Genomic DNA, 72089 nt, shown 5'->3' on the forward strand with positions numbered 1-72089 from the left:
AAAATATCTTGCAAAGTTAGAGTTGGAGCAGTCATTAAAGACTAGTAGGGTCGTGTCCTAGCCACCCTTAGAATGAAGCATAACCTTTATCCTGATCCATTAACAGTAGAGGCTTTTGCTGCTCCACAGGCCTCTTTATTTTGCAAGTCTTTGGGCTACAAAGACATCATCTTGGAAGGTGATTCCTTGTAGGTTGTCACATGCCTCAATTCACTAGCTGACTCGATTACTTATACAGACAAGCTAATAACAGATACCAGGAAAACTCTTAACTCTTTCTTTCACTCAGTGGTCAGCAAGGCATACTATTAGAGCTAATAATTATGTTGGTCATGTCTTAAGTAGGGATGTTCTATGCATCAGTGTATCATTTTGTATTCAGACCCTTGTTTAAGAGCTATTAATACAGGCCATGGAAATTTCAAAAAAAAAAAAAAAAAACATCATTAACGTTGCATTATATCACTGCACCGACCTCGCTTCCACCGTCATCTCATCTCCATCCATCCATCCATCCAATTCCATAATATCTAACCTTATTCCGTACCCAAAATATCGACACTTGACTTGCTCTCCAAATTTTACCCCCGTTCTCCTCCCCAACTAACAGTCCAACCCAGCTCCTAACCGTGTATCGCTGTTATCTCTCTTTTTCCTTTTCACATTTCTTTCCTTACTGAGCAAGATTTCTTGCTCCGAATTCGCCTATAAAAACTAATGTTTCGGAATACAAGATACGATCGCAGTCGATAAATACCACTGAAGGCAAGTTTACAATCTGAAAGATGTCAAGGGAGATCTGGGCTGTTCCCTTTTTTGGGCAAGGCCATCTCTTGCCAACCATGGAGCTCTGCAAGCACATCGCCTCCAGGGACTTCAAAACCACCCTCCTCATTTCCTCCAACCTCTCTTCTTCTGTCCCCTCCTCTTTCCGCCACGTCCCTCTCCTCCATGTCTTGGAAATCCCATCGCCTCCACCGCCTCCTCCCCAGCCTGGATCCGACCCCATGCACCAGCACCGTAGACACCACGGCAACCTGGCTCTAGGCCTTGAAAACCTCCTCTCGGCCCGAGCCAAAAGCCCAAACCCAGAGCTGCCAGTTTGTGCCATTCTCGACGTCATGATGAGCTGGAGCGCTGAAGTTTTTCAAAAATTCAATGTCCCAACGGTCGCTTTCTTCACATCCGGCGCCTGCTCTGCGGCCATAGAGCATGCGATGTGGAAGGCCCACCCGCTGGATATTCAACCTGGAGAGGTCCGGTTACTCCCCGGATTACCTGAAAACATGGCTCTCACCCAATCGGACCTCAAGCAACGGCCTCATGGGCCACCGGGGCCGCCACCGCCAACCGGTGGTGCCCCACCAGGCCGGGGTGCCGATTTCCATCCACCCCCGGGTCCCGGACCGAAGATGATGGGCCCACCCAAACCCGGTCAGCAACCACCATGGGTGGAGGAGGTGAAGAACACAATCGCGCTGCTGATCAACACGTGCGACGATCTCGAGCGTCCATTTATCAGTTACCTCACACATCAAGTCGGGAAACCGGTCTGGGGCGTGGGCCCGCTTCTGCCACAGCAGTACTGGCAGTCGTCCCGTTCACTTCTCCACGACCGGGAAATCCGAACCAATCGACGGTCGAACGTCACGGAGGACGAAGTGATCAAATGGCTGGAGTCGAAGCCACGCGCGTCCGTCCTCTACGTTTCGTTCGGCAGTGAGGTGGGTCCAACCATGGAAGAGTACCCACATCTAGCCGACGCACTAGAAGCCTCAAGCCGGCCATTCATATGGGTGATCCAACCCGGTGCAGGCAGATCGGGTCCACCTCGTCAATTACTCGGGAACCAACCCGGTTCGGAAGAAGAAGAGGGTTACTTCCCACAGGGCTTGGATGAACGAGTTGGCGACACGGGTTTGATAATACGCGGATGGGCACCACAGCTGCTGATACTGAGTCACCCATCAACCGGAGGATTCTTGTCTCACTGCGGTTGGAACTCTACGGTGGAGGCGATAGGGCGTGGGGTCCCATTTTTGGTGTGGCCCATCAGGGGTGACCAATACTATAATGGGAAGTTGGTGGCGGTCCATCTCAAAGTTGGGTACATGGTTTCTGATGATCTTTCGGAACCCATAACCAAGGAAGATATAGGAAAAGGAATAGAGAAGCTCATGGGGGACGAAGATGTGAAGGAGCGAGCTTTGTTGCTTAGCACTGAGTTTCAGCATGGGTTTCCGGCGAGTTCTGTGGCTGCTTTGGATGCTTTTCGGGATTTTATCAAACAGATAGTTGCTTAGCTGTTTAGCGTTTTCCTTTTTGGTTCTGAATAAATCTAATATTATTACACGTAAAAGTACAAACTTCTATCCTGTTTGTTAGATGTGATTGCAGCGATGATTTGAATATCGTTTTAGCGGTGGATAAAGTATTGGGATGAAATATTTTAATATTGATATCGTAAGATGTGTTTATAGTAAAGTTTTAAATATCGTTTTGGTGGATCATTTCAATTAAAGTATTAAAATAAAATATTTTAGTATTAATACTATTTTAGATAATTTATATATAATAAATTAATTATATATGTATAAATTATATTTCAAAATAACATCAAGGCTTAAAAGTTAAAATATATTTATAAAATTTAATAATATTTTTAAATTTATAATCTACCTATTTAAAAAAATAATTACTTATCTTCATTACGAAAATGAGAGTAAGGATTTGATTTTCAATACTCAATAAAAGGAGATTAAAAAAAGTTAAAAAAAATAATATTTAGATGTAAGAATTAGAATGAAAATTATAAAAAAGATAAAATTTTTACATTAATTATAAAAAAAAAATAATTTCAGCCGTTACACTAAAACCGACCGATACACCAAAACCCACCAGTACACCAAAAATCGACCGATATTGATCGAAACATACCAATACAACTGGTATTTGACCCGATACAAAACACATCTTTCATGTACCAGTCACTATCCCGATATGATAAATACAAGCCATACCGGCCAATACAATACGAAATTTAAAACACTAGTTTGTAGTATAGCAGTTCCCTATATTCAAAATGACAATTATTTTTATTACTTTTTGAACAACTATATTTTAAAGTAATGCTATTGTATCCTTAATTTATACCACTCACTTTGCATTCCTTGATATGGCACCATATTGTGTCCCTACTTTTACATTGCTTATTAAAAAAATATATTCAAAACAAAATGGTTTCCGAATACAAAAAAGAGGAAAACAAAATAGTAAAGAATTGAATCATTGAATCCTGTAGTGCCATCGTGAGTAAAATATAAAACACCATAAATATATTTATAATATTTACCAAGCAAGATTGATGCATGAATTGAATCATGTAGTGCTACCAAAAAAAAAAAAAGACTCGCATAAACAATAAATGCTGTGGAAATAACTTTACACGTCCACAGAAAAACCCAAAAAAATTAGAAATTATAATATTGATATATGTAAGACATTATAAGAAGTTTAAAAGCGTGTTTGAGTTCAAAACTTTTTTATAATTATATTCTCAGCCTGCCAGTAAATGTGAAGACACGCAAACTTATAAGTAGGACTTTTGTAAAGAAATTGTTTTCTGAACACATTGGACCCAAGAGTACCATATATACACAATTCCCATTAATTATCCCTCCATGCTTCGACCATATATTAATTAGCATGGATTAATTTTCATGGAGAATCATCATATTTATATTACCATTATGATAAAATTAATACGAGGATTTAACGAACCAGATATCTGAGACGATGTTACCCATAACATTATCTAGCTTATCGCCCACGACCCCACACTACACAAGAAGGCAAGAAAAATAAATTTCTGCAAGGGCGCATCATAAGGGTGACTCCTATGGGCTGAGGCTCTGTAATTCTAGATTGGGTGATGACAAGAGTCACAAATGAATGGGAATATTTCAATCAGTCTAAATACTGCACTATCCTCTCAAAATCCCATTATTTCAGCGGCTATAAAAATGACGTAATTAATACAAAAAGTGAAAATGCATTGCTGAAATAGAAATTTGGGGAAGAAAATGACATGCTGGTGACCAGAAAGGATCACTTGATTTCTTTCCTTTTTCTATATATTCTTGTATACAGAACTCCCTCATTTCAGCTCTGTCCACATCAGAAAGTAACAACTAAATCCAGAAGGAAGAGGGAAAAGGTGGTTTCAGTATAAACAATGAACCTAAAACAACTTGAACTCCCATGAATTCGCGAATGGTTGTCATGATTGGGCGAGGAAAAGAAAACTGATTGGAAATTGGAACCTAAATGAGAAAAATATTGACAAACAAGTTTAACCCATCCCCTATTCTAATTTTAGGGTTGATGGACATAAAAAAAGCCCCACTTCTCTCACTATTTTATACAAAGGGTATAAGAAATGGAAATCCAATGAGAAATAGAATACATGCTTATCTGGATAACTGATTTTGAATAACTCGGGAGATCAAACATCTCAGTCAGTCATGATGGATCTGGTTCCAGCTTTGGGACTATAGCAGATGAAAGCTTGATATGAGAAACGCGGACAGCACCAATCAGTCGCTCCGGCAATTCTTCAGTGGTATTTGCCTGTTAATTAAAACAATCATCTAACGACTTCCTAGATAGATAGATATACACACGAAAAAGTTAAAACAAAAATGTATACAAATCCTAATGTACAAAGTCCTGCAGAGTGAGAACCAGTACTGATTTAGTACACCAAGAATTAAAAAGGGGATGAATACTGAATACAATTTTTACTCTCAGACTACAAAAGGTTTGCACTTTGTACCCCACAACCAAAACTCACATATTGCGCACACACCCCCCCCCCCCCCCCCCCCACACTAGCATTTCCACCCTCATTTAATTTTGTCTGTTACGATCAACGAAAAATAAGTAACATGATACAATCATGACCATCCAATCTTAAGAAATGCTGCAATGTATCATCTTGGTAGTTTGAGGGAACAATGTGTAGTTTGGGGTCTCAAGGGCAAAAACTCTGATAATTGGAGGGTGCAAAGTGTACTATTCCCTTAAAAAAATAATTAAAAATTTTGACTTTTATAGGTATTGACATCATGTTGTTCCTCCAGAAAAGGAAGTATTTCACTATGAATACCATAATTCACTTGTATAAATTTATCACTTATTGTGCATTGTGCTATTGCATAGATTATAACAGTAACTACCAATATACTTCATTTTGCACTCTCCATTGAGATCTGGCTATTTCAATTGTACCACGTGGCGTATTTTTTCATCCATTTTAATGGAGGTTGCAAGCTGAAACTAGTTCAAGGTGCACATTGCAACTTTCTGACAATTTTACTGGCAGAATCTACTAGCTCCAGTCAAATATATATGGGTACAACTGAAGGCGTGAAAAAAGAGATCCAAAATTTGGAAAAATTACAAAAAAGGGAAGATTTGGGAATTGACATCAATTGGAATATGATACAGGTATTGACATCATAGGGCAACAAGGTTCAAGGAAAATGTAAATCTTAATGCATAGACTTACTTTCGTGGATGCCTTAAAAAAGCAACATGCATTGTGCTTCCTTTAATTAAATAATATCTACCTCCAAGAATCATAAATCTTTTAAAACCAAACTTCTAAAAATTTCTGGATTCAGTTTGAAATATATAACAACACACAATCTCAAGGTTTGAAATCTTAATAGAAAACTCAAAACCCAGTTTGGAAGTGGTTTGACTTCATAAAAGAAGCTAGATGAATGTGCATTTAGCTTGAGTGGCTATGAGTTTGACTATGCCGGCTACAACAACAGTGCACTTAGGCCTCATTTGTTTTTGCAGATGAGTTGAGATGAAAGTTGAAAATTGAATAAAATATTGTTAGAATATATTTTTTTAATATTATTTCTGTTTTGGAATTTGAAAAAGTTAAATTGTTTATTTTATTTTGTATGGGAATTTGGAAAAGTTGTAATGATTATATGAGATGAGATGAGTTAAAAAGTTTTGTGAAACCAAACGAGGCCTTGTTATTAATTTTTTTAATAAGTTCTACCAATGCAAACATTAGGTATTGTCTAAGTACATAGGGTGTATGCATAAGCAACACCTAACAAGAGTACAATTAATTTAAGTAATTGCCTGCTAAAATGTTGCTATGTCTTCCCGTGGTCTACTTGAAATTGAGAAGATGTAATAATTAAAACGGACCTGTACAAGGAAAGCCATGTCTACCACCAATGTTGTGATTACACCAATTACAAGCCCCAAAACACCATTAGCAACAGTTGAAGAACCGATGTCCACATCAATCTACAGGAGATGAACAATGTTAAGCAGCATAGATAGAAATAATAGTTCCCAAAAAAAGGGAAAAAAACATGTATTAAAAAGATTGCAAGATTTTTACTTCCAAGTACTTGGGACCACGGATATAGTTGCAATCAACTGCTTTCCCCAATAAACATGGGGTGCTCCCAACACTCTGGCGCACAATCCATGAGCCCTGCCCAATTCAATACTAGAATCAATAAAGGATGCATGAAATAATATATGGTTTGCTATAGTCACTTTGTGGCTTGGGATATAATCAACCAGGAAGAAAAAGGGAAAGAAGCAGAAAAAAGGCAGGAGACCTTTGTAAGGTGTTCCCAGAAAAAGTGAAGAAAAACTATCATCATTGCAGTGTCCTCCAGAGTGCACATACATAATAAAGGGGACACAACACTAGGGCATCAAATTGTTCACAAAGAAGGCATTGGGTGACTTACAAGCACACAAGAAAATCAATGCTGAACAACTCCAATGATTTGTATGTTGGAATTATATGAATTATCTACCCTACTTGAGAAATAATAATAGCCAACCAGATATAACCTAAGGAAAGGTGTAACTGGTGGCAAAAACGGCTATATAACCATTGCCAACGAATCATCCCCATATAGATAAAACATGGGAGGAACAACATTAGTAGGTGGAGTTCCCTTTTGCCCAAAGACAATAATTGTGCTTGTGTTGAAATGGCCCTCAAAATTAAAGTTGATTCTGGGGCCAGAATCTGGATAATCTGCATATTGGCAAAAGGAGAGGGCGGTGCTTAAATGTATTCATGTGCATGTTTAGGTCATGTGACTATTATTCAAAAGTACGCCTGTGCAGCTAATTCATTGGTCAACTATTACATTAATCACCAAAAGACATTTATGCATATATAAAACGAAAATCATGTAAATCATAGGAATCCTGGAAAGACAGAACTGAATCCCCCTACTTCTGTTGTCCAATAAAAAAGCAGCCTCAGAAGAAGTGTTTGAGAGACCAACTCTATCAAACGTCCTAGCAAAATGAAAGTGAAGACTAAAAAAGGTTTCACCAGGTTCCATTTCTATCTACATGGTATACATATATGAAGGCATGCCTTCATACATCCATGAGGACAACAGAGGGGATGATCAATAGACTTGTATAAGTAATCGAGCCACAATGTGAACTGAATGAAACAAATACCTTGGGAACTGATGGGATGAGCTTCAGCCTACTATTGCGGAATTCATCATCACCATCAACAAATCTTTGCAAGAGGGATCCAGGTACTAAATCCTTCATAACAAAATAAAATACCATACTGTAGTGTGTTGACGCAGGTACCTGTAAGATTAAAGCATTATTTCCACTCCACATCCAAATACATTAAAGTTTAGAAGTCAAAAACAACCCAATGAAATAAACTTACTTGTAAATTTATGACCATGGAGAAAAGCCCTTTTTCTGAAGCAACCTACGTGGATAATTTAAGAAAACAAAAGTTCGTCAATAGTTAACTCCATAATAAGGAATTAAGAACAAAAAAATTGTAAGTTAAAATCCAAATCAAATTTAAACAAGTATTTCTCACCAATTATAAACTGACCCCATTCATCTTGGTAATAAACTAACTAATTTAACAAAGGTCATGACATACAAGATTTCTAAAAGGAGCAACATCCAGGCAGAAGTAGATTAAAATAAAATAAATAATGTATTGACACAAATCTAATTATACGTTTCTGGAAATTACATCATAATTGAGTCTGTGTGCACTAACCGTGACATATGTAAAATGATGCTGAGAAATGACATTACCTTTAAACAAGTTAGTGTCTGTTCACAGAAAAAAGTACACAAGCAAAAATATTTAACATCTAATACTTACTTGGGCTGCACATCCTTGACGCCTAGCAACATGGTCCATTCTTTTGGTGTCCTTGAACCAATCAACGGCAACCAGATCCATAATATGTTTCCCTGCCGGAATCTTCAAATACACATTGCCAACAATGGAATTAGAGCAAGCCTCGCATCTCAGATATTGAATTACACAAAATGGAAGGTAAGAAGATTAGGAAACCTTTGTTTTGTCATAACAAAAATGCATGCTCCGGACTCTAAAGTTGTTCCCATCTGAAATTTTCCAGCAGTCACGTGCATTATCATGGTCATCACGGTGGAGATTACCCGAAAAACAGGATAAATCAATTCGGTCCACTGGTTCTTCTTCCAAGGCTTCACTTTGAAAAAAATTGTGATTAGATATTATAAGATTGACTGAATGCCTCTCACCATTGTGAGAATTTCATCAAATAGAAAAGTCTGGTAGCTATACATGGAAACTCTATATATGGAAAACTAGCTATACACAACTATACAATTACAGCTATACACGGCAAAGCTAAGAAAGGAAAACTAATCTGTACAGCTGATGTAAATAAGGTAAGAAAGATATAGATAAAATCTTCCAATCATAAAATCTGCCGATCCTATTGACAGATATTCCTCTTGCATCCTTATACATAGATCTGCTACCAATAACAAAACAAGGAATCAGTATTATTTACCTGTTCTCTTGAAATCACTCTCAAGCCCAGATGGATCTGCCTGAAAACGTGAAAAAACTATTGTTCAGACTTCAGAGAAAGTACAAAGAAAATTTTTTTTTATAGGTAAAAAGAAGTTTTATTGATCCACGTAATGAGACAAAACCCGAGTACACAGGAAGTATACAAGAAAGTGCCTAATTACAAACTACATGCTACTGATAGTAGCGTTCAAAACATTAAGGCTCGTTCCATCCCATACAATAGAAGAGGCCCAGAGCAACAAAGTATGAAAGAAGAAATCCCTAAAACTGTCTGGAGAGCGTTCCTTATCCTCAAAGCAACGACCATTTCTTTCGTTCCATGTACACCACATTAAACATAAAGGTACCATCTTCCATACAGCAGCGATTTGGCGATTGCCCCTAATCCCTCGCCAACAAGCCAAAAGATCTATCACCCTCTGACCCATGCGATACCGAGCCTCAAGAAGATTATATCCCACAATACCTTAACTGCTTCGCAATGAAGAAGAAGGTGATTCGCTGATTCGCCGTTGCGTTTGCACATGTAGCACCAATCCATTATGTAAAGTCCACGCCTTCTTAATTTGTCGATTGTTAAGATTTTACCATGGGAGGCCAACTAAGCAAAGAAAGCAACCTTGAGAGGAGCATTACTCTTCCAAATGCTCTTCCACGGGAAAGCATTAGGGGAATGGTTCACCAAGGCCTTGTAGTATGAACGAACAGAAAATTTCTTGTTCCCTGTGCATGACCAGAGTAAGCTATCCTCCCCTCCTGCCCTTGTCTTCAGCGCATATAAGATTCTGTAGAAATCAGTGATGGCTCCCACCTCCCAATCCTGGACAGCTCTAGTGAATCTCACAGACCAATGAATGGAATCAACGGTTCTACACATATTATCAGCCACTGAGGAGCCCTGGTCAGACGCAATCCTAAATAGAGAGGGGAAAGCGGTTTTCAAAGCAACATCCCCGCACCATATATCATGCCAAAACCTTATTCGCGTACCCCTTCCCACCAAGAACCTGCAGTTGACTAGAAAATCATCCCAACGATTCCGGATCAGTTTCCAAACTCCCACTCCATATGCCCCTCTGACTTCCTTAGAGCACCACCCTCCCCAGATGCTCCCATATTTAACATCTAAGATATTCCTCCAAAGAGTGTCCCCCTCATGATGGTAACGCCATAGCCATTTCCCGAGAAGTGTCTTGTTAAAGGTTCTCAAATTTCTTAAACCCAGCCCACCGCAAGACAGCGGGGTGCAAACTTTATCCCATTTGATCAGATGAAATTTCTTTGCATCCTCTAACCCTCCCCCTAAAAAATCACGGAAAATGTTCTCCAATCTAGTCGCCACCCCTGCCGGAATAGGGAATAATGAAAGAAAGTACGTTGGAAGGTTGGATAGCGTACTCTTAATCAAAATGATTCTCCCGCCCTTAGACAAGTAAAGTCTCTTCCATCCCACCAATTTGCCTTCTATTTTCTCAATGATCCCTTCCCACATTACCTTAGATTTGTGAGGGGCCCCCAAGGGGAGTCCGAGGTACTTCATAGGCAAAGATGAAACTTTGCATCCCAATAAGGCAGCTACCTCATTTAAGTTGTTAACCAAGCCAATAGGAACTACTTCCAACTTAGATAAATTCACCCTAAGGCCAGATACAGCTTCAAAGCAAAGTAGAAGTGCCCTTAGAGAGCGAATCTGATCCAGATCTGGGTCGCAAAAGATCAAAGTATCATCGGCGAAAAGAAGATGGGAGACTGTCAATCTTCCATGCGTAGAACCTCCCATCGAGAACCCCGAAATGAAGCCCCCATCCACCGCCCCTTCCAACATTCTGCTCAACACATTCATAACTAGGATAAATAATAATGGGGATAGTGGATCCCCTTGACGCAATCCCCGAGAGTTGTTGAAGAAGCCTTCAGGAGTGCCATTAACCAAGATAGAGAATCTGACGGTTGTAATACAGTGCTTTATCCATTGACACCATCTTTCCCCGAAGCCGTACCTACCAAGAATATACAACAAGAAATCCTAGTTCACATGATCAAAAGCCTTTTCCATATCCAATTTACACAATATACCAGGAATGCCAGTTCTAAATCTGCTCTCCAAGCATTCATTGGCAATGAGGACCGAATCTAGTATTTGCCTTCCTTTCACGAAAGCATTTTGGGACTTCGAGATGATCTTCACCGCTTCGCTAACACTTTAGAGATGATCTTATAAACCCCACTTATCAGGCTTATGGGCCGGAAATCATTCACTTCCACCGACCTCGCCTTCTTGGGAATGAGAGCGATGAAAGAGACATTAAGGTGTCGTTTGGATTCGAAGATGAGTTGAGATGAGTTGAGATGGGTTGTGAATAGTAGTGAGATTTGTGAGTTAAAATTGATGAATAGTAATGAATAGTAGTGAGATGAGTTGAAATGAGTTGAGATGGGTTGCAAATGCAAACGTCTCCTAAGACTCTTCTCGAATTTCATAAAGGAGTGAAATTCACTAAAAACCCTCATTAGATCCTCCTTAACAATGTCCCAGCAGGCGTGGAAGAAAGCCATTGGAAAACCATCTGGTCGCGGGGCATTATCTTTGTTCATACCTTTTAGTACACCAAGCACCTCATCTTCTTTAAAAGGCCTCTCCAGCGAAACCGCACTTGTGTGATCAATGGAATCAAAAACAAGCCCGTCGACCTTAGGCCTCCAAAGGTACTGTTCTGTCAGCAGCTTATCATAGAAATGGACAATATGATCCTTGATAGCGTCTCTACCCAATAAAACCCTGCCCTCCTCATGAAGAACCTCAATGGCGTTATTCCTTCAATGAGAATTTGCAACTCTGTGAAAGAACTTTGTACACTTATCCCCTTCCTTCAACCAAAGTGCCCGTGATTTTTGCCTCCACGAGATCTCCTCCATAAAGGTGATTTTTTCTAACTCAGCGAATACCGTCATTTTTCTTGCCCTGTCAACAGCCGATAGAGCCCGTCGACCTTAGGCCTCCAAAGGTACTGTTCTGTCAGCAGCTTATCATAGAAATGGACAATATGATCCTTGATAGCGTCTCTACCCAATAAAACCCTGCCCTCCTCATGAAGAACCTCAATGGCGTTATTCCTTCAATGAGAATTTGCAACTCTGTGAAAGAACTTTGTACACTTATCCCCTTCCTTCAACCAAAGTGCCCGTGATTTTTGCCTCCACGAGATCTCCTCCATAAAGGTGATTTTTTCTAACTCAGCGACTACCGTCATTTTTCTTGCCCTGTCAACAGCCGATAGAGCCCTATCCACCTCTTTCTCATCCAGTTGTTGTAGTTCCTTAAAAAGTTTGTCCCGCTGATCGTTAATGTTCTCAAAAACTTCCCAATTCCAAATTCTTAGATCATTCTTTAAAGCTTTAAGCTTCCGGGCTAAAATAAAACTAGGAGTGCCCGTGAGCTAATATGAGGTCCACCACGAACTAACTTTTTCTATAAACCCATCCACCTTCAACCACATGTTCTCAAACTTGAAGTATCTCCGACCCTCATGAATACCCCCACAATCAAGAAGAATGGGGAAATGATCCGAACACAACCGGGGAAGCCGTTTTTGGCATAATGAGGGAAAGTGGACCTCCCAAGACAGAGAAACAATGAACTTGTCCAATCTTGACCAGGCCCTTCCGTTTGACCAAGTGACATCCCCCCTGCTAGAGGGAGATCCACCAAGTCTAACTCAAAAAGAAGAGCTGAGAAATCTGCCATAGCTGAACCCGTGCTAGAATCCCCCGAACGCTCACTCGGAAACCGAGTGATGTTGAAATCACCCCCGATACACCACGAAAGCTCCCACCAACTACAAAGGCCAGTTATCTCGTCCCAGAGAAGTTTTCTGCTACTGTCGTCATTTGGCCCGTAAACACCTGCGAAACCCCAATTAAAACCATCATCCACATTCGAAGAAGCACAAGCTACTGAAAAATTCCCGATGCAATCCTCCACAAGATTAACTACTCTCTTATCCCACAATACCATAATACCCCCTGAAGCACCCTTAGAAGCAAGGGAGGTCCATCCTGCATAAGAGCAATTCTACAAACTTCTGATGATGTACGTATCAATAAACTTTAGTTTCGTCTCCTGCAAACAAATAACGTCCGCCTTCCAATCCCGCAATAGATTCTTCACTGTAAGGCACTTGTTCGGGTCATTCAAGCGGCGAACATTCCATGAAAGAATCTTGGGCTTCATGGATCGCCCAGATTCACCCTATCCTTGTGCCGCCCCTTGCACGCACTACCCTCCCGTGCATCGTAGTTTATAAAGCAGGTAAGTCTCCTAAGTTCTCTATCCTTCTTAGCTGCGGATCTGGCTAGCAAAGGCTGGTTAGCCTTTATTGCAATGAAGAGAGCTTGCAATTGATCCTCATAACCCTCACAGGTCAAACCTAGGAAATGGCGCATATCGTTAACCTTCTGAAGGATCCAATCATCCCCAGGAGTTGCTGGTGGCAGCGAACACAGAGGACGAGGCATATCCTCGAGTTCACGCGAGTCAGTTAGCTGCACATCAGCCCCTAGCTCCTTACACACTAATTGAAGTTCTAACCCAAAAGAGGAGCCTACGTCCGAGACCCTCCCATCAAAAGAAGAATCGTCAGTGTCTACCAACTCTGTGCACAAGACCTTTGAAGGAGTCTCAGAGAGACCAAGAAGATGCAAAGGAGCTTCTGAAGCCTCCCCCGAGACTGGCCCAGATGAAACCAACAGCCCCAAGTCACTAGCCCTGCCATCTGAGGGCATGGTTGCTCGGGGGGAGAAACCGCAGGGTCGACGATGACCATCGGCCCGTTCTGTGGCTGCAGCGAGGTGTCGGAGGCCTGTGAACAACAAGCGACGTCCAGGGGTAGCTCGGAAGGAGAACCCGCGAGGTCGATGGTGGCCATCGGCCTGTTCTGTGGCTGCGGCGAGGTGTCGGAAGCCCAAGAACAACCGGCGACATCGAATACGACTAACGCGGGAGGAGGCTCCTGATCTACCGCCTGGAGTTCGATTCCCAAGTCAGAGAAGTCTCCGGCGGCCATTGGTGATTTCTGTGACTGCGTTGGGTTGGCCAAAAAAGCCACCGGCGGAGACTCAGGGCGGTCGCAAGGCAGAAGCTCGGGGGCCTTTGCCTGCCAGGTAACCCCAAGAAGGCCTAACGGGTGCCTGCCTTGGAGTTGGGCTTGAGGCCCGAGTCTGGGGGCACAAGGCCCGTGTCCGTGAAGAATGAGACTCAGGTTAAGGCCCGAGTTGAGGCCCGAAATCCTTCTATGAGTTAAGACACAGAAGGGGGCACACGGGCCTCCTATGGGGTGCACCCAGCCCGTCCATAACAAGGGGTCCTTTAACCCCACTTGTCCCTGTCCTTTCATCCTCCTTTCTTATAGTATCTGAGTAAGCAGAAAATCCCGACGTCCCGCTGCCCAGTCCCATCACCATGCTCAATCCCAGATCAATTTTATTCATCAAAAAAGAAACTTCCTCTTACAAACCCGAAAGTCTAGCTCTGACAGCCCAAAGGATGCCCTCAACTACACCAACCTTTTTACATCTGTCAGAATACCCCTCTAGGACTGTTGGGCAAGGACCATACTTCTCACCTCCGCTGTGTGTGTTTCCCTTCGATTCCATGGAAGCAGCCAAGATAGAGGCATATGAGGCTGGGGACCTTGAATCCGAGACGAAACCAGAACTCCCATCCCTATGCGTAACACCCTCTGGTTGCACAACCACACGTTCAGCCACCTTTTTGAGATGATAAGCAAATCCCTCCCAACCACACCCCTTAGCTCCTTCGGGAACAATCAAAGAGCCCACTCTCCTGCCGTTATTAAGCTCCTCCAGAAGCAGGTAACAGCCTCTAGCATTTCTAAGATGCCGCAGAGTGAGTATCCCATTTCCCACTCTCAACTTCCTGAAAAAACCTTCGCGCCGATGGGAGTTAATGGCTTCCCCCACCATCCTAGCTAACCAAGTGGCAGCCCCCCCATTAATGAGAAGAAATAGAGCCATGCGACGATTTCTTTCAGTAATACGATAGCTATTTGCACCCGTCTTCATGAAAATAAAAGTTTTCGATTCAACCGTGAAACGACAAATTTCTTCCATCAGAGATTGCTAAAAAAGTAGAAAATTAACTAGAATAAAGGTAAAAAAACAGGAGAGATAAGAATGAGGGGAAGGGGAATGCTAAGAATCAACTTCGGCGAGGAGCGCCGGAGAGGAGGTTGTGTGCATGCATGCAGGCAAAAGATTTTTGTACGGAGAACACTAAAAGAACATGTGCTGAAAGAAACAAAAATAATAAGAAGTACGAAGAAAATATAAGGTATTGTCGTGAACCAAACCTCTTGGTCAGCCTCAGCAATTTGAAATTCCTCATCCTCGTCAGAGTATTCTTCCATCATCACTGAATTTCTGTTTGCAGCATTTATTTGATCAGAAGGTGCACTAGGATGAACAGAACCCAGCTTCTCACCCTTCGCTGAGGAGACACAAGCTGATGTCATATTAACCATTGCTGGGATTCTTGCAGGAACATTCCTCTCATCTGTTTGGGCAAACCATTCACGAAGTCCTGTGATGAACGAGATTTTAGAAAAATGGATCAACAATAGAGAAAAGTGACAGAAGTCTACGGAAGAATGCACTCAAATTGAAAGAAAGTCCTAGTTAAAAGGTCATAAGTTAACCCCCCCGGCGGCATCTGTCCAGTTTATCTTTCATCGTTTAAGTATTAAAACATCAATGAAGAAGCTAATAAAGCCACACAAAAGATAATTACAGTCAATAAAAAATTCTGCCCAAATCGAACATAATGAAATTAAGAAACATTAAATAAAAATTTAACAAAAATTACCATGTGAGGTTGCTATATCTCGAGTATTTTTTTTCAAGCAGCTAAATAAGAGAGGAAAAGAGCATTAAAAAAGATGAAAATCGAAAAAAGGCCACATAAAATGGAAATCAATGACTACCAACTCAAAGTATTAATGGAATCACAAAAAGGCCATGGTTTGCTGATGGTGGCATGGAGAACTTGGATTCGACAAAAGAATAAAAACCATACCTGTAAGGCTTAACAGACAAAGAAAACGGGATCCCACTGATTGCCCTCCAAACAAAACAATTTCGAATGAAGCATATCTCTCAACACTACCTTATTTTAGCTAGCGGACCAAAAGACAAGAATTTCTGACATTAGTGGCAGACCTTATCAACCAGGATTCCCGAACCTCCCCTACTGCTACCTTATGGATACTTTACCCGTTGGTGCCATTTCCATGCATGTGGCTGTGAAACTGCAACTAGAGAAGAAAGCATCTGCAAGAAATGCACCTCGAATGTCCAAATAGAAAGCCTTAGACCAGCCAACTCCCAGCTCATCCTCTTCCTCCAAGTGCTCCACATCAAACAGGAAGGAATTTCTTCTCAAGCTATATTACTCCTTCCATCAATTCCCAGAGAGCAAAGAATGATTGAACACAACCACCCCACAATTCCCCTTCATAGGGAATTTAACTCTGTACAATCAATAGATCCTCATTGTCCTTGTGCATACACCAAGTACACATTTTTTTCATGTTTCACCAACTTCTTTGTAAAACTACCACAAAGGCGGTGGTTCAATGATTAACCTAGCAAATATTAGTAGCAACGCCACCTTCCATACCCCACGGTGAACAGCTTCTCCCAAACCACACAAAACTTTGTAGTAAAAACTAATCTCAGAATAGTTTGAGGTTTTAGTCATATTATCCATATAAATCAGAAGCTTAGAAGTTTAGTTTGAGGTTTTGTGATGCAATCCTTCAATTTGAGATACCGAAAACACCCTCAATGTGATGCTTAAGAAAAGTATTTGTGATAATCTATTGTCCTTCTCACGTCTCCATTGTCTGAAAATTGATATAGCCTCTAAAATACTACAATCCAAAACCCTAAATCCTCAGGATATAAACATTATCGCCACCCACTTATTATAACCTCCAAAATTGCAGAAACACATCAGCTACAATTAGGAGTCACTGTTCAGAGCCATGAACCAGATCTAACTTCCTTCATTTTCTTATCTGTTGTGTGCTCCAAAACATACATATGTTTTTACTCCACAATAAAATCCAAATCTCCCTATTTTCTAGCCTTCCCAACCCCAAAACCCTAAACTAAACAACCCAAATATCTTTCAAATACCTGCTTCTAGGGAAAATTCCAGCAAACCAACAATTCCGGCAGCAGTCGCTTCTCACCTACCACTTTGTGCAGCAAGTTAAATTGCAAGTTTTCTATGCAATTCCAGCCACCATAGAACCAAAAATATCCAATCTTTTCAAACAGATCTGGGCCCACAAACCATAGAGTATCTTTCCCATTCTTCAAATTTCAAAAGCCAGTTTTCCCTCTAATTTTGCTTCCAACAGCTCCAGAACCACTGTAGTGCTGCTATGCTATCTATATCAGGTATTAGAGGCCAGCGCCCCATGTCAATTTTTGTCACTATGGGAAAAAACACAGCAGGCCTCTAACATACAAATAAAAAGAAACGAAAATATTAATCCATTCAAAACATTAGGAATGGGATTTTTTTTTTTTTGAATTATTTATTATATATTGAATTATTGATTATATATTAATTAGATAAATTCTAGACGACATTCAAAATTAACGTGGGGCTTACTTCCTAGCCCCAATGGGAGTAGTGACTAGCGTTATAGGTCGTTGGGCAGCCGGAAGGTTGCCGCGAGTAAGTCAGTTTGGGGGACGCTTAATTATATTCCGTTCTATTAAGAAGTGGGTGCTTCTAACTCTTAACTTGCTTGCCTTCCTCTCTTGAAAGGCATATCTAAATTTTTTAATGAACTACCAAGGGATGATGATAATGTTTTGATTGTGGGGTTAGGGCTATAAAGAATTCAGTCCAGACCGGACCGAATTCTGGACCGGTCGGTCTCGATGAAATTCGGTCCGGTCCCGAGGTCTACAAATTTTGGACCAGACCAGACCAAATCAGACCGAGCCCCTATAGATATATTTAATATATTATTTATATATAGTAATTATATAAGTTAATGATGTAATTTTCATATAATTTATTATCATTGACCATATAAAATATAAAATAATATATGCTATCAATTAATACTAAATCATAAATCATATGATAATTTGTCATTATATGTAAATAGTTAATACATCATACATTCATACATACTCTACCATTTACACTTAATTAAAACATTTTTTTTTTAATAAGAAACACTTAATTAAAATAATTAAGTAAATTTTCTTTAAATACCTAAGTTGCAAGCATGAATAATCTATGTATAATGAAATTATTTGATATTCATTAACTATATATAAAATGTATGACATTATTAATAATTATGCATACTAAAGAGTAAAGTCTAAGTTAATAAGTAGTAACCATCAACATCATAAATATAATTATATTAAAATATTTTTTTAATGAGTTAGTTACATAATCCACATTAATAATTCACTTAATTTTAATTTAGTAATTTAAATAAATTTTTTATTAATTTATTTAAAAAAAAAAAAAAGATGAAAAAAATAATAAAATAATTAGGCCGGACCAAACGGACCGATAGCTACCGGTCCAGTCCGGTCCGGTCCCTATGGATGTTCAGTCCAGTCCGGTCCAAAAACAATGATTGAATTTTTGGTCCATCACCGAATCGGACCGATTTACAGCCCTAGTGAGGGTTATAGGCTTGAGCAGATGAAGTTGACACTTCCCTTCCTGCCCTTACGCATAGGAATAGCTCAATTATTCTTATTCTAAAGTACCATTGGGTCGCGTAACATAAGGGCCAGATGTACAGTAAACTCGGACTCAGATAGGATAGGATTGTGCGCGCCCGGACGAACTTAGCCCAACTCCATTCTACCCTCAAAGACCTAAAGCTTTGCCGCTTTCCTTCCTCTCTTGCCGGCTCAAGTTCTGGGTATGTCAGCCCGCTTTAGCTTTAATGAGAGGGTAAAGTAAGCAGTCACTAGTTATATATAAAACGCTAAAAATACATATGAGCACAAGCACAGACCTAGAGAAAAACTCATCTTATCACAATAGACCACACAAGTTCCCTATACTGACTCAAGATCACAAAAATACTGGATCTACCCAGGCCTCAATGCATCCTCCTAGATACCCCAGGATCTCGGCAACCATCTTCACACTTTGCTATCCAAAGGCCTTTTTAATCAGCCGTAAAGAACTACCTTAGATACCTTAGTTGCTGCCTAAAAACCCCAGCAAGCTGTTCTCAGCTTCTTTCATCCACAAAACTTGAATCTTTTCAAACCCTAGTCAATCTCATGTTGAAAGACTGGCTATGATCACCTAAATACCAATACCACAATTGCAAAGTTCTAGGGTATGAATGTTAGACTAGCCGATATTTATATCAGTTAATGAAAGAGCCCATTTATCAGAACCTTTTTCAAATTTATTAAGTAATGGACAAACAAAAAAATTGAGTTGAAGTCATGACCCAACATGAACATGTTGACATCAAACTGCATTTTACCATCTATGACACCCCAGATTTTACAAGTAAACAAAAGCAAAAGGAACTCACCGGCAACACTATTTATCATCTGAAGTAGACAATGCTGCTGAAATGATGATATATATCCCACGCCCCATCCTTTAAGATCAATCTGCATAAGATGCTGCACCTGTGCCCTAGGCCTCCCATTTCGAGGTTTTAGAGGGGAAATGTTGAATCCTCCACCTTAAAAACCCAAATAAATAAACAAAATATTTCCATCTTGAATTCATGGAAATCAGGCCTCATCATAAATCAAAGGAGAAAAATAGAACTTACTCTCAATATGCGCTCGTACATATCCAGGTCGTGGGCCACAGTTCTTGTGCTCCCTTGAACGAAATAAGACAACTGCACAACAACAAAAAAGATGTGGAAGTTTTTAATAAGAGAAACAACAAATGAATAGTCCAAACAAGAAGTGAAGCAGAACATTTACCATAACTTCCATCATCATTTCGGCGCCAATATCGCACATAACAAAGGTCGCGAGGCCACACAAACCTGCAATAGCAAAGATTATAAGTGTTAAAAACAAATAAAATTATGCACAGGATTGTAGAATGGAAAGGGAGCTCCCTTCCAGACAACCCCACTAAAATTAAACCCCAGAAGAAACTTTTATGCAATATAACAATTAAAAGGAGGAAAAATATTATTTGGTTAAAATTATGAAGATGTAATATATAGAGAGCCCTCTAGAGGAATGAGCAAAAGGAAGAAGCACATTTAAAGTAGTTCTTCAGTATAAACACCAAAACTTGGCCATCAACTTTCTAAGCCTAAAGAAAAACAAAATCATGTTCCAAAAGAATAGTTTCACAATCACATGGTTCCATCTGATGTCAACAAGGCACCCTCCCATCAACTTCTGACCACCAGCAGGAGCTAAAAATTCTGAACTATGAAAAACCTCAAGAGAGAATTACAAAAACATTTCCACGTAATTTGAAGATTTCTTACAAAAATTTAAAGCATTGAGGTAAAACACGTGTTTTCTTTCTATGGTAAGTCAGAAATAAGCTAGTCTATGTTATAACAGATTCCATTCTTACTGAATCCCCAAAATTCAACAAGCAATCCTTCTCCAGTTCTGCATGCAGTGACACCAGATGGCCGAAAAGGGCCCTCACCAGCCAAAAAAAACCACATGGATAAACGGCTCTCATGAACACAGCAGATCTAAACTGAGAAAATGGAAATCAAGAGCTTATGGAGAGGGACATTAGTGTAAGGGCAGATTGATGGTGGCTAGGCATGGCCAGTAACAACTGAGATGGAGGTAGAGAAAGAGGTGCGGTCAGAATCGGAGGGAGAGAGTGACAGAGAAGAAGAGTTGTTCTGTTCCATAAACGTTAGGAAAATGGCTTCTGTTTTGTAAAACAGGTATCCATTTTCTATTGGTTTGCAGTGGCAATTATATAAGTTTAACAATTTCAACATATGAATTTGGAGGAAGCATTACATTGGGAACCAGTCCAGCTGAAGTGTGTGATAAAGTATTGCTGTATGTCCATCCACCTCCTCAACTAAGCTACCATCCTGGAAACTGCAGTCCCACCTGCACAACGCATGAAAAAATAAGGTAACACATGGTTTAGCAGTACATAAACTTTAATTTAATTACAGAGGGGGCTAATTTGAAATATCCTGGAGCTGCTAAGATCACTAAAATGATTCTCCTAAACAGAAGACATAGTGGTTCGATTGTTTTCAAGGCACATAAAATCATGAGAGGGTACAGACATGGAGAAAAATGTCAGGATGCTTAATTAAACATCATAGATGAAAGACATAAATACAAAAAATCTTAAACTCATAAAAAAGCTAGACACCTGCACATTCCAACTAAACAGAAAAGAAATACCATAAGTATGAAATGAATCAATAAAAAATCCAGTATACAACAAAATCCAAATCCACATCAAATAAGATTCAAATTTGAAATAATATGCAAGAGTTCACTATTTAATATTACCTCCGAGTAGCAGGTGTACTAAGTAATCTATATATCATGCCCATGAGCAATCTGCCTGCTAATCCTACAAATTAAGCTGCCCTCTATGTTCACAGTGATATATGACCCAAATTATTTCTTGACAAGTAAACAGATATATGACCCAAAATAAAACACATGTGGTGTCAATACGGCCAATAAGATCTAAAAATGAATGCATAAAGACAGAATAGTAGTCGGCCTGCAGCTGCCTACAAAATTGAAAAGCGAAGGTCAAGGGAGAACCGAAAAATATGCAACAAACTTTTCCAGAACCAGAATCCATAAATAAGTCGGGCAGAAATGATATGCCTGAAATGGATGAGTATTTTAGTAGCTAGAAAAGACAGATCTAATTAAGTTTCTTCCCATTCACGTTTCCACTTCCTATACTTTACTTTTTCTTTTTCCCTTCTTCTTTTCTGATAGCCAAAGAGACTTAAGGAATACTAGAGGGGATGCAACCGTCACATGGGAAGTAAAAGAGCGCCAAAGGGATTGCACAAACCCTCTAAAGAGCTTTCAAGCCTCTAAAACAAGCCCCTTAAAAACTGCATCCAGCAGCCATTTTCCATTATCTAGAAGCTCAGGTTCAAGGCAGAGAAGTAGATGTCACTGGCAGGGAGGCCTTAAATCATGAACTAATTTCTAAAGTAAAGATGCTAACACTAAAATTGTTTAATGTGCCCAGGACCATAATAACAGAGGGTGTGATACATCTTCAAAAGTGGACTATCGATCACTAAGAATTAGACAACTATTGAGGCTGTGTATTGGGACAAGGAAGAAACATCATAATTGACTAAATCAGAGGATATATGGAAAATAGATGCTTCAATTGAAAATAAGGAAGCAAAAACCTCCATTGCCAGTCATAATGTGCTTCCCCACCTTACTCATGATGAATTCATTCCCAATGATAGAAAACAAAAAAAAAAACAAAAAAAAACAAAAAACAAAAACAAATAGATGAGGACTAACATGACATATTTCAAATGTACTCGCAAACATAGAACGTGGCTTGGGCTTAAATATTGCGGGAAGTCTTTCTTGTACATGGAAGGTAGAAGATTGATGATTACCATGATAAGAAACAAGTAAAATAGAAGCATGTAGACCAACCATGCAGATTTCAGTTTTTGAAACGATTTCCACTTCTACATCTACCGTGAGGAAAGTAATGGGGATGATAAAGTAATAAAAGCAAGCCAAAAGTGTTCACTGGTGGCAATAAATATCCCAAGAGGCGAAATGAATACACCAATGGCCAAGTCTGGGTAGGGAATAGAAATAAAACTTATGATAGAGAGAGAGGGTGAATAAAGGCTGCCCACGATCAGGATTTAATTCTCCAACCAACAAAACTCATGAACCAACAATTTCAGCTTGCACTTCCTCCTCACCTCAACACCCCCCCCCCCCCAAAAAAAAAAAAGGGAAAAGAAAAAGAAAAAGAAAACGGGAATGAAGGGTGAGTTTTCTACTGCTGCAGTTCCACCCTTGCATATTTATTTGCTTTTCCCTGTGCCCCTACTTTACCTCTCTCAAACTACCATGAGAAAATAATTTATGATCGCAACATGAGACAACCACATCCTTTTTATTCAATCAAATTTGAATTGTAGAGCAAGATCACATGATATTACATGTCTTAATCTCCAGCTACTGGTGTGGGAACCACTAAAATCCTTTGTAATTTTTCTAGTTCCATGTCCTTCATTAGCCCAAGTGAAAATCAGGTTTGCATATATGATCTTCCTGAATACTCTCACAACTACATAAAGTGTAATTTGAATACATACAGCAAGGAACACCAGTACAATGAGCTGTTACGAGTTTTTCTGTAAAAGTTTACTTATAAAAGTAAAAAGAGTTAATCTGTAAAAGTTTTCTTTGAAGAAGGAAAACACCTACTCAAACCGTGTCCCACCCATGCTCATAATGAGTTCAAATATTTCTTCACAGGTACCCTCCACAACACCAACAGCCTTCATTGCTCTACTACAGCTCCTTGGCTGCAGAAGGAAGACCACAAATAGTGGTTTTGAACTAAACAACAAAACGCATAGTAAAACCACATCATTTGCATAGAGAACAAGATAGGAAACAAGACCATACAAGGTAATCGACTTCCAGAAGTTCTTCAAAAATGCGAAGTCCTGTCAACATTCAAAAAGTTAAGTCACAAAGAATTCATTGTCCCAATACATCTTACCAGTGATCATATCCCCAAATCCAGTTACTTGATAATTGTTCTAAAAATGTCATTATGAGGTAATTTGCTAAGAATAAATCTATTTGCAAGCCTCTTTATTGACACAATAACTATATGCTCATGTGAAAACCTGCCACATCAGTTTACAAAAAAAAGTATTGGTGCTTTGACTCCTATTATGAATATGATGGATATGATGGGTCCTTTGGTAAGTATCCCAATTTTTTTGGACAGGTCTGCCGAATCCTGAAAAATGCCAGTCCACAAGAGAACCCCAAAACGGGAGCAAACCCCCACAATAAGTGGTGTTTTACACACCAGGCTTGAAAATAGCATAACTCATCTGCTAAACAATACAAATAATAAGAAAATACTTGCCATTTTGGGATTGGAGAAGACGCCAATGCTTTCTGGAAAATGCTTGATTGCTGGTATTCTGATTTGATAATTCTGAGTCGAGTTCCCGGGTCCAGTCAAACACCGACTCTGGAGGACCTGCCGCTAATACGAAGAAGATGAGATTCAGGTAGAAAATGCATCAAACTAACATGAACATAAAAGACAAGGAACTCAAAGAAGACCATTTCCAATTGTGGTTCTCCGCATCAAATTTGAATGAGCATCTTCTTCGTCCTCCTGTGCACTGAACCTGCCCAAAAATCAGAAATTATTATTTAACAGACAGAAGCACTACTAGGCACCCTAACAAAAAGAATGGTGTTCCATAAATAATACTACCAAAGCATAATATTAAGAATGGAACTATTTCTTGGTAATGTAGTCAAAACTAGATGGGATAAGCTGCATAAGCAATATAAAGACAACAGCAACAAGATAACAAATTCATTTCCCAATACACATCAAGAAAATTAGCTGCATCTCCAATAACACAGAAACGAGACAAAAAATTTATCCAACGCCAGAATAATGTTGACCATATACATGATTGTAAAACAGAAGAAAGGGGAAAAGGTATTTATTAATTACCATCCAAATATATATTTGCCAAGTCTTATGAAATTTTCTAAAATAAATACATTCAAATTCTTGCAACATAAGGCACATATGTACACATTGCACAAAAACAAATATGAGCATCTTCACAAGAAGCCAACTTATAATTTTTTTTTTTTCAACGAATAAAAAAGAGCATCTTGCTAAAAGCTGTTTAAACATGATCACAAAAGGCAGAGAAGAACAACTAAAGATTAATCTTAACTCTGAAATATAATTAAAGACTAATCATAAACTTGCAAAATACTGGAAACTAAAAGAAACTATTGCGCCTTAGTTCTGTTTAACAGGATATTTAGAACTACCTTCATAGTTATAACCAAAAGAAGTGAAAAAATAACATAGAAGTACTTACTGACTTTCATGGTCAGATGAGGAAGCAGTCCTTCCATTATCCATCCCAGATTTATATTCAAAAGAAACATATTTGTTCCCGTTTGCCACTTGTGATCCCTGATGCTGCATCCATAAATATGCATTGAGTACTATATGAATCAATGCCTACAATGCAGATATATATAAAAGGATGGAAAACACCTAAGATGTAATGATTCACCAGAAACATTCTTATTTCCACCAAAATATGTTTTTTCTTTTTTGATCAGTCACCAAAAGATGTTAAAAGGCCAAAACATTAAAGGAATATCAAGAATGGGATTAGCTTCCTACCACTACCCATAGATCAATATATCAAATTAGAAAAGGCAGTGGTAGGTGCAAGGGGGAATTTGGACAGCAGACCTGATCAATAACAAGCTCAATCTTCTCCTTCCAAACCAATGCCTCTTGGATGTTGAATGCTGCCATCTGGAACAATAACACAGCCATATGAATACCTAATCTCAACAAAAGATGGACGTGCATATTACCTGATAGAGGCTTCAAAATGCAACTATACGGAATAACAAAGCACAATAACCAAGTGCACAGAGCTAGTTTTAGAGTAAATTTGGCAAACAACTTCTATCTCATCAAATTGCCAATGCAGAGAAGCAAAGGTAGTGCTCTACTAATTGAAAGGATCAAAAAAGATTGAAAGTGGACATTCTACTTAAATTGAAATTCATACACTACATGTCATATTTACTTTTCAACCGCATCAATTCCATTGTTGTAACGTCCTAGGGAAGGCCCAAGCCACATTTGGGTCATACTCCAAAAGTACAATCGGAGCCTCATTGGAACCATTATATAGAGCAAGAAATTATCTATCCCAAGTGATGTGGGATGCCATATATCACCTACACATTATAGGTGGTATCTTATTATAGGTGGCAAGGCTCAAGTCCCACACATTTTGTTGGGATAGACTCTCATATCATTTGTAATGCCCCAAGGGAGGCCCAAGCCACATCTAGGCTATACTCCAAAAGGACTAGTCAATGGTACTATTAGAGCCTATTGGGTTTCAATCAACAAAAGCAAGAAACTGAAAGAGTAAGAACTTCTCCCTTCCAAACAATGTGGGGCCCCATACACCATCTACATTTACTACTCAGTATGGGGTATCACGATTATCATGAAAATGGTAGTTATCAAAAGAATCAGAATATATCACAGATGTTTAAGAAAAATAAAACCTATTCAGTATAGTCACTGATACGCTTAGGAAATCATTAGTCAAAGAAGGTATAAACTCAATGGGAAACAACTAATGCAATATCAAGTCATGCGCCACCTATTTGACGGTTGAATATCATGTATTTGTGGAAATGGACTAGAGTTAGTAGTGCTTTTCCAATACTTTTGGTACATATCATATATAACACGTAAACTTTTTTATAACATGGTTCTCGTGTATGTTTATTATTAATTTCAATCTTTCATTTTCTTTTCTTTTATATTGTTACTTTTAGGATGGAAGGGTACCTTTGCATTTCACATGGTACCAAGATATATAACCAAAACCGCCAAAATACAACTTAAATTAACATAGCTCACTAGATCATGGATGCATATCAAAACGGAACATTCTAAAAATATGAAGAAAAAAAAAAACAAATTTCCCTTGCAAAAGCTTCCCAGTAGAGCACTTAAATAAGCTTAGGCAATACTACTTCACAGATAATTTAGGTCAATGATTAATGGAATTGTTGAAAAATAGATAATCGATTCCCTCAATCTCCTGTCTATTAGGAAACCTATATATTTGTATCTTTGACTTTCCTAGGAGTATGGGATAACAGTTAAGGAATCCCACTGATATAGAAATCTGTTTTAGGAAGGAAAGTTTCCTATTTTATCTCCCTGTAATTAGCTCTGTAAATCAGCTAGGTAATTGTATATATAGCCATGTAAAAGCTACAATCATATCAATACAATTGATTCAATTTTTCCCACAGGAATGTTATGTCATGTGTACTAAGTAGATGCCAAATATCACATAGGCGAAGTTAGTGAGGAAGGGCATGATTGCTTAAATTTGAATGGAAAATACCACCTTTAATACGGCTTTAAAAAAATTAATACTCGTGTAGATGAACCCAGCCAGTTAGGACGCCAGATTATTGAGCAGATTATTAAACTTGCAACAGACCCTATTGAGTGATTTCAACTGACAATCGTTTGCCAATTGAACCACATACTTGCATTATACCCCCTTGTGGTGTTCTTTTTTAAGGAATTACATTACTTATCCAAGAAAAACGAAATCATCTGCTAGTTAAAATTCCACCAAGCAGAAGCAGAATGAGACAAAGTCCTTCAACACTCAAATGAAAGGTTGACTAATTTTAATACTCCCATAACCCCAAAAAAGATTATCAACACAAAACTTTGACCAAGTTGGATGCGTGATTAGATATGATTTTCCATTGAAGCATGAGTTTTTTAGAGGAAACAATAAGTTTCTTAAAGGAAACCAAGGATAATCTTTTCTTCAGTGCTTAATCAAATAAACCCTAGAGATCTCAAAAGAACCACGAAGCCAAAGGTAGTCTTTCATTAATAATCTAAAAATCAAGCTTCTACTACAAATCAGGCATAGGCTCAATTTATAAGTAGGCCCTAATAACAATTTTTTTTTTTTTATAAGTAAAACGAGGGGTGCAACACATCCCTAATAACAATTTTTTTTTTTTTTTTGACAAGTACATCCCTAATAACAATTAAACACAACAAATCTCCAAAGCTTCAATAGCACAAAAAATACGCTCAAATAACACAAAAACAGTGAACTGAACTCTATAGAACCTATCACCAGCTTTAATTTATAAAGATCTGGTCCCATCAGGACTACAACAATAAAGGTTATCCAACCCAAATATAAATCAAATTTGAAAATCTTAATCAATGATAACAGTAAAAGAACATAAATGTGTACAGAAAAATTAATCTATGATGATTTATTCATTACCATTTGGGGAAATGCACGTACCGTTATTCGATGGTGCTTCTCTTTCTTGTTGTATACACACAAAACATAGACCATCTGCTCCAAAAAAACATAAAACTTAGTGAAAGATTACAGGTCAGCATACTAATATACCCCAGAGCTAGGTGTGTCTGGGCAAGGGGGAGAGACAGAGAGAGGGGGGATGGAAGACTTGATATGCCATCAACATCAAATGTGCGTCCAAACTAGCATTAGCTACCAAGAATACAAATTCAAAGGTGCTTCAGGAAATTCACATTTGTGAAATTGTCTGCTTAACTTTTCTCTCTCTTCACATCCTAGGGTCACTCACAAGCAAGCGGACTCCAACCCCCCAACACTCAAGTGCGTCCATGTTTTCTCAAAGTTCCAATCAAGCAGAAAAAATACGGATTTACAGGTTGAACTCGCAGATAACCATCACAATAATTATACGAATAGGTTAAGACAATATTAGAAGAAAATCTGTTGGCTACTGCCTCACAGGATTCATACACTAACACTACGACACTAATTCCTCAACAGTCTCGCCATAGCTCCCAAATGTTAAAGAATTTAACACCACTGCCTCCAGAAAATCAGCTCAATGACTTAACCTACTTGAAGTTGTTATATCACCAGAAATAGACAAAAATTCCAGCCAAGAGTACGCACAAAATCCACCTACTCGACGATCATTCAAATTCAGATCACACCAACAGTCCAAAATGTAGTTCCATTCAGTTCTACCGTTTTAATTTATCATTTCTTGAAGCATAACAAGAAAAAATCTTCAAAAGAAAGAAAGAAAAGAGAACTCACATGTCCATGGTGGGTCTTCAGGCCACGATCCTCCACTCTACAGTTTCCATCAATTACCATGGTTTTAATCGGAACCTAAAAATCGCCCAAAAAAAAATCAGGAATCTACTTTACATAGTCAAATTACACTATTATTTATTCAAAAATAAGTCTTCAAAAAAGTCAGGAATCTACTTTTCAGTTTTTGCTCATAAGAATTCTTGTTATCTTTTTACGCCAATGCCCCTACTTTCGCTAAAAGAAAAAATTCTCAGGCCACGAAGAAAACACAGGCATTCAAAAATCCAGCACACTCTGAAAGAATCAGAATCCTTTTAAAGGAAAAGGAAAATTACCTGATTGTCCTGAGGTTTTCTCTTGTAGTAAGCGAGCAAACGAGACCCGAGCACGAAATAACGCATGTGGATGAACGAGCGGCCGATCTTTCTCCGCCCGTAGCGGACCATCCACCCTTCGTAAACCACCTTCGACGACATCGGTTTTCGCACCGAACTAAGAAGATAGATTCAGCAATCGAACTCGGAAATGGAAAATCTCGGGGACTCGGAAGCTCAGAGTGGAATTATTTCTTTCCGCGGGACCAGTGAGAGACCTAAGGGAGATGATCGGTCATGGTTTCAGTATTCCGGAATCTTCTCCGAGAAGCAGTTTTCTTCAGGAGAGGAGGAACAGCAAATCGATGAATTACAGTTTCATAATTCATCGAGAACACAGTCGTAATTCTCTTATTTCATCGAGTAAACAGTCGGAATTCTCAGCCTAGGATTTGAAGTTCGTCGTGAGAAAGAAACATGAGAATTCAAATTCTGATTTCTTCTCAGGGAAGCTAAAGAGAGAGAGTAGGGACAGCATTCAAGAGCTTTCAGCTTATTACTTAACGTCACACCGGGATCGGTGACACTAAGAAACGACGACGTATAAAGGGGTTGCACAAGACGACCGCGCATTTGTGAGGAGAGAGGATTGTGAGTGCGAGGCTTGAGGGGGAGATCCACGTTGTAATTGCTATTATAATTTATAAATAAATAATATTAGAGGGAAGTTATTCTAGAAGTGCATATTTTGTATTTACTGTATAGTTACTTTTAGTTGATTATTCTTAACACTTATTTGGAGATATATATAGTCTAGATAATGTCATATCATGTATACAAAATGGATGCTTCTAATAATGACTTCTATCTATATTTATTCTTTATAAATACTATGAGAAATTTTTACTGTACATAATTTTTATTTAATTAATATATAATCAAAACATTTATATGACATGTTATCATTTTATTTTTATTTTATTATATAAAATGTACTATATTTATTATATTAGACTATCTTTTATAATTTATCATTTTATATTTTATTTAAAAATAAGACGAGGTTTGAATAGTAAGATAATATAAAATAGTTTTAGATGAAAATTGAAAGTTAAATAAAATATTATTTTTTAATATTATTATTATTTTAAAGAAAATTATAATGATGAAATGAAATGAGATGAGTTTGAGTGGTTTTTGAATCCAAACCGAGTCTATAAGATGGAAATGTTTGCAAAAGGGTTCAAGTAAGAGAATAGTCATAGGGTTACTATCTTACTACTATCCATCTATTATTCTTTTGTATTTGATTTTTTTTTAATTTTTTTAATTTTACTTAATTATTAAGAAAGTGAGTATTAGTAAAATTATATATTTTTTTAATTTTTTCTTAATGAATAAAGATGTTAAAAAATACTTAAAATAAAATAAAAACTTGAAATGCATTTAAGTAATAGATAGATAATAATAAGATAGTAACTCTATCACTATTCTAAATACAATTTTTTATTACTAATTAGGGGAGAGTCTAGGGAAGCGTGTGGCACGTGGGGGATTGGATAGGCTGGGTGGTGAGGGGTCAGGGACATACGTACGTTGTAGGCGCGGGGACGCTATTGCGAGTTTTTGAAAAGAAAGGACTTCACCTTTTACCTTGTGATCTGGATCTCCTTTCTATCATCCCACCGAACGAAAATTGACGAGATTACGATTTTTTTTTTCTTTTTTATTTTAGAGCAGTAATTATGCAAATTATTAGAAATAATGTTATTCTCGAATGAATTTGTACATATTGAATCTGCATAAGTAATACATAAACTCTTTTTAAATTCCACTCAATTTCCAATCATCTTTTAAACTATGAATTTTGATCATCAGTTTATGAAACTATTAAAAATTTTAATATATATTATCTGTGAAAAAAAAAATTGTCATGAATACCATGGATAGAAACCCAAGTTTAAAAGATAAAATTAAGATTGCGCTTGAATGTTGAGCTGAGTTGAGTTCTTTATAAAAAATGCTTCATTTGAAACCTCAACTTACCTCAATTCATCTCAACTCATCATTATAATTTTTTCAAATCTCAACATAAAATATAATAAATAATTTAACTTTTTCAAATCTCGAAATAATAATAATATTAAAAAATAATATTTTAATAATATTTTATCATCTCAACTCAACTCAACTCAATTTAACATCCAAACGCACCTTAGTGAGTTGAGATGGAGTGAATTTTGTGAAGTCCACCTAAGATGAGTTTAAATGTGTTTGGATGTTAAGATGAATGTAGATGTATTTATGAAAAATTGAAAAAGGTTGTGGGTCCCACGTATAAATAAGTGTTGAATTAAAAAAGGGTGTGGGTCCCACGTATAAAGAAGTGTTGAATTAAAAAAGATTGTAAGTCCCATGTATAAAGAGGTTTTGAGTTGAGATGAGTTTAATAATTTGAGAGTTGAGTATTTGGATGTTAGACTTAGCTTAAAATTAGACTGAACTGAGTTGAACTCAGATGAGTTGAACAACCAAACGGGATCTAAAAGTTAAAAAGGAAGCTGAAAAAATATTTATGAATATTCAGAAAATATAACACATGTATTGCATTTATGTTTCTTTGAGATAGAGATTATCGTTTAAGGTTGTGTTTGAGTAGTGAAGTATTATGTGAATAATAGTAAAAAAATAATGATAGAATATTTAATAGTAGTAAATAGTAGTAAAAAGTAAGTAAAAAGTAATAATAAAATAATGAATAATAGTGAGATATTCTCAAGACCTCCGTACCCAAACTAGGCCTAACTCCCAGATCTGGTTTTTTTTGTCAGAGCAGGAGGAGGACGACGACGACAACTCCTTCTCACTTCCTTCTCTATTACCCATTTTGTCTATAAAGTTACTTCTATTTTCTTAGTTGTTTTGTTTCCTTTAAGACCAAAAAAAATAGATCTACAGTTTTCCCACAATATTCGAGAGACACGTGCGGCACAAGAAGGCTCCTAGGTTGCCAATCATTCGGAGAGAAGTGACAGTTTCACGAAATCGCCGCGTGTGAGCCTCACATGCCACCCCTTCTAAGAGCTTTTTTCACCATATGTGTCGGACCAACGGATTCACCACCATCTGATCATTCAAATCTGACTATTGTGGCTACAAAGAGACATGCATATGAAGTCTATCGAAGTTAGTCCAAATTGTAATCCGTCTATTTTCACCTCTATCTCAATGTTTTCCTCTGTTTTTTCCAGATTTTTCTAGAATACTCTTATATGTAAAGAGTTTAGTAAAATATTCAAACAATTAGCGTCCGACGATTACTACCTCATCTTTAGTCCATTGGCGGTCTCTCTCAGCCACAACCCACGAGTCCTACTTTTTTTACTTTTACCCCCGGCACAGAATCACATGTACTCTTTTGGGAGAGTGGATTTTTACGATGACGTATAATGCGATGGAGTTCAAATTTTTTAACTAATTTTTTATTATAAGAGTTGTCTTATTTGGCCACAGGATCATGAAGATGATGCAATGGACTTCCCAACAGCCACTTCAAGACAAAATACAATCACCATGGCCTATGGTCCTGGAACTACAATCTCACTCTTAGATTGCATAAAAACCGCCACTTTGTACGGCTCCTTTTTAGCAGGAAAGGGTAGGAAACATTTATTTGTTTTCAGGACTCATTTCTTTTTGTTTTTATATAATGTTGCATTAGTATAGAAATGGTGTTTGTCAAAGTCCACCTACCATTTATTCATGTATTTATGTATCCCTTAATTATAATATATCCAGGTTGCTTAGGAAAAAAATAAAAAAAAACTCCCAAATTTACCATTTAAAACATTTATTGCCTTTTAAGTTAGCATTTTCTTATATGTTTGGAAATACAAAATGTTGAAAATCATCTTAATTTACTCTTAGAGCTTGTTTGGATAATGAGTTGATCTCAACTTATCTCATCTCATCTCATTTAATCATTACATTTTTTATAAATTTTCAAACAAAATATAATAAATAATTCAACTTTTTCAAATTTCAAAACAAAAATAATATTAAAAAAATACATTCAAACAATATTTTATTTAACTTTCGCCTCTCATCTCATTTCATCTCAACTTAACTCACTATCCAAATATCTTTACACTAAAACAATCAAATCAAAATAATCTTCATCAAAATATCTTACATGCATTTCCATAACAAACAAAAACCAAAATAATTTTTACGAAATTCAGAAAATGCATCTCTCAAAATCTCCTTCTTATACATCTTAATAAATACTTTGAGAAATACTTTGACAACTATTCTCATTAATTATAAAGTATGGTCGTAATTATATCAGGCGACATGGATGATATACATTTTTTAATAAAATTATTATATTCTCAAGCTGATTTATAGATCGCATCATCTATATTACTCAAATTATAACATATAAGTACTTTATTAAGTGTGGTCTACACATCAACTTAAGAATATAATTTTTCTTTTCAATATATCAGGATTTGATTTATGATTTTTTTTAATGTTAGAGTAGTTAGTGTCTTAGTGTTAGAATTCCACATTGTTTAATAATATATCTTGTATAGCCTTTGATCTTCTATGTATAAGTCACCTTATATAGCATATTCATATCAATGAAACATATTGATTCCGAGAGCTCCGCCAAGTTAATGGTAATTGAGGTGCCCGATTAAAACCATGGTATCACGTGACCAAAGCAAGCCCGCAAAATCTTCGTTCGTTTGCCAGACAAATAAAATAAAAAAAATAAAAACACCGTATACAACGAAATAATAGTTAGATCCCGATTGAAAGTAGGCCCCGTTTGTAAGTTAGATTCAGTTTAATTAATTCAGTTTAATTTAATTTTAAATTGAGTTTAACATTTAAATTAATATTGACATTAACTTCATTAAAAGTCTAGTCAAATATAAAATATGATGAATTTTATCAAAAGAGAGCTGCATTGGATTAGCCAAAAAGATAAGTGTAAAATTTTAAACTACAGTAAATGGATATGTTTCTTCAAATTTGAAAGGTTACTGTTTATTCATCAAATCTATTTTTTATTCACGTTTAATCTCTAATGATATTTTTTATTCAAGTTTAATCTTCAACCATCTTGTAATAATAATGTAAGAATCAAATTAAATTATTAATTAACATATGATTAGTGTAATTATAAAATATGAAAAAAAAATATTATTATTAAAAAAATAATATTATATTATTATTTTGATGTATTCAATAGCTAATCTAATATGGAGTTATGGATAAGGAAGTTTTAGATATATGAAAAATATGTATTTTTATCAAAATTTAAAGATGAATTTGATGAGTCCAATGCTAGTATTCTAAACTCTCAAATTGCTAGTCATCTCAACTTAAAACTTCTTTACAAGTGGGATCCACAACTTTTTTCAACTCAACACCTCTTTATATGCGGGACCCACAACATTTTTCAACTTTTCATAAATACATTTAAACTCATCTTAACATCTAAATACATTTAAACTCATCTTAGGTGAGTTCTACAAAACCTACTCGATCATCTCAACTCACTACTATTCATAAATAACTCAACTTATCTCAACTCAGCTCAACATCCAAACGGGGCAACTGAATTAAGATCAGTCTAATTTTAAGTTGAGTCTAACATTCAAATACTCAACTCTCAAATCACTAAACTCATCTCAATTCAAAATCTCTTTATATGTGAGATCTATAACTTTTTTCAATTAAACATCTTTTTACACTGGGACCCACAACCTTTTTCAACTTTCTATAAATACATCTAAACTCATCTTAACATCTAACATATCTAAACTCATATTAGGCGAGTCTCACAAAACTCACTCTATCATCTCAATTCACTATTATTCATAAGAGCACTCTCAATAACATTTGTATTATAAAAAATATATAAATTATTTGAAGAATTGCTCTAAAAAATAGTTCTATCCGATTATGTAAAAGAAATTGTAAAATATAATTAGTTACAATATAAAAAACAAATTGTAAATATAAAAAAATGTATAGATATTATAAATTTATTGGTAGAAATGAAATATTTAAAAAGAATAAAAAAAATATTTAAATGATATAAAAGAAATAGATAAGTTAATGAATGATATATTATAAAAATTAATATATAAAATAAAAAAAATAAATTTTAATAATGTATTTTAAAATATAAGATAAATAATTCATTAGAAGTGGTCTAAAGAAATCAACCCAACATCTAAACGGACTACACATCCAACACACGCAACATCTAAACAAAAAAAAAAAAAAATTCCTGTTGGCAAACGATCCCAAGTGTCATTTGTTTGCTTTTTCTCCCTGTGAAGTTAACTTTTGAATTTCATGAAAACAAGTATTTGTGATGAAAATAATTATTTATAAAGAGAATAAATTTATTCTAATAAAAATAAATAAATTTCGTAACAAATAAATTTATACTGCCATATGCATGGAATATCTCCCAAGAAACTATGTAACGGAGAAAATTATTAGATATAGTAGCTCATATTATAATTTCGAGCAAAGTCGACGTGAGCGCTTAGATAGAATGGGAAGAACAGTCCAGATGTAATTGACTGAGGGTATGTTTGGTTACTAAATACCTCTCAACTCATCATTATAATTTTTTCAAATTTTAACACAAAATATAATAAACAATTCAACTTTTTCAAATTCTAAAATAATAATAATATTAAAAAATAATATTCTAACAATATTTTATCTTCTCAACTCAACTTAACTTAACACATTTTAATATCCAAACGCAACCTGAATCAAATATTATCAAGTTAATAAAATAATTTAAATTTATATATGAATTTTATATATATTAACCATCATTTCAAATCCACGATTTTAAAAAAGTTACAATCTTGTTTAGTTTTGATACAAACTCAAACTAATATTCACTTCAAACAATAAATTTGGATTATAAATACTCAAATTTAAATTTGTTTTCCAAATGTCTAAACACACAATTAGAATTTATAACTCTTCTTAAAATAAAGAATCATGATTACGAAAAATGATAAATTTGCAATTAGTTTACAACTAATTTACAACTCTACTTAAAATAAAGGGTAGTCATATAAAATTGAAATTAATTTTTAACGAAATGGTACAATTACATTGAATGATTTAAATTAAATTATAAAAAAAATTACAAAAAAATTGTAAATATATCGTTACCCGATTACGTGTAAAACTTGCATGTCACGGAAGGGTACACTATTAGACGTACAAACTATAATGCATGCCCTTAATTGACAGTTATGAGATGAATTGAAAAAATCAAGCCTCGTATCAAGCATCATAACAAGCACAACCGTGTACACCTCATAGTGCCCAAAACATTCCATATGTAGCACTATTTACTTTTACAAATATAGTGCAATTATTCTATAAAAGGTAGATACAATCAATAGAAAATACATTGCAATCAAGAGCATATTTTCTTCTTCTATGTTTCTTATCCTGGCATCAGAGCATCTCGTTCTTCTGGATCTCTGAATGCTTCTGCAAATATTTTTTCTTTTATCATGGCTGCACCACCCACCCAAAACCCATCCCAATTAATCAATGATCTCACTTTACCCTATTTCCTAACCACTGCCGACAATCCTGGAGCAACATTGCTTCCGAAACTTCTTATTGGCGAGAATTACCCCTCATGGCGACGTTCCATGCATATGGCTCTCAACGCAAAAAATAAACTTGTTTTCGTTGATGGCACTCTAACAAAACCTACAGATACTTTCATAGCTACACTATGGGAGAGGTGTTGCGACATGGTTCTTTTTTGGTTACTCAATTCCATCGACAAATCTCTAAGGCAAAACTTGATCTATTGTCAGAAACCTTCTGAAGTATAGAAAGACTTAAACCACTGATTCTCTCAAAGCAATCATCCGCGGTTGTGTCTCCTCAAGCGCGATCTCGTCAATCTCCAGATTCCATGACTATTATAGCCTACTACAACACCATCAAAGGGCTTTGGGATAATTGCACGCTCTACAGGAACCTAGCTCTTGCACATGTAGTGCTCGAGAAAATGCCTTAGCAAGAGAAAACACAACATTTATTCCAATTCCTCATGGGCCTCAACAATTCCTTTAACAACGTTAAGAGCCAAATTCTAGCTATGGACCCCCTACCCTCCATCACCAAAGCCTATGCTACTGTTCATCAAGAGGAGACACAGTGCCACCTTCATCTCCCGCTCCTACCCACACCCGACAGCACAACCATGGTTGTTGCTCGCTCTTCCAATCAGACCCGCAATAGAGCAAGAAACGGCAATAAATGTATCAAATGCGGAAAAGAATGTCACCTAGTCGAGAGCTGCTATGAGATTATTGGGTACCCAGCCTATTGGAATACCTCCAAGACTAAGCAGAAGCCTGCCACTGCCCCAACTGTCTCAGCCAACACAGTATCTTCGGCGTCTTCTTCTTCCATTGCAAGTGTAATCCCTGGCCTCTCCACTGAGCAATACACCAATTGATGGGTCTTCTTCAGCCAAGTCATATGGATGGTTTTTCTGGTACCTTTGGCCTTTTATCTCTCACTGGTTCTATGGCCTCTTTGCCTTGGGTTATTAACACGGGTGCTTCAGCGCATGTGGCCTCTATCAATGTTTTGCCACATGCTACCCACGTCACAACCCACTCACAGTCTCCTACTTTACCCACAGGGGCCACGACTTAAGTCACTCACATGGGCAATCTTCAATTGTCACCCTTTTTCCAACTCACTAATGTGTTATTTGTCCCTGGTTTTAAATACAATCTTATTTCTATTAGCCAGCTTACTAAAGCCTCATATTGTCTTATTTTTTTTACTCCATCTCTTTGTATTTTTCAGGACCAACACACGAGGAAGCTGATTGGAATGGGTGAGGAACGTGGAGGTCTCTATCACCTTCGAGCCCCAGGCCCCATTGCTCTTCACACCGACTCTACTGCTCACCTGTTATGACATTTTCGTTTAGGTCACCCATCCCTTCCTTGTACTCCGAAAGATCTCTCTTATTTGAATAAACATGCTCATTGTGATATTTGTATTCGTGCTAAAAATACTCGTTTACCTTTTTCATTGGTTGAAAATAAAAGTGCTAATTCTTTTGATTGTACTTATTGTGATATATGGGGTGGCTATGCCACATCCTCTCATTCTGGTGTATATTATTTTCTTATCATTGTTTTTCTTGTCCCACCAATTTTTTTTCCATGATAAAAACCCAATTCAATTTTGATATAAAATGAATTTGCACTGGTAATGGTAAGGAATTCTTAGCTCATTGCTTGCAAAAATTCTTTTATAATCATGGTGTAATTCATGAGCGTACTTGTGTTGAAACTCTTTAACAAAATGGTGTTACAGAGAGAAAATATCGTCACCTCTTAAATGTTGCTCGTTGTTTACGTTTTCAAGCTTGTATACCTATCTCGTTTTGGGGTGAATGTATCCTAATTGCTACATATTTGATTAATAGTACCCGGTCGGTCTCTCTATATCATAAAACTCCATATGAACTTCTTTTTCATAAAGCCCCCATTTATAAGCATCTTCATATTTTTGGTTGTCTATGCTATATACATACTTTGAACATTCATCGTGATAAATTTTCACCACGTGCCTCCCCATGCATCTTTTTTAGTCATTGCCTTTGTCACTCCACCTATCTTGTATATAACATAGAAACCAAGAAAATTTTTTCTTCATGTGATGTTCGATTTGTTGAGACTGTCTTTCCTTATGCTAACCCTACAGCTTATAACTTCACAGACACCCCACCCACTGTCCCTATCAACCTTAACCCTATCTTCCCTAAATTTCATTCCCAATAGCATTTTCCTAACCCAAACCCAAATAGTCCCACCGATAGTCCCTCTCATGAACCCGTTGACCCTAACCCCCCCCCCCCCGCCTCATCTCAGTCACACTGCCAGATCATTCATCCTTCCTACCTTCAAGACTATATCTGCTCAGATCTCTTGGAGTCCTCACATTCCAATCCCTATCCACATACTTTCTTAGGTACAGTTCATTCTTTACCTAATTTTCTCTCTTACCATTTTTTTAATCTTAACCACTTTGCTTTTCTCACCTCTATGTCCAAAAATGTTCATGACCCTCACTTTTATTCTCAAGTTGTTCTTGTTCCTCACTTGCGGGCTGCTATGGTTGATGAAATCAAGCCTTGGAAGTCAACCACACATGGACTCTTAAACCTCTCTTTCCCAACAAAAAAGACATTAGTTGTAAGTGGGTTTACAAAATCAAACTCAGGGTTGATGGATCTATCGAAAGTCGCAAAGCTCGGTTGGTTGTTAAGGGTTACACCCAAGTAGAAGGTTTGGATTACCATGATACTTTTGCTCCAGTTGCTGAACTTGTTACGTTGTCTTCTTGCTATAGCTGCAGCTAAAAGTTAGTTTTTACACCAATTAGATGTTCATAATGCCTATCTTCATTGAAGAAATCTACATGCATCCACCTCCCGGTTATTTTCCTTAGGGGAAGAAGCGTTTCTGCTGCTTGTACAAATCTTTATATGGTCTTAAGCAAGTCTCTTGTCAGTAGTACTTCAAACTGTCTCATGCTTTTACAATGACAAGTTTTTGTCATAGTCTCTTCACCAAGACTACGGCACTGTGTTCACTGCCATCTTGATCTATGTTGATAACATTCTTGTTACTGGCAATGACCTACCCATCATCACTGCCCTCAAGAGCCACTTGGCTACTGCATTCAAGATCAAAGACATAGGAATTTGAAGTATTTTATTGGCATTGAAATAGCATGGTCACCTATTGGAATTTTTGTCAACCAACGCAAATACATTTTGGACATCCTCTCTGATATTGGTCAACTTGGTTCTCGCCCTGCTTACTTTCCTATGGAGCAACATCTTAAACTCAATGACACTAATGGTGCTCTTCTTGTTGATCCAGCCTCCTAATGCCGCTTGGTCGGTCATCTCATTTACTTGACCATTTCACGTCCAGATATTACTTACACAGTGAATCTTTAGAGTCGGTTTATGCATGCTCCTCATGAGCTACATTAGCAAACCGCCATATGTTTACTTTGGTATTTGAAGACTACTCTTGATTATGGCTTGTTTTTCTCTTCAGCCTACAGTTTCCAGTTAGCTGCCTATTGTGACTTTGATTGGGCCAGTTTTTCTATGACTCGACGGTCCACCAATGGCGTTGTTGTCAAACTTGGAGATAGCCTATCTCTTGGCGTACAAAGAAGCAATCCACTCTCTCACTCTTCTGCTGAAGTTGAATATCGTGCCATAGCCAACATCTCGTGTGAGATTACATGGCTATGATCTATTTTTCGTGATCTCACATTCTCTCATCCTTAACATGCACTACTTCACTGCGACAATCAAGCTGCCATTCACATTGCAAGTAATACGGTTTTTCATGAACACACCAAACATATAGATATTGATTGCTACTTGGTGAGAGACCATATTCATGATGTCTTCTTACTCCCACTTATTCACTCACTTCCCAACAACAGGCTGATCTCTTCACAAAACTTTTGGGTTGCGAATTGTTTATCTTTTTTAGATCCAAGTTGGGCATTACATACCTTCGTGTTCCGACTTAGGTGGAGTATTGACAGTTATGAGATGAATTGCAAAAATCAAGCCTCATATCAAATTTCATAACAAGCACAACTGTGTATAGCTCATAGTGACCAAAACATTCCATATGTAGCACCATTTACTTTTATAAATATAATGTGATTATTCTGTAAAAGGTAGATACGATCAATAGAAAATAAATAGCATTCAAGAGCATATTTTCTTCTTTTATGTTTCTTATCACCCTTTGTAATAGTTTTGATACAAGCATGGAAAAATCTACGAGATGTGACAAAAATTTTTATACTGTTTATTACTGTTTACATATAAAGTGTATAAGTGTTTATCTTTTTTTTTTTTTTCTTTTTCTTGGCGAAAAATGGTTCGAGGGGGTGACCAAAGATGACTTCCCTACTAGAACGTGACTATAGTAGCACCCAACCCGCTGGAAAGCCAGACAAGAGGGACCTAGGCGGCGAGAACCGCAAGGGCTCTCTACAAGTTGAACTTGAGCCATAGCCTGACCCTAGCCCCACGGGCCCATGAGGGCATCAATGATCCACGAGCCAATGTGTCAATAATAATCCTGAGCGCTTCTCGTTGTGGGATTCGACCCCAAGATTTAGGGTGTGTGTGGATGTTGAAGTGAGTTGAATTGAGTTGAGTTGTGATGATAAAATATTGTTAGAATATTATTTTTTAATATTATTATTATTTTGAAATTTAAAAAAATTGAATTGTTTATTATATTTTGTATTGGGATTTGAAAAAGTTGTAATGATGAGTTGAAATGAGTTGAGGTGAGTTTGGTAACCAAACGCACCCTTAGTGCCCAATGCCAAACTCATGGACCACTGAGCGACCGCCCTCAGTGGTAAGTGTTTGTCTCATCTTACCTATTCAATGTTTTTCTTTCGTAGTCTAATTATGATTGTGCTTTATAACAATATCTATAATATTATTGCAAACATATTCTGTTTAGACAATATACCAATATACCTAATCACTACAATTTTCTTAAAATTTCAAACAAAATTTAAAAAATAATTCAAATTTTAAAACAAAAATAATATTAAAAAAATATTTTAATAATATTTTAACTTTATAATATTTTTATTCATTTTTTTCTATCACATTTTCTAAAACTCCATAAAACATCTTAATTCAAACCATTCTATTACTATTCACAAATTATCTCACTATTATTTATATATTTTTCATCTCATCTTATCTATATAATCAAACGAATCCTTAACGTATTCAAGTACGCAAGGTCAAACACTTTGTAAAAATGGTTAGGGCTCATTTGGTTATACATATGAGATGAGATGAAAGTTGAAAGTTAAATATAATTTTTTAATATAATTTTTATTTTGAGATTTGAAAAAATTGAATCGTTTATTGTATTTTGTGTGAGAGAATGGAAAAATTATAATAATTAAATAAGATGAAATAATTTGTGTAACTGAGCGAGTCCTCAATGGCATAGTTGCATGGCATTCTATCTCAATTGAAGCAGTATCTTAAATTTTCTATTACTAATTCAACGTTCATTGATGCGTGTAAATTTATTTAAATAAGTAATAAATATTTTATTATCTATTTTATATATTTATTTTTCTCTATTTAAATTTTGTTAAATTTAGACAAAATTTTTCTGGTTTAGATGTTTCATTTTGTCTCATCTCATTATTATAACTTTTTAAAATTCTCACACAAAATATAGTAAATAATTCAACCTTTTTAAATCTCAAAACAATAATAATATTAAAAAATAATATTTTATCAATATTTTATTCAATTTCCATCTCAATTGATTTCATCTCAACTCGATATCTAAACGCACCTTAATGAATTTTATCAAAGTCTGGACTATAATTGAGCTATATGTCATGATTTTGGGTAGAGGACATAATGATGCCAAATATTGCTATCCGCGTGACATTAAAAGGTTAGAGCATTGGCATTGGCGTCTCTATGTAAATGTAAAATTACATAATTTGGAGTTTATATTTTTCATTCAAGAAAAACTTTCATATTAGATTATGCATATTTGAGCTAAAATAATAATAATAAAATATTATTTTATTCTTATTATTAATTTTATTCTAAAATTATTAATTTTTTTTATATATTTTACAATTAAAATCTACTATATAAGAGCATTGACATTGAAATTGGCATTGGCGTCTCTATGTAAATGTAAAATTACATAATTTGGAGTTTATATTTTTCATTCAAGAAAAACTTTCATATTAGATTATGCATATTTGAGCTAAAATAATAATAATAAAATATTATTTTATTCTTATTATTAATTTTATTCTAAAATTATTAATTTTTTTTATATATTTTACAATTAAAATCTACTATATAAGAGCATTGACATTGAAATTGGCATTGGCGTCTCTATGTAAATGTAAAATTACATAATTTGGAGTTTATATTTTTCATTCAAGAAAAACTTTCATATTAGATTATGCATATTTGAGCTAAAATAATAATAATAAAATATTATTTTATTCTTATTATTAATTTTATTCTAAAATTATTAATTTTTTTTTATATATTTTACAATTAAAATCTACTATATAAGAGCATTGACATTGAATTAGCCAAATACATTTTCATCTTTAAATTTAACAAATATCATCCATATTTACTCCACATTGAATTAGCTAAATTGTTTTCATCCAAACTATAAGTTATAATAAATCTATTCTTTTTTTCAAATATGAAAAGAACTATAGCAAGTTTAAAAGTATTTTTTGAGATTATTATATTCTAGATATGAGATTTTTATTCATATAAGATTTTATCATCTATATACATATGAGATTATTATATTATAGATTATTAGATTGTGAAAATGAAAAATGAATATGATTATTAGAGGTTATTGAAGATTATAAAAATAAAATATAAATTAATTAAAAAAATATAAATAATAAAAAATAATAATATTTTATTATTATAGAGAGTGTGATGACTAATCCAATGTAGACTTTAAGTTTTGAATGATTAACTAAAAGTGAAAAAACTATATATTAATCAAAATTTGAAGAATATGATGATCAATTCAATGCTAAATGCTCTAAGACCTACAAATATATGATCTATAAATATATACAAAAAAGTAATAAAATAAAAGATGAAGGGTGAATAATAAATCTGTAAATATCTAATAATACTGTTCATAAAAGATATGATTAATCCAATACAGTAGAAAAGTGTTAAATACGTGCATGCATTTGCATATGCATTCACCGCTGTGAATACTAGAATGTGACTCCTCCGGTGGACACGTCCCATCATACAAAAAATCATAAAACTTTATTGGATAATATCAAAGCAATTTCTGCATTAATAGTTGCCAATTGATTTGCTTTTTGTGTGATATATTTAAAAAAAAAGAGAAGGAAATCCAAACAGACATTCCATTTAGGGGGGAGAAAAATAGTAATATATCATCATTTTCCTTGAAAAAGCGAAGAAAGGTACAAAAGCATTTTATTATTGCGTAAAAGACCCACATGCAATATCCATCTAATAAATTCATAAGTTGTATATATTTTATAAATTTTACTAAATTTTAATAAGATGATGAATAATAATAATTTTTTATTAAAAATAAATAATGACAATAAGGAATCCAATTTTTATTTTTAGATCTGACTTGTGGATTTTTGTTTATTTTCACAATTTCTTTCAATTTATTTTATCTCATTTCATATAATCATTATAATTTTTTTAAATTCTCACATAAAATAAAATAAACAATTCAATTTTTTTAAATCTTAAAGTAAAAATAATATTAAAAATATATTTTAATAATATTTTATTTAATTTTTAACTTTAATTTATTTCATCTCATTTTATCTCATTTCATCTCATCTATTAAAATAAACTTAACCTAATTTTTATGTACACCCACCACCTTATTACTTGCAAACTTTCTCCAAGATTTCTAACCAAAAATTGATTCACAACCCACCAAGGGAAATGAACCGCCGCCATCGGTCAAACCCTTTTTGTATTATTTCATGAGCGTCATCTGTGCATGTGCCTTGGAATGGCCGTCACATTTATTTTTTGGCAATTTCCTTTTTTTTTTTTTCATTCGCAGTCGAATAACTACAACTCGTTGTTGGGTTGTTTTCAGGCCAAAAAGAAAGAGAGAAAAAGATAATCATTGCTCTTCCCCGATATCGCAGTCTCAGATCCCACCACCGCCATTAACGCACCTTTACATCTCTGTTCCTATTATTTTACCATTAATATGCAGTGAATTAGTGGAATTATATACAACAGAAAAAAACCGCCCACATGCTTTGGAACTCGATCATACAGATGCGTGTTTGTAAGTACGTGATCTGAATAATGTATTAGTCATCTTTTTTTACATTATTACTGCATACCCATTTCACTTGCTGTTAAAAAGTGCTCAATTATTTTAGTTTCACGTTTGAAAGAGAGAGAAAAGTTCGTTCTTTTCTGTCTCTGAACTTTTTGAGAAGACTGGTAGGTTCTGTTTTTTTGATTTTTTAACTTCTAAAGGTTGTTTCCAGGCTTTCAGTTTTTTATATTAGTTTTTCTTGCTTACAATTTTGTAGGTTTTTTTTTTGCATAGTTTTTTAATTAAAAGAAGTTATTATCGCCATAAATGTTTGCTAAAGATCCTTTTATCCTGTGCTTGCTTTCGGAGGAAGATTTTTTTTTTTTTTTTTTTAATTCTTAGCTTTTATGTCTTTTTGGTATCTTAATTCTTAACCTGGTTGAGGATGCTGTTTTGACAATGTTATTTTCTTTTCTTAATATCCCAATAGGTATTTATACATATTTTTTTTTTTAATTTTTTGCTTCGTTTAGTCTTTACTAGTCAGCGAAACACGGCAGAATGAAACCCATCAAATTACTAGAATCATTATATTTTCTGTAATCTGCTACGCCTTCTCAGAAAGAAACAAAGTCTGCTATGCCGGGGAAAAAAAAGTCAGCGACAGGAGGCATTCAACGTATGTACCCATAAGTCTGAGACAGATTGAAGAAATGAAGGCAATTTTAAGTATGGACAATGAAACTTCCTCTTACTAGATCAGAGACTTTTGGCTCATTCAAGAACACAAAGAAAAGCCCCAGAATTCACAAAAGAAGACCGTTCAGAAGCTCAGCTGATTGCATCTCAGAGTTGCAAAGATACGCGCAAAAGCAAAAAAAAAAGAAAAGAAGATGGGTTCTTTCAAGGGTCATGCTTTGCCAGGATCATTGTTTCTGTTAGTTGGGGTGTGGCACATATGGAGCGCTGTGGTTCGATACGTGGCGAACCCGAAAACGTTCAAGGTTCGGGTTTGGAACCCCGTACCGGGTTTTGACGGAAGGCTCAAGTATTTTGAGCTTTATCTTATTGCAATTGGTGCCTTTATTGATATGTGTATTGAGCTTTTGTATTCGACCCACCTCAAGTTTTTTGTGAATGGGGTCCTGAACCCGTCCCACATGAATGATTTCGAGCACTCTGGGATGCTCCTAATGTTCTTCATCTTTGGTTTGGTTGCTCTGCTCTCTGAGAAAACAAGGTAAGCCATAGGTTTTTCTTGTGAATTGTCATGTTCTTTTATGTATGTAGTATGTTGTACTAAGCTTTCTGGTGCATGAGAAGTTGTAGAAATACTCATATAGGTGTATAGACACTCCATGGGGTTGGTAAAACAGTAAAAGCCGAGGCTAAAATGATTTTAGCTTTCTCGACTTAAATTTTCATTTTGCTCAAATTTTATTTTGATGCATAGCTGTGTTAAGATGTCTATTCCCCCACCATTTTACTCTGTTTTTCAGGCAATGAAAAAAATGATAGTTTATCATGGATGATATTGAAGACGGGGAATTGGATAAATTTCTTAAGACGTTAAATCATTCAAAATGACATCAGAAAAGAATTGATTTTGCATTTGCTGATAGGATGTGAAACAGCAGAAAAGAACAGATTTGAAGTTTAAAATTGAGATAATATCTTAACTTCAACAACATTGTTTTATTTTTATTTGTGCAATTCTTGGCATATACTTTGTATTGGGAGTTGATGTCTTAAAATGACAGAGGATAGAGATATAGGTAGACACCAACAAATTGTATTGGGAGTTGATGTTTCAAAATGACAGTGTAGTGATGCTGCTGCTCATTTCCATACTAAAAAGATGTATTATTTCAAGTTTTCTTCCCTATTATTGGTGGTCGTAACACGTAATGAGAACTGTGGTAGACCATAGATATATGGTAACTCTCATTGGAAAACCAGCATTTGCTTACTACAGATTTGTAATTGAGAACTGCTTTAGGGGTCATGCTGTGGCTTCAGTCAATTTTGTGGATGTTTATTAAAGGTTGGAGGTCTGAATTTTGAAGGTAACACATCACTCAAAAGCAAAATTTCTCATAAGAGTGGTTTTGAATCACTGACCATCAAATGCAATCCTACTTAGAGCCTTAGGCCATTAGTCTCTTCTTAATTATAATCCAAAAGAAATATGTGATTACACATGGTGGGAAGATGGAGATGCGAAATAAATTGTGTAAATTCCATAAATTGCAGGTTACTAACTGGGAATTGTAAACTTTGAAAAGGCAGTTTCACTAGAGAGCTTGCATGGGTATTTCACGTAGCCTCTCCTCCTGATGTTGTCATGGTCTCCATGAAATCCTTGGATTATCTCCAATTTGTCTGATGGTTTTCTTTGTTTAGAAACATCTGGGAAACACTTGTAACATTGCAGTCCCACATTGGGTTTTAAATAAAATTCAGAGTGGGTAAGCTATAAAACTGGTCATAGGTGTTAAATTAAACTAATCATCGGTGTCAAATTAAACTAGTCATGGGTATTAAGTTCCACATTGGCTACTTAGGCCTCATTTGTTTTCACAATTCCTCTCAACTCATCTCATCTAATTATTACAACTTTTTCATATTTCCACACAAAATAAAATAAACAATTCAACTTTTTCAAATTCCAAAATAAAAATAATATTAAAAAAATATATTCTAACAATACTTTATTCAACTCTTAACTTTAATCTCAACTCATATCTTATGCGAAAACAAACGAGGCCTTAGTAGGTGAAGTTGGTATTTATAAGTGATTTTAGGGAAGCTTCAAATTAGCTAGTCTTTTTGGGCTTATAATGTAGATGTGGTCATTGTGGTTAACACTTCCCTAGGTTGTTACATAGAATATCAGGGCCACCAAGTAAGGCCAGCCATCTGGATCACACTGCATGATATGGCTCTGATAAGGACGTTAACAAACCTTAATAATGATAGGCCTTTGAGTCATGGAGCATTTGATGGATTCCTGCTGCACGCTGGGACTTTGGTCTGATAGGTTTGAGTCTTCGAGCCAAGATTTATTGTCTTGAGCATTTCCTCATTGAACCTTCATATGTTTCATGCTGTTTTCATTATATTTTCTAAAATATTGGTTGAATTTAATCACTATATCGCTTATTGCATTTAATGAAACAATGACAGATGGTTGTCATTTAAAATCCAGTGCTTCCAGTACTAACAAATGCTTTTCCTTGAAGAGTTTCACCACATATTATTATAACCCTATTATTGTATATCATTGCTAAATTTTTCTCAAACCAGATGACTATATTTATCAACTGTATTTATGCCTTTTTTGGTTTCTTGCCCTCTTTGTATTTTTAACGTTTCCTCTTTGTTTAGTCTTGTTCCCTTGCCAGAAGGAGCTCTTTGTTTCATTGCTGCCACAGCATTCTGTGCAGAGTATCTCCTATTCTACTTTCACTCAACAACCCATAAAGGACTTGAAGGGTACTACCACCTTCTCCTTGTTCTCCTGATAGGACTTTGCATAATGTCGACGCTTACTGGAGCCCTCCTACCGACAAGCTTCCCAGTTGATTTGTGTAGTGGCATTGCTATAACTCTTCAAGGTCTTTGGTTCTATCAGACTGCCTTTACTCTCTATGGCCCGATGATGCCAGAAGGTTGTCAGATTAAGGAAAGCATGGTTTCTTGTCACTCAAAAGATAGTGAGGTCCGAGGTGAGTTGCTTGCAAACTTCCAGCTCTTTTCTTTGGTCCTTGGTGTCCTTGTTGCAGTTGTGGGATCATATGCTTTTGCAGCTTCACGATATGGGCATTCTGAACTTGGGAGTCTGCATGCTGTTCAGGATGGATTAGATTGAGATTAGAGTAGGGTATCCAATCTTTCTTAAGTCCCTGTTGTTTACAGCCTTATCAAAGGAGTCACGTTGATATCTTCTGGGTGTGAAATTGTTTTATTCTATTTGCATATCGGTCGGATGTGTACATCAACAATGTAAAGAATTAGAATTGCTGCTCTTTTTAGCTGGTAAAAATAAAACAATGTTTTTGTCTATGAAAAATATATAAAATGCTATGTGCGTCCTTTTCCTTTTGAGTCTATTTTTCAGATTAGAAACAAGTCTTGGTTTATTGATCACGATATGCTGTTCAAGATGCATGATTTGGTAGTGGCAGCCATATGCTGTGGTCTGGTATCTTATTCTACTTATTTATGTTGGTTCTGGTCTGGATAGAAGAATGGGCATTATTCTTAGCTTTGTTAATGTGGACAGTGATGAAATGCACAAGGGGTTGCTATTTGTTTTGAACAACCGGTTTCTCCACTCCAGTGATGTTTAGAGCATAAGAAATGCTGTTCACGATGCATGATGCAGTAAATGGCATGATTTTGGATGTTTTTCTCTATGGGGAACAAGCATCCTGTGTCTTGCGTGGGAATCATCTAATTACGATTTCTTACAATTTATTTTTTTCATTCGTTATTTTTTACAATTTGAAGAGAGATAATCACAGCACGTGAAACTCACTATATTAAATATTGTGGGTGGACAATGTGGATCTCTTATCTCCAAATTGTGAACAAGTAATCGGATAAGAAATTTGTAGGAAATTCTGATCGGTAATCATAGCATTGAATGGTCTATTCTTGTTGGCTCTGGTGTTGAATCGATTGACCTTTCGTCAGTAATGGGAAGAGAACTACCATTTGAAGGTTGGACTAAAAAGACGTCAGTTTTGCTATTTAAATATTCAATTTGAAAAATTGTTTCTGCTCGTGAATCGTATTCCTCTTCATCTCCTTTAGTTTCTATTGTGCTGTATATCAGAATAACAGAATCACCTTTGCTTTTAAACAAATAGCTGGCGGGCGGAATATGCAACTCTGCCAAAGCAAATCAGCAACATCACGTTCCATGTCCGTTTACAACCAACAGCAGAATATTCCTTACAAATAACGGTGGAGAAATTTGTTGAGATTTTACCTCAAGTTATCAGATTTTATTTTCATTCTTTTATTCATTTTTCTATTGTGTATAAATGTAATTGTATTCACTTAAAGTCAGAGAAGTTTTTCACAAGTTTCTATTCTTCTAACTTGGTATCCAGACTCCAGAGCCATCGACTAATCGTCAACCATGGCTGCCATATCTTCTCCTTCTCCCTCTCTCTCTTCCTTCTCTCATATCATTACAACCAAATTAACCAATAAAAATTACCTCTTATGGAAAGTGCAAATATCTGCTTATCTATAGGGTCAGGATCTGTACTCCTATGTTGATGGCACAAGTCTTCCTCCAGCTGAAATTTTACTTGATTCGTCTGGCTCAAATCCAAAAACCAACCCAGCTTATACCTCTTGGCAGCGGACTGATCAGCTTGTTCTGAGTGTCCTTTTTCTCTTCTCTCTCAGACTCCTTGCTCGGTCATGTCCTGTCCTCTAAAACTGCTCATGATCTCTGGATTTTCTTGGCTTCCATGTTCGCATCTCACTCTCAGGCTAAGGAATTTCAAATCCGTTTTCAGCTCACAAATCTTTCTAAGGGTGACCAGGCCATAATTGACTATTTCGGCAAAGTTCGTTCTCTTGTTGACTCCTTAGTTGCCACAGGTAACAACCTTCCTGATAAAGAGATAGTCACCTATCTTCTAAATGGGTTAGGCTCTTCTTATGATGCTTTTATCACTTCTATTACCACACGGGCTGAGCCCATTTCATCTCATGAATTATACCAACTGCTGTTAATTCATGAAAGTCGTGCATCTCACCAATAGAGGAGTACCAACTCCTCCCTTGAGCCTTCTGCTAATCTCAGTGTTGCTGGAAATCGTGATAATCTTGGACGTGGTGTTTTTCGCAACGGACGTCAAGGACGTCGCAAGGGTCGTCATGTTTACAACAATCGTGGGGGTCGTTCCTCTTCTCAAAACAACTCTTCACAGCAGCAGTACACCTCGCATCGACCAACATACCAAGTTTGCAACAAGTCAGGACACATAGCTCTCCAATGCAGATACAGATTTGATCATGCCTAATAGTTTGAAGCGCCGATATCTTTTTCTACAAATTACACAGCTCTAGACTCACTATCCGATTCCTCTTGGTATCCTGACTTTGCTGCAACTCATCACATTACTAATGATTTTAATAACTTGAATGTTTCATCTGAACATTATAGTGGTAGTGACTCAATCCGTGTTGGAGATGGTTCTGGCATACCCATCCAAAATTTTGGTGATTCCTGCCTCTCCTCTCCTTCTTCTTATTTTTTTCTTCGTAACTTACTCCATGTCCCAGATATTACCAAGAACTTAGTATTTATTCTTCGCTTTTGCATTGACAACTCTTGCTACTTTGAATTTCATTCCTCTCATTTCAATGTGAAGGACAACAAGACCAAGAATGTGCTCCTCACGGGCTAACACGTAATGGACTCTATGTTTTCCCCTTCAAGTCAGCACAGCCAAAAAATCCAACCATTCATCTTGGAGAAAGAACAACACTGTCCCAGTGGCACAGAAGGCTAGGCCATCCTTCCTTAGCTCTTGTCCCACGGATTCTACATGAAAAGTGTCTACCAGTCTCTTCATTTAAGTCAAATTTTTTTTGTTCAGAATGTCCACTTACTAAAGCTCATCAATTACCCTTTTGTAATAGTCGGGCCTCTTATTCTCAACCTCTTCAATTACTGTGTGCTGATGTTTGGGGCCCAGCTCCATATGTTTCTCGTTTGGGTTTCAAATACTATGTTTCATTCGTTGATCAATTCACGCGTTACACTTGGCTATTTCCACTCATTTAAATCCGATGTTGTTACTGTTTTTAGCAATTTTTTGCCATATATTGAGAGGTTATTTAATTCTAAACTTATCACTCTTCAAACAAATGGTGGGGGTGAATTTAAGCCTTTAACTCAGATATGTCAAAAATTTGGCATTACACATCGATTTTCGTGTCCTCATACTTATCAACAAAATGGCATTGTTGAGAAAAAACATCGACATATTGTCGAAACAGGCCTTGCCTTGTTGGTTCACTCGTCCTTGCCTTTTACATATTGGGCCGATGCTTTTGAAACAGCTGTCTACTTGATTAATATGTTACCTTCTCCTACCATTAAAAATCAAACACCTCATTTCCTCGTTTACAATTGTGAACCTGATTATAAATTTCTAAAGGTGTTTGGTTGTGAATCTTGGCCACATATTCGGCCTTATCTTTCCAACAAATTTAATTTCAAATCAGTTTAATGTTTATTATAACCCATCTCACAAAGGCTATAAATGTCTTGACTTAAACACAAATCGTCTCTACATTTCCAGGGACGTGATCTTCAATGAAGTCTCTTTTCTATGTTAAAAAACGCGGCCCACTTCATCTTCCAAGCCTCCCCCCATTCAAACGGTTCCATTACCCATTTTTCAGCCTTCTATCCTTGGGCTAGACCTGGATCCAGCCCATCCTCTTCAAGTCATTCTTCTTCAACTCCATCGTCTACCTCGCATCTACTCTTTTCTGCAACTCCTTCAATTTCTGACTCCACCCAACCCGCTCCCTCTACTCAGCTCGCTCCCTCCACTCAACTCGCCCCCCCCCCCCCACCCAACCCGCTCCCTCCACATCACTCATCCCGCCACGTTCACTCATTATAACTCGTGCTCAAACCCACTCTGAGAGACCACGAATATTTTCGGATGGCACCATACCATACTCCTCTAGGTATTGTTTTACTACTTCTCTTACAGTTCCTGATGAACCTTTAAGTTTTTCTGCAGCTGTAAAATTTCCTGCAATAGAACCAGCACTTCAAGAATTCACAGCATTGCAATAGAACCAGACCTGGAGTCTAGTTCCATCCACACCCACGGCCAACATCCTTGGTTGTCGCTGGGTCTATCGCACTAAAACACGTGCTGATGGATCATTTGAAAGAAGAAAAGCGAGATTAGTCGCAAAGAGCTATCACCAGCAGCATGGATTGGACTACACTGAGACTTTTAGTCCAGTAGTGAAGCCGTCCACCATCAGATTGATCATCTCCATTGCTGTTACACGTTCACAACCACTAAGACAACTTGATATTCAAAATGCTTTCTTACATGGCTGTTTAACTGATGATGTTTTTATGCAGCAATCTCAGGGTTTTGTGGATCCTGTCCATCCAAATTACATCTGTAAGCTTCACAAAGCCATTTACGAGCTCAAACATGCCCCACGAGCATGGTTTGCTCAACTCTCTTCTTGGCTACTGGATTATGGCTTCATGTCTTCCAAAGTAGACCCTTTTCTTTTTATTCTACATCATTCTAACGTCCACATTTATTTTCTTGTGTATGTGGATGACATAGTCATCGCTGCTTCACAACAATCTGCCATTGATAACTTGATACGTGACTTAGGTCGTGCCTTTCTAGTGAAGGATTTAGGAAGTCTCTCCTATTTTCTTGGCATTGAAGTTGATCATGCTCCTTTTGGCTTAATACTCTCTCAACGGAAGTACATTAAAGCTTTACTCACTCGAAGCAACATGCTCATTGTTAAGCCCATTTCATCTCCCATAGCTGCCTCTCTCAAGTTGTCCAAATTTGATTCTCCTGAGTTTGAAGATGTAACTCTATACCGAAGCATAGTTGGTGGTCTCCAGTACTTGTCACTAACAAGACCTGATATTTTCTTTGCTGTGAATAAAATCTGTCAATTTATGCACTCACCAAAGACTACTCACTGGAGTGCAGTTAAAAGAGTGCTTTGATACCTCAAGGGACTATTAATTGCGGTCTATTGTTCAAACCACAGCATGCTTTACATCTTTAGACTTATTGTGATGCCAACTGGGGAGGTTGTCCTGATGACCGACGATTGACTGGTGGCTTCTATATTTATCTGGGCTCTCATTTGATCTCATGGAGCTCTAAAAAGCAGAGCACGGTTGCACGATCCTCTACTGAAGCAGAGTACAAGTCTCTTGCTTCCTCTGCAGCTGAAAAAATTTGGCTTCAAACCGTGCTTCGTGAACTTGGCATCTCTCTCTCGTGTGCTCCAACTCTGTGGTGCGACAACTTAGGAGCTAACTATCTCTCTGTAAATCCAGTTTTTCACTCCAAGATAGCATATGGACATAGGCTTTCATTTTGTTAGGGACCGTGTCGCTGCCAAACTTTTACAAGTCTCCTTCTGCAGCTCTCATGATCAAATCGCATATGTCCTAACAAAGCCACTCGTGGCAGATAAGTTTCTTCACTTTCGGTCGAGTCTCAACGTAGTGGACTTTCCCTTAGACTCGAGGGGGCATATCAGAATAACAAAATCACCTTTGCTTTTAAACAAATAGCTGGCGGGCAAAATATGCAACTCTGCCAAAGCAAATCAGCAACATCACGTTCCATGTTCGTTTACAACCAACAGCAGAATATTCTTTCAAATAACCGTAAAGAAATTTGTTGAGATTTTACCTCAAGTTAATCAGATTTTATTTTCATTCTTTTATTTATTTTTCTATTGTGTATAAATGTAATCGTATTCACTTAATGAAAGTCAGAGAAGTTTTTTACAAGTTTCTATTCTTCTAACTCTGTAATCTACCAAAATGGATTTGGATCCCTTTTAGAGTTTTTGGTCAAAATTCTAATACTTTGAGTGGGAGAGAGATAGACACATAAAAAGTAGACCTGACAATATTTATAGTTGTCCGAGTAAATTGTTCAGACAGCATTAAATGCTCAATACATACTATGAGACTCATTTCATGTGTCTGTTTTTCTTCTACTCTAGACACTAGAGTTCCGTCAAAAATTCCAGCAAATTTCTTTATATATATATATATATATATATATATATATATATATATAGAAAAGAAAAATCAATTTGATATCAAATGTAAGGAACTGCATGCTACAATTTAATACCTTAAAAATAAAAGTTGACCAGGCATCACCAGGACCTAGTTTTACCGACCATAAGCACCGAGGCTGATGTTAAATTTTACATATGAAAGAATTCAAAGCAGATCTCAAATTCAAGTTGTGCTCGCTCCTCTGTAAAACAGCCACGCCACATAGAGAAATCAAAGGAAATGCTTTTCCAGCTGAGAACCTAGACAATTTATATATATTCACCTAGTTGCCTGTCCTTCAGCCATTTCTGCAACCTCCCAATACCAATGGCAGCGCATTTGCTCTTGAGAGTTGAGTGTTCGACGATGATTTTAAAGACTATATAAGTTGGCATCAAACCAATTTAAAATAGTCAGGCATACAACACAAGCATATCAACTTGAAATATAAATCCACTTGATAGAAACCCTTAAGTCATACATTGAGCAGTATTTATTTGATTTAGTTCAATCAAGTTTCCCTGATACGTTTTGTTTCACAAGATAAGCCAATCCATCTAGTAAGGAACAATGATGGAATCTATGAGCTCTTGAAGTGGAGCCAGCTCCTTTCTTTCAATTAGCCCAAATTCCTGCCAAGAATCAGAATCATAAACAATCAACTAATAATTTATTTTCTTGTCCAAAAAAGAAGGAAAGAATTTCTTGCACCGCATAAAAATTGTATTTGAATGTAGATTGAACATGTTTAAAAGTTACATATTTGGTGTTTAAACATTTCATAGCCAAATAGAGAAAACAAGAATGAAATGGCTTCTTCTCCACCTTCTGTGTCCATGATTAGGGATGTATGTTCATGTTTTTCACAACCAAAAGACATGATTTTGCAGCACCATGATCAAACGAAATAAAGCTTTCCCATTAGTAAATACTCAATGTTTTCCGATCCATATTTTAGTGTAAAATGAGACAAGCCCAGAAAGGGAATAGGATCTAGTTTCTAGGCTGGTGAAGATCTTTAACAAACTAATGCTAGCTTTGACTTTGGCCTTCATGAAGAACAATTTTCAATTTCAAATATTCAACTTTTTCATCTAATCATTACCTATTCATTATCCAAATACAAAACCCAATACAACTTGCCCATACTTCCAAACAAAACATAAAAAACAATCTAACTTTTTCAAATTTCAAAACAAAAATAATATTAAAAAACTATATTCAAACAATTTTTTAACTTTATAATATTTTTATTTAACTTTTTCTCTTATTTCCCAAAGGCCAAAACCCAATAAAATATATTTAATTCAAACTATTTTACTACTATTTACAGATATTCTGAGATATTCTAATTTTCCAAATGATCCCTTAAGACTTATGGACCTATGGTAATAGCATTCAACTGAGTCAGCTGGGTACGTTCTACCGCCAGAGTCTTTATAAGTTGACATCACAAACATCAGGATACAAAACCCCAAAAGAGGCATAAAAAATAGTCCAGTGACGAGGTTAATAGAGTAGATCTTTTTTTTTTTTTTTTTTTTTTTTTTTTTTTTTTTTTTATTTCTTTGGTTAAGTAGAGTAGATTAACTTAATGAAAAAGAAATTTTTCAAAACCTCGTGAGAAAGCCGATATTAAGAGGGTAAAAGATATGCATGAGACAATATAAGGCAAGCAAGGTTACTCTGCGATTCCTGGCTTATCTAGAATCTTTCAATTAGATTTATGCCAACTCTAAAAATGTTAAATAGAAACAAAAAACAGAGAACAAAAGAATATATTTGTCAAGCTCACGCTGATGTTCAATCAGCAATTTCCATACATGAAATAGTATGAAATGCTAAACAAGAAAATACGGAGAAAACAAGTCATTGAGGTATGGAAGACTTACACAAGTAAATAGTATGAAATGCTTAAAGCATGTATTTAGATGGGCCTCCTCCTTGAGGCTTACAATTTTTTGGAAATGAGTGTGATAGATGTGGGCATATACACGGAACAATCTTTTGAAAATTGTCTTCACAACATCCTTGAAATTGGGAGGAAAGGGTGCCCCTACAAAAATTTTAGTGGACAACTAAATATAGGAAACTGAAGGAAAAATTTGAGACTAAAGGCTAGAATCTGACAATAGATGTTACCAAGCCTTTGAGGAAAGATGGATTCATTATCAAGCTGGCCTTCAATCCAGTCCATTAAAAGCTCAACATATTTTGGAGCAGAAACCTCAATCGGTTTCTTTATTTTTTCCCCATCTGCCCATCTATACTCGTATCTGTAAAAAATTTATACGCATATTAGAACTGTAAATCCATGCCTACACAAACACATGCAGAATTGAAGACTTGGGATTTATTTAAAGTGGGCAAGATCCATTTTAATTTTTAAATCAATTACCAACGTATTCGACTCTGAAGAAGGCAGAAATAAGAATTACCCCCACCCCCAACCAAAGAGAAAAATAAAATAAAAGAAGAGGAAAGAAGAGAGAGCAAATTTCCAAAAATAATTTAATATGTGCAGGAAGCCACAACAGTATCGAAGAGAACCTTCAAGGAATAAATCGAACAAATAAAAACCAAAATAATAATGAGTTAGATTAATACCGCCTGCATAATACAACAGAGATACAGAACTAAGGAAGAGCTAGACATGTAAGCCAAATCTAAGGATTTACTCAGTGCAGTCTCTCTCTCCTCTCTCTTCCTTGTAAGTCTACTCACTACAGTCCACATTAAGGGGAAAAGAAGTAGAAGTTGCAAGCTCAATGAAAGCCCAAACCAGACACAACAACATATAAATATGAGAAGTGCTACAGTTACAAAGAGAGTCTACAAACGTATTCCACAAATTGACGTGGTTTGATGTGATCCGTCAGATCTACTTACAATAAAAGTAACTTTACAATCCACAACAAGACACGTGAGTTTGTGAGATTACTTTTGTGTAATTCTTTTGTGGCTAAGTATTTCTCTATAAATATTAGTTCAAAACTAACCTTCGTTTTTTATGAGGGCAGAAACAAATTATCAATTGTTGACAACAATTATGCTCATTAATTTTCAATAATTAACAAAGACAATAACAAGAACACCTGTCAAAACCAATTTATTAACATAAATCATAACAAGCACTTTAGTAGAAAAGTGGAAATGAGAATGATTTAACTGTAAACTAACCTATAGATCCTGTGATTCATGAAAAATAATTTAATTTACTGCAGGAAGCATGATATAAAAAACTTATTAAAGTGAGAACGCATGAACCAATCCTGTCCTGTGATTTAAAACATAGGCATAAATGCCAAGTTTCAACCCAAGGACGAGAGAGATTTTCATTTTAAGATAAGAAATATCCCAAATATTCTATGGGGGCGAAAAATAAATGGAAAGTTACATTATTGCACTTTCATAAAATTAAATATCACGACTGGAAAGGGAAGGGAAAAAAGAGACAGCTTTTGATATCATGCCATACTTGGGGCCTGCGGTCATCGTTTGACAATGCTCGTCGGTACAGAACTCTGTGAGGGTACCAAATAGCAAATTTACTTGGTTGAAGAAATCAACAGCTGAAGTTAACAAAAAAAAAAAAAAAAAAAATCACATTAAGATTTGGATTTCAAGCTGCAGTAAAATTTAAATTAGCAATAGCTAAGTAAAGAACATTACATAGATTGCACTAAACTTCAAGATTAACAAGTATAGGATAATAAAACAAAAGAGAAAAGATCATAAACTTTCACAGGCTACTTTTCTAAAATGCATGAGAGAGGATAATTACTGTTAACAGCCAGCCACTCATTTAAATCCTCCCCCGTAGGAAGTTTTACTGCCTCCCGCAGATTTCCACTGCCTAGGGTGGCATCAATGTGCTTTCTGAGTTGTGCCCCCTGCATTACCAACAGGATTTTTTGATAAGAATAAAATTTCATTAAGAATTGCAAAAGGTGCAATCCAAGTATACAGTATGTATACAAAAGATGGGTATTTTCAGTTGTTCCAGTAAAATAATGCACCTTCACTGTTAAGTTCAAAAAGTACTAAATATTATTTCATATACAGAAAAATGAAGAAAAAACAAATTAAATACAAAGTATCAAGAGCATCAAACTGGAGTCTCGTAAGTGAAAAATTCTGGATAAAGAAAAATGGCCAATAAGTGACAATCAGACACCACTGCAAAAGCTACTCACTCTCGCATATAAGACCTACTTTCAAGTGCATAATTCAACCTTCCATGAATAACCCCAATAATTTGAAGAATTACAAATTCATAGGAACATTTATTTCAATTTTCAAATGACTGATTAAAGAATCATTCTATCAGCTCCATGGAATTTCTCAATAGCACACACTCCCAGGAAATCTAGTAAATTCAATTATAATGGTGCTAAATCCTGATTAGGAGGAAAACTACCCACAATGATCCACAACTCCCTAGTTCTCTCTAGATTTAAATTCAAACCCAACAAATCATATCTTCTTTCACTCTACTCAGTTTCAACATTCAAGCAAATCACTTTAGACTAAGGTGCGGTTTGGATAGTGAGATGAGATGAGATAGTTTTAGATGAAAGTAGAATAAAATATTGTTAGAATATTATTTTTTAATATTGTTATTATTTTGGGATTTGAAAAAATTGAATTGTTTATTATATTTTGTGTGAGAATTTGAAAAAGTTGTAATGATGAGATGAGATGAAACACTTTCATTATCCAAATGGAGACTTTCCATCTAAAAGACTTATTATTTCATTCTTTCATCCTTAAATCTGAACAACACGATTCCAGGAACTTAATTGGGACCACGTTCTCATGTACCCTAGAGAGAGAGAGAGAGAGAGAGAGAGAGAGTAATTGTTTCACATGAAAGATGAAGCAGGAAAAGATTTACCATCAGTATGAGCTCTATTGGTAAAAAAGGAAAAATTAACATCCAGAGGAAAAAAATCATAAATCAGGCCACAAAAATTAATAAATCTTGCCAAATTTCAAACCTTCAAGAAATAGATGAAACCAACATCACTAATTAAGAAGAGGAACAACCTTACTCCCTGAGGGTGCGCTCTTTTTTGGACGGAATGTCCTCTGGTTTCTGTTTGTAGAACATTTAGTTAGGTAAGAATATCCGTGAAAGAGATGCATGACAAGGTTTTAAAAGGCATCAACAAGGGACAGCAGGACTGATGTATTAAGCAGGATTTATGGTACACTACTACCACAATATTCACATGCACACAGCACAAACACACATAGAGAAGCCTTGGGCCCAGTCAGATAAAACTTCGTCAAGCCCATCAAATTTCTAATTCTCCACTCAGCTATATGAATCTTTTTTTCTTTTTTTTTTTTTTTCATTTTGGCCAATAAGGCCCATACTCTCACTTTTTTTAATCTTGTCTTCTTCACCAATCCTACTTATGATATTTTTAATCTCCTTATGCCCCTCTTTTTCCCCTTCAACTTGAATCAAATTACTCTTTCTCACTAATATACCCATAAGTCTCATTTCAAACGGTCAAATCATCATGGATGAGTCTCTTGAATCTCAAGAGAAACTTGTTTACATTGTACAATCAATGATATGTAACAGAAAACTGTTACTTGTACACACTTTCACATGGTTATAGAAAAGCAAGCAGCCACGCAGTTCTCCTTTTCATTGGATACACTAACACCATAGAAACGCTGGACAAGGTTCTGAAATTGTACTTCCTTTTCACAGATGAAATTGTACTTCCTTTTCACAGACTTCTACACCCGTTATCTTCTGTGTTGAAAAATCCCACCAACTAAATTGTTTAAATGACTAAAAACAAAAATATCGTTTTCAAACAAGCTACCAAACAATTCTCCTTTTCATGATACACGCAATTCCATCTTATCACCGGTTATCTACAACAGGTTTGCATTTAAAGTAAACTTGCATAACAGACTACTAATTTCATTAGCACTTATTTTCTATGAGTTATAACTCCAAAGTAAATCGTTTTGATGATGATAAACACAATACTAACATTTATTTTAGCAAAGATAAACCAGAGATAATAATTCGAAAGAAACTTAAAGAACATGCTGATATTTCTCTGTTCTTACACAATAGTGCCCACAAATGATGATGATTCGTCTTCTATATGGGACACAGTGGTTGAGAAAGTAGAGCGGAGACTGACGGGATGGAAAATGATGTATTTGTCAAAAGGTGGTAGGATTACGTTGATAAAAAGTACTTTATCTAACTTACCAACATATTTTTTATCCTTGTTTTCTATACCTGCAAGTGTGACGATTCAAATTGAGAAACTCCAACGTGATTTCTTGTGGAGTGGAGTGGGGGAGGAGTTCAAGTTTCGCCTAATCAAGTGGGAGACGATATACCGCCCTATTTCTAATGGTGGTTTGGGCATCAGAAGTATGAGGAACTTCAATCGGGCATTTCTTGGCAAGTGGTTGTGGAGATATCATAAGGAACCAGAAGCCCTGTGACAATTGGTGATTGAGAGCAAATATGGAGATTTATGGGGGGGATCTGGTGCACTAACGAAGTAAGATGCGTATGGAGTGGGTTTGTGGAAACACATTCGAAGAGGATAAGAGGTCTTGAGTAGACACACTAGACTACTTCTGGGTGAGGGCTCAAGGATTAAATTCTAGAGAGATAGTTGGTGTGATAATAGTACTCTACAAGAGATATTCCCTTCACTGTTCAATATTGCTAGTGCTAAAGATGTATCGGTGGTGGAAGTTATGGAGATATCCGGGGGGTAGATCCGTTAGAACATCACCTTTAGTAGAGCGGTACAAGACTGGGAAATGAGCAGCTTTGCAGATTTTTACAGCCTTTTGTACGCTATATTACCAAACACTCAGCAGGTAGACTTAATGTGGTGGATACCCGATGGTAAAGGGGTATTCTCAGTTCGCTCTTTTTACAAGACTCTCACACAAAACCCCAAACTCAATTTCCATGGAGAAGGATTTGGAGACATAAGGCACCTCCCAAAGCAGTGTTTTTTGTGTGGACAGCTTCGTTGGGGAAGATTCTCACAATCAACGACTTGAGGAAACGAAGGGTAATCATTGTAGATTGGTGTTGCATGTGTAGAGAAGGGGGAGAGTCTGTAAACCATCTCCTACTACATTCTGAGACCGCTCGGGTATTATGGAATGAGGTGTTTAGTAGATTAGACTTGTCTTGCGCTATGCTGGAGACAGTGGTGTCATTGCTGGCCATCTGGACAAATTTAAGAGGGATGCAATAGATTAAAGCTATATGGAAGATGATCCCATATGCATTATGTGGTGTTTATGGAAGGAACGTAATGACAGGACATTTGAAGACAAGGAGAGATCGCAGGAGGAGCTGAAAGTTTTTTTCTTTAGAACACTTTGTACTTGGGCCATTGCTGTTAATTTCAATGGCATGGACCTACATGATTTTCTTGTCTATAATGTGCCTATGTAGCTTAACACATTATAGAACTATGTATATGACTTTGCCTATTCTTTGATCAATAAAATTTGTTTACTTATAAAAAAAATAATAATAATAAATAAATAAATAAAAGAAAGATGATGATGGTTTATGTCAACTAGATTATGGTTGTAAGAGAGGCTGTATACCTTATAACAACTATGACAAATGGACTCAAATATGCCTGGCGAAGGTGATTCCAGGTGTCATGTCTGATAAGCTCCCAAATATATGTAGGAATAAGCACCAAATATGACTAGGGAGACCCTGACCAAGTATATATGTTGCTATCTTCCTTTAAGATATGCGTATGCAATATGTTAGCAAAAGAAAATTACTTTCCTTGTCTAGCAAAGGTGTTTTTTTTTTTTTTTGTTGCTAAATTCCTCCATCGGTTAACAAAGGTAATTTAGTGAAAGAATCGTCGTATGCTCCAGAGGATAGAAAGTGAACACGCCCTCAAGAAGGAACTTACTGTAAGTGCACCCCGGGTAATTCAAGGGGAAATTTCCCCAGTTCGATGCCCTCTAGAAATTGTTTGCACCCAAGAAGATTCATAGCAAAGGTGTTTTTTCTGATTTACATATCCAATCATTTAGGTTTACCACAAACAGGTCAATGTAATTATATTACAAGGACAAATTTGTCACTTGCACTATATATTGGAAATTTTTAACGATCAACTAGCATATATGTAATGAGGCTATAATATCTACTTGTCTTTTACTACTGTTTCTGTTGCGCTTGTATATGCATGACAAAACGTTATATACTGAAAAGTGCGACCAGCATATAATAATACAATGAGGCTTGCAAACTAGCTTACACAAATCAAGCTATCATTTATTATATACAGTGAAAAATGGACCTACAGCTATTAATTAATGATATATACGTAGCTTATGTGAGGATTGAAGTCAATTTAGGAATTCCTATCCGGTGGGCAAAAGCTTTTTTTCCTATCGCAGGTTTGGAGGGTGAGATGAGAATTTTGTGTTTTATTTGAGATTTTAAAATATTGTGTTTTAATATTATTATTGTTTTGGGATTTGAAAAAGGTGAATTGAGATTTGAAAAAGTTGAATTATTTATTATATTTTGTATGGGGATTTGAAAAATGTGTAATGATGAGATAAGATGAGATGAGAATTTTGTGTCTCATCCCACCCCCAAACCTGCTTAATTGAGATGGACTGTTCCCTTTTTAGTGTGTTATGAGTTTTCAGATTAGTAGCATGTTCTTACATTTTAATATCAGTTGTTTTAGAGTTAGTTTTAGATATTTTTTACCAGTAAAGTTAGTTTTAGATTTCAAAATGTAGCCTACATAAAGGTCATGCGTGAGACATATTATGTGTGTAGTTGCTTATATTTTTCTTCAGTTTCATTAATAGAGTTCTCTTGCAAGATTTTTCTCTATATTCTTGTGATCTCAAAGTCATTTCTTTATGGTTTTCAAAATAGCTGTGTGATGTCAATGCAGCATATTTAATTTCCACGATGTCCACTATGTTTGTAGTGTCAAATTTGATTTGTATGCTGCATTAATATATTCTTATTTGCAGAAATGAATTCTGCAGTTAATAAGTGCCTTTCTATATTAAAATTTTGGCAATTGGAAAGACCACATGATTCCTCCTGCTATTTATGTTCGAGTGTTTGCTTATCGTTCAATATCATCCCATAACACTAACTCACTGATATGACCATAACTCTAACTCACTAATATGACCAACTTATCAATTATTATAACCCCCATATGCAGCATGGCTATAGGCTTATAGCATATACGCCACTTTACTTGCCATTCGAACCAGACAAATCAAAGTAGAAATCCATTAAAGATTAGCACCATAGGCATGCACATAGGTATATTGACAAGTAAATACGGAATTAATCAAAGTCAATAAACCCCAAAAGATATCCGATCACTAAATTTGCGGTCTACCCAATACAACAGATCTGTCAAAATTCATCACAAACCCATGTACCATTTTCCTGCTTCTGGGAAAATTTCAAAAACCAAGAACACAGTAAAGAACTCCCACAAAATAAACGAAAGAGAGACAGAATCATACATTTCCGGAGGAAAATAAAATTTTAAAAAAACTCGTTTTTTTCCCCAAAAAAACCATACCTGCCCAGGCCGAAGAGACTCATGGCTGGCGGGAGAAAGAGAGAGCGGGTTTGGGTGATGGTATTGTCTTTCGAGTTCCTTCAGGTGCGAGCTCGGGTTGAAAATTGACAACGAAATACAGAAGGCATAAAAGCCAGCAGCTTACTGAATTTTGTTGTAATTATTTTTATTTTCCCTACTATCTCGTTAAAGAGCGGTGCTACTCAGCCACCGCTCAGACATACCACTGGTTGTTTTTGTATTATTATTTTTTTTATATTTTTTTAATATATTTAAATATTTAAAAAAAATATCAATACACATCAAATTACTTTAAAAAAAAAAAATACCATTGGGGACTTGGAACGGCAAAATAGTTTTCCTCTTTAGTTAAATTCCAAAGACGTCCCCAAATATATTAATATTTACGTAACGAGCACCTGGTATTGCCCGTATTGCCTGCTACAGTTGTTGCTGTAGTTAGTGCTCCCCGTGTTTTGCGTATAATTATGATAAAAATCTTTAGGGAGTTTTTGCTCCTTTCATTTTGTCCTACTTTCCGGCCGATGCAAAAGGTTGTCCAATTCCGACGGCCCTGGTTGACCGGGGAGCCTGCCCAGACGGCATTTATTCTCGGTTCCGGCAGCTCAAGATTAAAATGGTAAACACAGGTATTTAATTATTTTTACAAGATCCAAGATTAAAATGGTAAGCACAGGTACATAATAATTTTTACAAGATCAATGTAAATATGGAAAGAATATTTGAATGAGGTTTGCTCCTCATCATCCCCACACACCATATATATATATTTTTTTATTTTATTCGTTTTGAACTACTTGAATTCTTCTACTTATCATTCATTTACTATAAATTTGATAAGAGAAAAAAAAAATGTGGTGTGTGAGAATGATGAATATAATTTTTCAATTCATTAGATCTAATTTACAATAAAAATAACTTTACAATCTAACATACCACATTATCACGCAATTTTTGAGTATTTTTGTAAAATTTATTTGTGACTAAAGTATTTCTAATATTTAAATAAGTTTAAAGTAAATTTGATGTGCATAATATTATTATAAATTAATTGATTTTTTTTTCCTACATAAGGTTATTCTAGTTGAATTAGGGTTTTTATTTGAAAGTTTTGTTATAGTTTTTTTTTGTTGGTCATAGATTATTGGGGTGAGGATTTCTTTTTTCCGTTTTCAGTACTGAGGCAAGAGCACCTCACACGTGAATTTTTGTTAATGATAGGAATATATATATATATATATATAAGGGTGGCAATATATGACACGATCCATTAACCCAACAAGAACACGACATGATAAAAACGGATTAGGGTTTAGACTTAACGAGTTCGGGTTATGACAATTTAACCCGTTAAGACACGATTGCTCAACAGGTCACTAACAGGTCAACCCGTTATGACTCGTTAAGGAAATAAAATTTATCTTTATACCCTTAGATCTAAGACTAAAAAAACCCTAACTCTAACACTTCTAACCCACGCCGCTCCCTTCCAATTCTAACTTCTCTTCACTTCCTTTCCTAAGTCCCGACTGATAACCCACGCCTCACTCGTTCTCCAATTCTCTTCACGGTGACTCACCACCCCTCTTGGTCTTCAACCCATTAACTCACGCCACCCATCCCTCTTGGCCTCGCCCACAACGCCACGCAAAGTCACGACTCATGGATCGCCTTGCCCACGTAGAGTCACGGATCTTCAAGCTTACTCTGTCGCCCATGCAAAGTCACAGACTCACGCCGGCCCTCGCCCACTCCACGTCGCCCATTGTAAGTCAATCCGAGATTTTTCATTACATTTATGGATTTAGCTATTGGTTGGTTGCTGAGAAAAAAGAAAAAAAGATGGAAATTTCCTTAGCATTTAAATGTTGGTCGGGGGAATTTCCTTGTCTCCAACAACTGTGTGATGTTGATTCGAAATAATTGTAAACGTTGTTAGCATTTACAGATTTAAAATGCTGATTCGTCCATTACTCCTTATATTTGGTCTCGCAACATACAAAATAATGAAATATGGTAAAATGACATCACCCATCATTTTGTAGACTCGCAACAAGTGAACATCCATGTTGAAGAGTGTAAAGACTCTTGCTGGTCTAAAGTCTTTGTAGACTCGCAACAATTACTTCAATGTCTTGCTGGTCTAAGTCTTTTTAGGATATGTATAATGATTACACATTTACAACCTAGTGTAGTCTCTTGAACACAGAATATAAAAACACCTGCAGCTTACAAATAAATTATGGGAAAAAAGAGCAGAAAAATACTAAATGTTATTGCCTGTTGGTCATACTTTTGAATGAACAATAGCATTCTCATATGAGAATAATTAACCTTAAGTTGGGTCATAAAAAGATCACTTTCAACATTTAAAGGGTATAACAGAAGGAGTATAAATACAATTAATTTGTTTAGGTATTGACTTTTACATGCATGCAACGATATATATATATATATATATATATATATTTGATCATCCATGATTTACATATGTTCTTGTTGTTTGTTGTCAGATGAGTTCGACAGCAGGTGATGGAGTTGGAGAACAACAAAGGCAAGGAGGATGTTCTACTTCCTTCTTCAAGTTCTAAATTTGTTTAGATTTATGTTTTTATCATATTTGGGATTGTAACATTAATATATCTACCATATGTGTTTTGTTTATTATATTTATGATGTAATTTTAATAATGAATATTTATAATGTGTGTGGATCATATTTGTTTGGATTGTAATTTTAGACTTATAGTTAGTTTTTTAATAGATATTATTTATATTTAAATATTTATATAAAATAAATTAGGTTAAACGGATCAAATCGTGTCGTGTCGTGTCTGTTCATAACTCATTAACGTAAACGGGTTGAAACGTGTCGTATCATGTCAATTTATTTTGTATTCACTAACGGGTCATAACGGGTCGTATCGTGTCAACCCGTTATTTTATTGTGTCGTGTTAGAGTTTAAGATTTTGACGCGAAATCCTTAACAGGTCGTGTTCATGTTAACCTATTAAGTGTAATGTACATACCTTGACACAAAACAAACACGACCTGTTAGCACGATTTGACAGTACCCCTATTAATATATATATATATATACACACACGAAAAGTGATACATTTATAAAGAGATTTGACAAAAGTAATTAAATTCACAAGCTGACGTGGTTTCATATAATACGGTAGATCTATATTACAATAAAAATAATTATATAATCTAATATACCACATCAAGCCATGTCAATTTATGATTTAATTTTGTAAGATTTATTTATGGCTAAAGCATCTATTTATATATATATATATATATCATATATCATGATATGGTCTAGTAGTACCGTATGTAGTTTTATCAAAGATTATGACTTTTTTTTTTTTTTTTGTAGTGCAGACAATGATGAGTAGATTTCCAAAAGTGTAGCCAATTAAAGTCATTGCAAAGAGCAAGGCAAGTATAATAATTAGTTAATAAATTAACCCAATTCTCCTTAATTTAATTCCCATTAAATTATTAACGGGATAGATAAGTACTAGTGTGACGACTAGCCTGATACTAGCTATACTGAGGATCATTAATGTGATATATATGTATAAAAGAATATAATAAAAATTTTTATAAGCCTTAAATATAAAAGTTTCATACAAATATGTTATAAAAACATGAATTCTACTCTGAAAAAAAAAGATTTTTAGTGTCGAAGCTCACTGTCTAAAAAAAATTGTGCTAGACTTACTATATATATACTTAAGTCTTATAGCTAGTACCACTCAATATATATAAATATATATATATATATCGCTGATAACAAATCATCGATCATGTGTTAATTTAATCATATTTATCTTGATCAAGTACTTGGGTACTGGTAATTTGTTTTGGTGGGTGCAGAGGGATCGATCAGGTTTAATTAGTTCAAACAATATATATATATAGTACTAACTATATGTCGTTTAATTTGCAAATAAATCGGAAGACTTCTGTAACCTTGACGGACTCTCTATGGTGTGGCGACTTAATCGTACTTATAATATCATGATGATCATGTATATACTGATCATTTCGGGAAGTTTATCGTGATGATCTGTTCGTAGCATGCATGCAGTTGCATGAACTAATTTATCCACCTAATCGATGGGAATAATTCTATAACCTCCCTCAACTAATTCTCCAACGTCTACAATATTGCTGTACCTACGTAATTTTGAGAGATCTAGAGAGAGAGAGAGAGAGAGAGAGAGAGAATATTACTGTGCATGAAATCGTTCTTCTTCACGCCCTAATAATATTCCATTAAGGATAATTTCATGCACAGTTAAGTCTCCATGCGTAAATCTTTTCTCTCTGTCTCTTTCTGCTCTTTCTCCCTAGATCACATATCTTCCTGATCTTCGATATTCCTGCATGCATGCATGGCCGCCTGATCTGCGTACGTCCGTGCGTGCAAAGCACTGTCGACCTTCTATACATATATACATGCGATATATGTTTGATATACGTATATTTCTGATCTTTGATCTCCCGGAGCAGAAAATTAATTAAACCATGGTTGCAAGCGGCATATTCCTACCCATTAAACCTCCACAGGCAGGGAAAGTGCACCCATGTAACATCAATGAAAACGACCCTCGGCTTCAAAACTTGCCACCCGACGGTACTCCTAACGTCATGAGCATCGGCAAATACGCTCTATCCCTAATTGCCATGCTGATTTCCTTTATCACCATTTGCGGGATTATCTCCACCTTTGCGTGGTTCACCTTCAAATCAAAAGATCCTACTCTTCGTGTCGACTCGCTATCTTTATCTACATTCGACACCTCCAACTCCACGTTGACAGCCATTTACGAGGTCGGCCTCACCTTTCATAACCCGAACGATGTCTTGAAACTTGATTTCGAGGAAATGGAGGTCTTTGTCTTCTACAAAAGACACTATGCTTTCGCGGGCTCAACGATGGAGCCTTTCAGCATGGACGTGAAGGAAACGAAGTCCCTGAATGCAACGCTTGGGAAGATCGGAGCGCACTGGATATGGGAGGACTCGGTGGTTGAAGAGATTAGAGGGGATAGAAAGAAAGGGACGGTGGGGTTCGATTTCCTAATAAGAGAAACGGTAATATTCAAGGGTCCATGGTGGTTGTGGTGGAAAGGGAAGGAAACAGTGGCGCACTATTGTTCGAATTTGGAGGTCCTGTTCGTGAATGCCACAGACGTCGGAAGGTTGAGAAAAGGTGTGAACGGTGCTCCCGCAAGGTGCCACGAAGTTGGGTAGATTAAATATGTACATTATTAACTGGGTTATGTTTTTTTTTTAAAAAAACTGTTCATATATCATCATCATCATGTGTATCGATCGATGATCCCAGCTTCATCGATTGACCATCGATCACTTAATTTCATGTGATCATGCCACGGCCGACAATAATATTCCAATTTGTTCGTGCCGGTCTATACAATGTGTAGAGATCAGATCATGTAGCGCCGGCGATCATGATCACAATCATCATCATGCAGTGACGGACGACGGTATTATATAGCCCTTACAAAAGAAAGAAGAGATCGAATATTTGCAATATACATGATCGATGATGGCTTTCTGCGGTTATATATATATATATATATATATATATATATATATATCATCAGATCATCATCAGTATGTTTATAACCGTTATTCCTTCTATATTTTGATCTGTGGATCGAGGAAATTAATAACATTGATCATGAGTAGATCAATTGAAAATACAAGAGCTATATAGCTAGCTAGCCAGCCAGCTCAAAAAACAAACGTTTCTCATGATGTTTATATGAATTCTTTTATTTATTTCTTAAAAAAAAAATAGAGATCTAATAAAGCCTATATTGGTTTCTGTCTCATAGTTAATTAATTTCTTGACCTTAAAAGGTTCAGAAAAAGAGTATTACCAGCTAATAGTTATCAATTCTGCTATAGGTACCTAACGCCGGGTACCTGTTGGGAAATTGGCTAACGTGATTAGTACCCGTCAGCTAATATTATTAAAAAGAAAGAAAAAAAAAACTGATTTCAAAAGTAAAGGAAACCCACCATCCCAACCAGTGCCAAAATGGGTCTCAGAAGCAAATCCATCCCAGGTCGTATTATTTGGGTAAAGTCTCAGAAGTAAATTCTCCAACCCACAATTCTGCAAAGTGGCTACCTTTTTCATTTTTTTTATTATTTTCTATGGCCTAGTATTTGAAATCACAGAAAGCCATGGGACAAGTCGACTGTGGGTCTATGAAAGGGAGTGCTGCATTTCAGATGAGAAGATAAAGATGAGAAGAAAATGCAAGGGAGAAGATGCAAAGGAGAAGATGAGAAGAAGAAGATGAGATGTACCGAATTTGAACGAAATGTCCCATTTCATTTTTACAATTTATGCTGAGTGAGTTCCATTCTATAATTTATGCTGCAAATCAAATGGGAGTGCTGTGAAAAAAGTGAGAAGATGAAGATGAGATGAAGATGTGCAATAGATGCAAAAAAAAAGTGAGACAAAAAAAATGGGTCTGCACGAACAACCTGATTTTCGTGTTCTTTGAGGGAAAGGAAAGCTTTCTCCCAAAGCTGTGCTCCTTCAATCCTTTGTTTCGTCTTCGTGTTTGAATTAAATCGTAGTGATTTTGGATATAAACGAAACGTCCCGTTTCATTTTGTACACGTGGATGGCCGTGTACGCCGGGTTCCCCAACCCCGGGTGCAAGCAGCTTTTTTCAATAGTTATTGGGTAACTTTTTGCCCTGTGGCGGTAGATCATGCATCATGATCAATATCTCCTTTAATTAATCCTGCGTCTATGGAAAAAGGAGCTGCATATATGAGTAAATTGTAACGTACATTATGATCGTCTTATCCTCTTATAAGATCGTATTAAATAATTAAAGATTATTTATTATATTTCTATACTTATAAATTTATTATTTAATACTAAATCAAAGGATGTTAAGAAGATAATGATAAAAATAATAATAAATAATTTTTTCTACTTATAAATACATAGAAAGGTAGGCACTCTCACAAAAAAAGAATCCATTTTCATTCAAAAAGGCATCCAGTCCCAACACTAGCATGGTAGTTTATGATTATAAGTATAAGAATGCAAATGATTTGGCACTACAGGAAAAATCATTTTTATTGACAAATAAAACTCGTAGTTAAATATTTATCAAGAAAAATTTAAATTCATCATTATTTTCATTTTTAACGGTCGAAATTATTACCGTCGTTTATATTAGTCGCAAATACATAAGTGAGAAAATTTAACATCAAATGAGAAAGTAATTAAGACAACAATTCTAGAATTAGCAATCTCGATTGTAATTGTCGCTAATAATCTTATTACAGTAGGGTATTGCCAACGAATTGTACTTTGTCATAAATAGTAAAGTTT

The 72089-nt window shown here is 36.0% G+C and overlaps 5 protein-coding genes across 6 annotated transcripts; 3 read left to right on the forward strand and 2 right to left on the reverse strand.

Moving 5' to 3' along the window:
• Positions 1 to 465: 465 nt before the first annotated feature.
• On the forward strand, positions 466 to 2374 carry LOC121234787 (scopoletin glucosyltransferase-like). The gene has a single exon (XM_041130889.1). The coding sequence runs from the start codon at positions 786 to 788 to the stop codon at positions 2301 to 2303; it is 1518 nt and encodes a 505-aa protein (XP_040986823.1). The 5' UTR covers positions 466 to 785; the 3' UTR covers positions 2304 to 2374.
• Positions 2375 to 4094: 1720 nt separating this feature from the next.
• On the reverse strand, positions 4095 to 29823 carry LOC121234321 (protein ENHANCED DISEASE RESISTANCE 2-like). Its single transcript, XM_041130217.1, has 22 exons — positions 29247 to 29823; positions 28912 to 28986; positions 28114 to 28167; positions 25479 to 25544; positions 25093 to 25196; positions 24305 to 24372; positions 24102 to 24218; positions 23627 to 23667; positions 23423 to 23523; positions 20978 to 21073; positions 19952 to 20016; positions 19792 to 19863; positions 19543 to 19698; positions 15292 to 15521; positions 8901 to 8940; positions 8414 to 8568; positions 8219 to 8320; positions 7760 to 7804; positions 7534 to 7674; positions 6437 to 6532; positions 6238 to 6339; positions 4095 to 4629 (listed from the first exon to the last, which is right to left on the reverse strand). Exons 1-22 carry the CDS (start codon positions 29385 to 29387, stop codon positions 4522 to 4524), a joined length of 2175 nt encoding a protein of 724 aa, XP_040986151.1. The 5' UTR covers positions 29388 to 29823; the 3' UTR covers positions 4095 to 4521.
• Positions 29824 to 45207: 15384 nt separating this feature from the next.
• Positions 45208 to 49294, forward strand: LOC121234717 (transmembrane protein 45B). 2 transcript variants are annotated; one of them, XM_041130782.1, is made up of 3 exons: positions 45208 to 45223; positions 45821 to 46439; positions 48587 to 49294. In XM_041130782.1, the coding sequence occupies exons 2-3, from the start codon at positions 46093 to 46095 to the stop codon at positions 49068 to 49070; spliced, it is 831 nt and encodes a 276-aa protein (XP_040986716.1). In that variant the 5' UTR covers positions 45208 to 45223; positions 45821 to 46092; the 3' UTR covers positions 49071 to 49294. The 2 variants fall into 2 exon arrangements, with proteins under 2 accessions (XP_040986716.1, XP_040986715.1); XM_041130781.1 differs by lacking the exon at positions 45208 to 45223 and having other exon boundaries at positions 45666 to 46439.
• Positions 49295 to 55480: 6186 nt separating this feature from the next.
• On the reverse strand, positions 55481 to 64816 carry LOC121234718 (MOB kinase activator-like 1B). The gene is made up of 7 exons (XM_041130783.1): positions 64658 to 64816; positions 60093 to 60141; positions 58828 to 58936; positions 58522 to 58615; positions 57186 to 57319; positions 56936 to 57099; positions 55481 to 55675 (listed from the first exon to the last, which is right to left on the reverse strand). The coding sequence occupies exons 1-7, from the start codon at positions 64678 to 64680 to the stop codon at positions 55601 to 55603; spliced, it is 648 nt and encodes a 215-aa protein (XP_040986717.1). The 5' UTR covers positions 64681 to 64816; the 3' UTR covers positions 55481 to 55600.
• Positions 64817 to 69220: 4404 nt separating this feature from the next.
• On the forward strand, positions 69221 to 69949 carry LOC121235482. The gene has a single exon (XM_041131832.1). The coding sequence runs from the start codon at positions 69221 to 69223 to the stop codon at positions 69947 to 69949; it is 729 nt and encodes a 242-aa protein (XP_040987766.1).
• The last annotated feature ends 2140 nt before the right edge of the window (positions 69950 to 72089 follow it).

The sequence above is a fragment of the Juglans microcarpa x Juglans regia genome, chromosome 6D, assembly GCF_004785595.1.
Source record: "Juglans microcarpa x Juglans regia isolate MS1-56 chromosome 6D, Jm3101_v1.0, whole genome shotgun sequence".
Taxonomy (NCBI): domain Eukaryota; kingdom Viridiplantae; phylum Streptophyta; class Magnoliopsida; order Fagales; family Juglandaceae; genus Juglans; species Juglans microcarpa x Juglans regia.

What these genes read in the sequence shown, in the direction of transcription:
- LOC121234787 (XM_041130889.1), top strand. Translation starts at nt 786, where the DNA reads ATGTCAAGGGAGATCTGGGCTGTTCCCTTTTTTGGGCAAGGCCATCTC.
- LOC121234321 (XM_041130217.1), bottom strand. Translation starts at nt 29,387, where the DNA reads ATGTCGTCGAAGGTGGTTTACGAAGGGTGGATGGTCCGCTACGGGCGG. An exon ending in TTCTGGAAGTCGATTACCTT is followed by an intron (nt 23,524 to 23,626) that starts GTATGGTCTTGT and finishes TTCCTTCTGCAG; the next exon opens with CCAAGGAGCTGTAGTAGAGC. An exon ending in TTTGTTATGACAAAACAAAG is followed by an intron (nt 8,321 to 8,413) that starts GTTTCCTAATCT and finishes GTGTATTTGAAG; the next exon opens with ATTCCGGCAGGGAAACATAT.
- LOC121234717 (XM_041130782.1), top strand. Translation starts at nt 46,093, where the DNA reads ATGGGTTCTTTCAAGGGTCATGCTTTGCCAGGATCATTGTTTCTGTTA. An exon ending in CTGCTCTCTGAGAAAACAAG is followed by an intron (nt 46,440 to 48,586) that starts GTAAGCCATAGG and finishes CTCTTTGTTTAG; the next exon opens with TCTTGTTCCCTTGCCAGAAG.
- LOC121234718 (XM_041130783.1), bottom strand. Translation starts at nt 64,680, where the DNA reads ATGAGTCTCTTCGGCCTGGGCAG. An exon ending in AGTCTCTTCGGCCTGGGCAG is followed by an intron (nt 60,142 to 64,657) that starts GTATGGTTTTTT and finishes TTCTACAAACAG; the next exon opens with AAACCAGAGGACATTCCGTC. An exon ending in CATCTTTCCTCAAAGGCTTG is followed by an intron (nt 57,100 to 57,185) that starts GTAACATCTATT and finishes AAATTTTTGTAG; the next exon opens with GGGCACCCTTTCCTCCCAAT.
- LOC121235482 (XM_041131832.1), top strand. Translation starts at nt 69,221, where the DNA reads ATGGTTGCAAGCGGCATATTCCTACCCATTAAACCTCCACAGGCAGGG.